The sequence below is a fragment of the Arvicanthis niloticus genome, chromosome 13 (assembly GCF_011762505.2).
Source record: "Arvicanthis niloticus isolate mArvNil1 chromosome 13, mArvNil1.pat.X, whole genome shotgun sequence".
NCBI classification, from domain to species: Eukaryota; Metazoa; Chordata; class Mammalia; order Rodentia; family Muridae; genus Arvicanthis; species Arvicanthis niloticus.
The window spans coordinates 76092304-76152848 of NC_047670.1; the positions used below are offsets into that span (position 1 = coordinate 76092304).

The 60545-nt window shown below is 47.1% G+C and overlaps 2 protein-coding genes across 2 annotated transcripts; both read right to left on the reverse strand.

Moving 5' to 3' along the window:
• Positions 1–7518: 7518 nt before the first annotated feature.
• Krt77 (keratin 77) lies at positions 7519–19171 on the reverse strand. Its single transcript, XM_034516676.2, has 9 exons — positions 18573–19171; positions 14559–14773; positions 13287–13347; positions 12723–12818; positions 11784–11948; positions 10093–10218; positions 9763–9983; positions 9392–9426; positions 7519–8992 (listed from the first exon to the last, which is right to left on the reverse strand). Exons 1-9 carry the CDS (start codon positions 19104–19106, stop codon positions 8637–8639), a joined length of 1809 nt encoding a protein of 602 aa, XP_034372567.1. The 5' UTR covers positions 19107–19171; the 3' UTR covers positions 7519–8636.
• Positions 19172–31429: 12258 nt separating this feature from the next.
• On the reverse strand, positions 31430–40096 carry LOC117718747 (keratin, type II cytoskeletal 2 oral). Its single transcript, XM_034516605.2, has 9 exons — positions 39519–40096; positions 38403–38623; positions 36582–36642; positions 36120–36215; positions 35566–35730; positions 35353–35478; positions 34435–34655; positions 32762–32796; positions 31430–32161 (listed from the first exon to the last, which is right to left on the reverse strand). The coding sequence occupies exons 1-9, from the start codon at positions 40062–40064 to the stop codon at positions 31869–31871; spliced, it is 1764 nt and encodes a 587-aa protein (XP_034372496.1). The 5' UTR covers positions 40065–40096; the 3' UTR covers positions 31430–31868.
• Between the last annotated feature and the right edge of the window lie 20449 nt (positions 40097–60545).

Sequence of the window (60545 nt, forward strand, 5' to 3'; positions counted from 1 at the left end):
TTTCTGAGACTGTCCCTTCAAACCCCAGAGCTCACCAAACCACATCTCCTGAAAACCACAGAGCAAAGGAAAATCCAATGTTTTCTAGAATAAGTTTTCAAATGCACAGAGCTGATTGATCAGAGAAGGATTGATCAGAGAAGGGACAGCTGTCACTGAGCAGGATGGAGGGGTGGGTGATCTGGAAGCCCCTGAAGGGAATGTGTTCTTTCTTAGTCTTCCTGGTTGTTCCTCTCCTAAACGAGGAACAGCAGGCACAAGGGGCTAGCAGTTGAAAATAGGCAGCTTGCAAATACCATTATAAAAAGTGCATGGAGTGGTGAGGTAGGTCGGCACCTGGAACGTGTGGTAAAGCAAAGTGGGGAAGTTGAAGCATGACAGGTTCAAGCCTCACCTCACATTGGACCACAGAAGCGATGAGTGTGGGTTTGGAAGAGGAAGCAGTTATGAAAATCTAAAAACCTGACCTGAGAAGCTCACAGTGTTTCTAGAGTCGATGATGATTATGATGATGGGAGTGGGGGACAGTGGGGTGAACTAAAGCCAGTCAGGAACTGGTCATACGCCAGCAAGTGTTTTGTGGCTCATGGGCAGTAAGTTAATGTTCACAGAAATTTGAGAAGAGTATTAATCTACCCATTTTTAAATGAGAAAGGTGAGGCATGCGGTTTGAAAAGCCCCACCCCCCACATCTTCATAGGTAGTAAGTGTCCATCTGGAGTGTGACTGAAGGTGCCCAGCTAAGGACAGTGTGTCAGATCCTAGCACATGTTTGCACATTAGCACAGCAACTGAGTTCACATTCTCCTGTGTGCTTCAGTGAAAACTGGACAGCGTGAGATACTGTCCTGGTATGGAAGCCTCTGGGTCCTTGGCTCCTGGCACATAGGAACACTTTGGAAAGATTCCTTCAGATCACTCTGAGAAGGGGAACCTGAGAGGAGGGAGATTCTGCTTTTGCGCTCGTGCTAGCATACCCAGTACCCAGCATGCACCATATCCAGCCAGAAGCCTTCCTGAAGAGCAGTACTCAATCAGTAATTTACAGACAGTAGTAACTTTGAGATCTGGAAAGACCAGAACCTATACAGATGATCATCGTAGAAGCCTGGCAGGATCCCCACATTCGATGCAAACAGAGCAGAAGACACTTTCTGGAGGCACCTGCTCCGAGCTTTGGCTCCAAGCAGCCTTGTGAATGCGTGGGAATTTCCCCTGTACAAATAAGCTCTGTAGGAGAGGAGGCATCTGTAAAGACCATCCTGCCCCGGTTCCCGCCAGCTCTGAACCAGGGAATTGTGACAATACTCTGTACCCTGCCCACCAAGCTTTCTCTTGTACCAGTGTTCGCACTTCCCTCCTCCAAGAAGTACCCCAGCCTGCCCTCTGTCCCCCACTCCTCCTGGCTGCAGAACACTCTCTCTTCTAGGACTGTTGTAGCGCTGACATCCTCAGACTGCTAAACTAACCATCTCTTTAGGGAATGAGTAATCCGGTCTTGAGAACAATGGGGACTCGAGTGGCCTTGGTGTGCTAATGACGGTTGCCCAATCGCCTTCTAATAGGCAATCAAAATTCTTTTAGTTCAGCACACTCCCTTATGAGACACAATCGACTCCTTCTAGCATTTTGGAGGGGAGTGCATATGTGCGTGCATGCGTGTGTATGAGGATGTGTGGCAGCCAGTGAGTCTTGCTTCCCTAGGCAACCAACAGAGACCAGGGCAATGGTGACAGTTTACAGCATGGCAAACACATTCCAGCATGTATGTTGAGAAAGGGAAAGACAGGAACTGGGATCATCAATAAGACACAAAATCACTCTCAGCTTAAGTTCATAGCTCCCACAGGACACATACCAAAGCTTGCTTCCCAGCAGAGCCCTGAGAACTACACATGTTGTAGACCCATTAAATGGATCTGAAGGTTGAAACTTGGAGAGGCTGTGGCTTGCTTAACACATTCCAGCTAAGACAAGACACATGTGGGACCAGACCCTGGGCTTTCTGCTGAACTTCCTTTTTTCCTGGAGCAGAGGTACAGAGACAGCAAGTGGTACTGGGGACTACTCCTGTCTTCTGATACTCAGAGGCTACACCATCGAGTCTACCACAGAAGTTACTGACATCTGCCCAGGTCGGATAGTCAGTTCAGAGGGATGCTCAAGTTTCTGAATCATGCCCCCTGTTCTCTCTCCAAGGCTCCCTTTCAACTCCACGGGGTAGGAATTATAACACTGCTAGTTTGCCATGTTCCCTCCCTAAGATGTCCTAGGATGTAGGATAGTTTAAAACGTCTGTGAAACAGAAGGTGTAAGCCACACACTTAGGAAACACAGACATGAATGAAGGGGAGAAGCAGCGCAAACTTCTTTGGCTCCAAGCACTATCAGGTGCTATATCTTATATAGAAGTTGCTGAGAGATCCTGGCCCCGTTTTAAAGAAAACGTAAGTTATCATAGAGGCTGAAATGTGTGCCTTGGGTCACCCAGATGGTAACTGACTAGCCAGGCTTGCCCAACTCCGGAGCACATGCCTCTTGCCCTCAACCAGCCTGTGCCACCTGCACCACCTATGCCTTCTCCACTCAACCCCCAGAGGTGACCCTTCCTCTCTGTGCTCTGTCCAGACCTCATTTCTCTTTGTTCCTCTGCACTTTCCAAGTTCCCTTCTTCTCTTTCCAATGAAGCTTTCTCATCCTAGCAACCTGCCCCAAAGCCCATCCCACAGACAGGCTTTGGGACTGCAGCAAAACCTCACGTCCTGATTAACTACTTCTCTAGACCCTGGTTCCAGTCTACTCTGCGACTGTAATAAGCAACTACTCAGCCTGTCAAGGGTCAACACAGACGTCACCCCCTCCAAGGAGGTTTATGTGGTTAATACCATGCTGCTAGTCTGTTGGGCTCATTCCCCTAAACTTGGTTCCTGCCTTAGCTGAGAATAGTCTGCAGCACTGGCCCTTCTGCTACTTTGTCTGTTTGCTTGTTCATCAATACTAATCCTCCTTGTCACAGGGGCTTCTCAGCCTCCTGGTTGGGGGAGGGGGAAGGGGGACCCAAGAAGAGATAATCCCAACAATACAGGCTGACAGTATTCCAGAACATCTATCTGCACAGGCCCTTCCCCACCCCCACACAGCTGCCAAGAGAAGCTTTGGGAAACAGCAGGGGCGGGTGTGGTGATGTTTTGAGAGCTTTTTGAGGGATGGGGCCGAGAAAAGAGTTAAGAGTGGCATGCAGTGACAAGCCACCCAGCCCTGTGGGACTCTGGCAGGGCTGTGGGAGAAGGAAATTTCAGGGGAGTGGGGAAAGTCAAAGCTTGGGAGGAGTACAGGGGAGTCACAGACAATGGGGAGGCGGGGTGAGATGTTGAAAGCTGATAAATGGCCGAGGAGGGGCCACCGAGGCTTTTTAATGCAAGGTGGAAAGATGCAGATCAAGGGACAGACCCACTGAAGGCGGGCAGCAAAGCAGACAGCCCCTCAGAGTCACTGCTGGGCAGTGTGGGAGCCAGCAGAGGCCAGAGAGGAGGGAACCAAAGAGCTGTGTATAGAAGAGGCTGTGGATGCTGCAGCCTCAGTCTGCATCGGGGCTGGGGGGTGGGGGGTGGGGGGTGGGGACCACACTGCCTATTGCACATTTCTAGCCAGTGACCCTAGCTAGGCAGGTTACCAGCTCTGAGACTAACTTTCCTCATTTGTAAGACAGGAGCTAAATCTACATGCCAAGGAAGCTGCAGGGTGCAGCTGATACCTAGAGAGAGGAACTCTGCCCTCCTTACATTTGGAAGGACCCAGAAGCTGATCTAATCATTGGGGAAAAAAAAATTTTTTTTGTGAAAGCCCCTTGCTGAAATTTGCCAAAATACTAAGAAAGGCTTAAGTTCTTGAAACTCCCCAGGACTTGTAAGGACTGTAGGTTTGTCACAGGGAAGACAGACATCCCTATGTTGCATCCCTATAAGAACGATGCTTGCAGCCAGCTCCCGTGACAGAAGGGAGGCGGGGTTAGATGCAAGGAACCCTGGGTGAAACCACCGGATGCCTGTCTTGTGGCTTGGAGCCAAGCTCCTCAGACTCAGCCTGCTGGGGCAACTGGCTGGAAGCCAGCCTGCCACTGAAGCCCCCAAAGGCCTTCCAAGCTTAGCACTGGGGCATTTGGAAATGACTCTTCCTTCTGGAGAACCTCCCAACAGCCCAAGTTCCCAGCCCAACCCAGCAACAGAGCACTGATCAACTTGAAGACATCCAATTTCCTGGACTGATCGGAAAGCTGATAAAAACCAGGGCACCGAGTCCAGCAAAGGCATGGGAGCAACAGAGAGCTTGAAGGAGGGACTGACGGAGCACCTGGCTCTTTAATTCAAAAATACCTCCTGGGCCAAAGGGCTTGGCATATGACTCCTCCTTAGACCAAGAACTTTCCCAGCCTAGACACGCACATCTCACCCAAGGTCAGATGGAGTTAGGAAGTTAGTGAGCCAATGGTTGTTTCTCTTGTTCACCGTGTCCTAGATAAAAATCTCTGCAGCTGAGAAGCAGGTGGAATTAAATTTAGACTTCTACTGTGGCCCGCCCTGCCACAGCCTCCCTGGGGGAGGAGCAGCTGGCAAAGCTCCCCTGGGATCCACACTAGCTCCTGCCAGTTTGTATCTGATGGGTGATGGATGATGGGCCAACTTTGCTTCTGACTACCTGCCTTATGGGAAACCACTGACTCAGCATTACGGAATATCCCATCAAGCCCCCGCTGGGGTCTCCCAGGTCCTCTCAAGGAACGATGGGAACCAAATGAAATAATGCAAGCTAGGCATTTTATAGAATTCATAGAATTGCCTAATCTTTTCACTGGGATGACCTGGATGTGATGGTGTTCGGCCCTAATGAGACTGCTCGCTGACCACACCAGGAAACCTTCTCTAGTCTGAAGTCTCTCAGTGCCAGTCTCTATTAGTCAAGCTCTAGAAAACTTCCTATAGCCCAGAACATAAACATCTAGACTCTGAGAGTCCCTCCTTGCTTGCCTCTTCTCCCTCTCCCCATATTTCCAATGCCCCTGTCCTGAGGCATCTCTTTGCCCACAGCCTTAGAACTGGGATATTTGGTTCCCTCCTTTTGGTTTATAGTTTCCACTCCTCTCTGACTAAGATAGTTGAGTCTTCTGAGGTTAGAAAAGGCAGGGCTGTGTTTTCTAGGACAATCCTGCCCAGAAGGAGGATGAGAAAGATGACCTGTGACTGGCCCTGTCCTATGCTTTTTCCAAAGTCACCCTTCAAGCATCATATACATGTGAGTGATCCCAGTCCACACCTTCTAATGGGTCTAGTGCTACCAAAACAAGCTCAGGTTTGCTTTACGATCCTGGCTTCATGATTGTCCTCTACTTGATTTAGCTTTCCCTGGTGTCTGACCTTATTCTTCCCATTAAACATACAAAGTATGTTTGCTTGCTTTCCTCTGGCTGTCCCACATGCACACTTCAGGCAACAGAGATGTGGAATGCTCCCATGTACACATCCCCACCATCCCTGTGACTTCCCTCAACCTGGTGCCAAGCAGTCAGTCAACATTGCTTGCAACCTGAAAACTCCCCCAAGGGGCCTCGCTCATCACAGTCAACAGATGGTGTCTCTCACTGGGACCAAATCTGCTGTAGTTCCCACCTGTCCAACTAGGTCATCAGCTGGGGCCAAACCTTCTTGCCTAGACAGGCTCTTCAAATCTCTGCAGGTAACAAACCCAACTCCCTCCTCCCCAGGCTTCTCCTCAGATCCTCCAGCCTTCCCTTCTTTCATGGCCAGGCTCCTGATGCCCACCACTACTGTCCCTATCACTGCTCACTGAATGGGCTCCTCTTTCTTACTAATCTTGGCATTCAGAGCCCCCGAGTGGTATCACAACAGAAGGGCCTGAATATCTCCTCTTCCTGATTCTTCTCTTCCTGGTTCCCACAGTCATCACCACGCCCTTTTGACTAATGTGTTCTCACCAACATCTAAACACTGTCAATCATTTTTATGTTAGCTGCTGTCTACCCTACTCTCCCTTGGCTACTGCCCGGACTCTTGGCTTTTTATTTCAAATACAGAACCCTGCTTCCATGTCCTCCCCCTCTTTCTCCATTGGGATAATCCCTCTGCTTACATCTCCCTTCTTTAGCCTATTTCCAAAGCCTGCTACCAAAACATAATGTCAGGTGCGTCTGAGAATACATTTTGCCAATATAGGTTGTGGTCAAAACTGAATGCATCTCATATCTAAATTCTGTCTATATTCCTTTGTTGAATGAAAATCTTATGATATACCTGAAGACAGGCTGAAATTCTACCTAGGATGGAGTTATGGAGTGGTTTACTCCATTTTAAAAGTTTCTGCATCTTGTTGATCTTAAAGCATCTATTAAAGCCACTCTGGCCCTTGAATGTACCTCAGTTCCCTTGCCTCCTGGTTTAGTTCCTCTCCTTATCTTTTAGTCTCCTGTCCAGAGATCCCTACCTGGCTACCTGCCCACATTTGCCCGTGCTTTAACCCCCAAGCCCTGGACCACTTTCCAGTCTCCAGAAGCCATCTCCACCTTCTAATAACCCCTGGTATAGTTCCATCATTCCAGTCTGCTTGGGTCCTCAGGGGTCTTGTTTATGCCATCAAGCTGGACCAGAGAGCCCTGTGCACCCACCCTTCTCTGCCTGACCTGGTGCTAAGAGTGCAAGTGTGTGTCACTATTCCAGGCTTTTAAATTCTGCTTTCTCTTCCCTCTGAACCTTCTTTCCCTCATATGTCATCTGTGTTTCAGCAGCTCAAGATTCAGAAATCTATCCATTCTATGCGGCATCTCACTCCTTATGCCACTGCCTGTTGCACGATAATTCACTCCAGTTTGATTGCATCCCATAATAAGCCACCGTAAGAGCTACACAAATATCCTGTTAAACAGTTGTGCAGCTTGGCTTTTGAAGAATAAGCAACTTTACAGACTAGTAAGGATGAGAGTTTAGGGGCCTTTCCAAGATGGTGCGCTGCTTGTAAAATGAAAAAATAATAAAGGCAGTAATCCTTGTCGGACCATTGATACCACCACAGGGATGTGCTTCCATTGCAATCATGGGAACCTGAGTTTTCTCCCAGAATTTAAAAGCCTGGAATAGTGACACACACTTGCAATCTTAGCACCAGGTCAGGCAGAGAAGGGTGAGTGCACAGGGCTCACTGGACAGCCAACCAACTAGCCTAATTAGTGAGTTACAAGCCAATAAGAGAACCTGTCACCCCACACACACATACAAAAGAGGGGGGATAAATGGCACCCAAAGACTGAAAGCTAATGTCCTTTGTTTCCGTAGGCATGTGCACACAACTGCACATATGCCCACATGCTCCTGTGCACTTATGTACCCATACCCACAGAAGAAGAAAAACAATAAGCCTTAACTTTTCAAATTAGAATTAATTTCAAAGAACTGACAAAATAATAACTCGTCTTCTGACCACACAATATACGGAAATCACAGAGAAATTTATTGTAGGAAAAAAAAAAAAAAACCAGAACTGCCAAGCCCTTCAGAGTTCAGCATCCAATCAGGAAGTGAGGTCACAAGCATTACCCAACAGCCCCTGCAGAGAAGCTCTCCCGGACAGAATTATAGACTCAGCGGTTGTAGGGACTAGGCAAGCAAGTGAAAGGGTCTCTGGAACATGAAGCAAAGGCATTCCCTCTCGTGACTGTTCATTGGCTGCTACTTTCCTCTTCCTGCCCCCTCAGCACAGCTCAGGTGTTTTTGATAGAACTGTAAATTAAATTTTAAATTAGGAGACAAAGTCTGACAGGGTGCTCAGAATCAGAGAACAGAGGGACCGAGGAGGTCTGAGAACAAGTCTTGGGTTGTTTGCAAAAACCCTGGCCATTTCCAAATTGGCACAAGGCTGGATCGCTCTACAACCCAAGTCACTAATTCTCATTCCCCAGGCCCAGACAATTGCATGGAGCAGGGCTGCCTCACAGGTGCCCCATGTTTGAGCACTTTCAGTAGGGAAGGGGCTGGCTCTGGGCTGTGGAAGGGGAAGGGACAGAAACAGAACTTGATTGACCACCCTATCCTATCACACCCACTGCTAGGGACAATCTCCCTTAAGTCTCCTTACCAACTAAACTGCTGGGCAGGGACTGTTAACCAGTGGATGGCACCGCTCAGCACAGGCATGGCCTACAGGTACCGAATCAGAACAACAGACCTACCCTTGCTGACATGGTGAAAGAGCATGAATCCTACAGAGCAAAGGGTCCGAAGGCTCTTGGCTCAGACAGACCCCCTCTCTAAGCAAGCTTGCCTTGCAATAATTTCGGTAGGCTGGGATGGGTTATTGTTTACTGAGCAGCCCAGTTTAGAAACGGGGACCTGGGACTGAGGTTCTTAGTGAAGTTGTTCACCAAGGTCTTTTTCTTCCTTGCTGGACAAAGCCCCTGAGGGTCAGGACAGTGGCAAGACCAGCGGAGAGGTGCCTACGTGAGCGTGTCTGTCTCTTCCTCTCCTAGAGTCTAGTGTCACCTGGAAACTTGCTGAGACCCATTGGGAAAAGATAGGTGAGGGAGCCCGGGAGGGATTGGGGGAGAAGGCGGTAGACATGTAGCGGCGTGGCTGCTACTCCACCACGTGCCTCCGCGAGCTGTGGGTGGAGGTCTGCAGTATCTGCGTGCGGGAGGAGCCGCCGCCGCTGCTGTATTTGCTGCTGCTTCTGCTGCTCGAGCCGTAGCTCCCTCCTCCGCCGCTGCCGCCGCCCCCGCGGGAGCCTGCTCCTCCTCCGTAACTGCCGCCCCCGCGGGAGCCTGCTCCTCCTCCGTAACTGCCGCCCCCGCGGGAGCCTGCTCCTCCTCCGTAACTGCCGCCCCCGCGGGAGCCTGCTCCTCCTCCGTAACTGCCGCCGCCGCCGCCTCCGCGGGAGCTGCCACCGTAACTTCCTGAGCCACCGCCAATGGTCACCTGGCTACTCTGCACCGCTGTACCAGGGAAGGACAGACACAGAATGGCCAAGAGAACTCGGCAGGGGGACCCGGCAGCACCTGCCCTGAGCTCCTGCAGCCAGGGATCAATGGTGCCCTCCCCTTTGCTAACAGAGGCACTGGAAGTCAACGGGCTCACTTCAGAAGGATGTAGGCATTCCTTTAAGTAAAGTGTGACGCCCCTCTTTAGAGACAGGTCCTCTGTGCTCAGTTCTTACTGAGTGCACATCCTAATGATCTCTAGCTGGTGTTGTCAAGTATTTCAAGCAAGGAAAGCGGGCCTTGCTCACTTTGGTGTTTTTTGTATGAGATTAGAAAACAAAAGCAACCGGGCCCAGCCCACCTTCTGCCCAGCACCAACCAACCAGCCTCCTGTCCCGGGATGCTGCTACTTACAGATGCTCACTTGATTCTGCAGCGCCCCCGACATCCTGTGAAATCAAAGCAAGCCCATCAATCATAGGAGCAGAGAGGCTGGTAGAGCAGAGAGGTGTCCCGCCCAGCATTGACATGCAGCCTTGTAGCATCTGTGGGTCACACATGGCTGCACCCAGCTTTGGCTAGGGTAAGAGCTCAGTGCCCGGGAGAAGGGGGTTGGTAGCAATGACTTCTTCCCTACCCTTGTAACCTGTACATCCTAAGTTGAATGTTCCCACTCACCCTGGACAATCTTCTCGGGAACACATGGAAAAGCCTCTCTCCAGTCTCATTACTCCATGGGTACATCCACATCTTTGGCCCATGGAACGTGGCTGCTATACACTCACCTGCTCTCCTCGCCCTCCAAAAGCTCTCGGTAGGTGGCGATCTCTACGTCCAAGGACAGCTTGGCAACCAGCAATGCCTGGTAATCTCTCAGCATCTTGGCCAGTTCCTCCTTAGCCTGCTGTAGGGCCTCATCCATTTCTCTCAGCTTCTGGCTGGCATCCTGGAGAGCCCTCTCTCCTCTCTCCTCTGCATCGGAAATGGATCCATGCATCTGTTCAATCTAAATCAGAGACAGGTGGGGGAGCACAGAGGTGTTGAGCTCCTGGAATCTGATCTGGGCCCTATGGGAGGTTGCATGTCTGGTGAGCCCACCCTGAGTCCTGTCCTACCTGCTTCTTGACGTTGTCGATCTCTGCCTGCAGTCTCTGAATGTTGCGGTTGAGCTCTGAGATCTCCATCTTGCTATTCTTCAGGTCATCTCCATGTTTCCCAGCTGTGATCTGCAGCTCCTGGTACTGAGAGCCAGAGGCACCACCACGGTCAGTATCAGTAGTTCACTAGACTCTCCCAGAGAAAGATCTGGGCTGCTCTCTCTTGGAATAAGCCCACCTAGAGTTGTGATCACACATACTCACACTAACCCCAAACCTCCCTCAGCTGAGCAGCAAAAAGAGACAGTACACACAGACACATACAAACACACACACATACACAATATGTACACATGCACACATGCACACATGCACAGTACATACACACATTCATGCACATACATGAATACACCGTATACACACACATAGTATGTACCTGCAAAAAGAGACAGTACACATACACACACATCACTGTAGCAGGTCTCCCTCATCTCTCATTCCCACTAGTCTATGGCCAGGCTCATATCCCACAGAGACAAACCTGTTTCTTTGTGTTCTTCACTGTTTTCAGGTACCTAAGCCTTCACACAGCTAAACCCACACAGGACTCCCTCCCTTTTTCCTGCCCACCATATTCTTTGTCTCTTTTCCAGAATGATTCTCCTAGCAGAATCTGCTGGTCTCAGAAACCCTCAGAGCACCCATATTCATTTCTTTCTTTCTTTCCTGTGGCAGTATAGCTTTATCAACTAAACTATACCCAGGGCATCCTCAGCAAGAGCCAACAACAACAACAACAAAAAAATGTGCATTCTGACGAGGCTCTCCTTCCCCAGTCTCCTGACAAAATCCACTGCAGCCCAGAGTGTGTTTTCAGACTGTGGGAGAGGTCAGTGATACTGAAATTGGCTTTAAAATCCACAAAGCAAGCCGGGCGGTGGTGGCACACACCTTTAATCCCAGCACTTAGGAGGTAGAGGCAGGCGGATTTCTGAGTTCGAGGCCAGCCTGGTCTACAGAGTGAGTTCCAGGATAGCTAGGATTACACAGAGAAACCCTGTCTCGAAAAAAAAAAAAAAAATCCACAAAGCAGGTGGCCACATCCTAGTTACTCAGAACTCAGTGACTGGGGGCTTCAGCCTTTGTTCCTGCAGCTAGAGTCTTAACCACTCAAAAACATGAATTCATACCCAAGAGGTTGTCAAAACTATGCCCAGTGGCACAGTGACAAGTGTATTTACCCAGTTATGTTCCCAAACTGCTAGGAATGTTATAAAATATTTGGACTCACAGAAAGTAACTCTAAGATTTCTAAGTGACATATTTAAAAAGTAGAAAACTTTAAAAAAAAGTGCTATAATAAGAAAAATAAAAGTAACAAATGTTGTGGGGGTTAAGAACCCGTTTGTAAATCATATACCTGGGTTTAGTGAGTGTTTTTCAGGACAGTTGCTGTTAAAGGGGTTAGGAAAATTAGGTAGCCTAGCACCTATGCGTTCTCCAGAAGAATTAACTAAAAGAATTAAATTAACTAAACGTAAGCACACGAACAAAACAGGCAGGAACTATCCTATCATATTTAGTGTCAAGGAGAGAAAGATAATTTCTGAAGTCTTTATCATAGACATGTTAGACTTTAAAGTCAGGAGGCAATAGCAGTTTGAGGACTGCTTGTTTATTTTGGGGGCAAACTCGAAACCCAAGCTCACCTTGGTCTGGTACAAGGCCTCAGCCTCGTCCTTGCTCTTCTGTGCAATTAATTCATACTGGGCACGCACGGCATCGATGATGCTGTCCAGGTCCAGGGAGCGGTTATTGTCCATTGACAAGATAACATTGGTATCACTGACCTCTGTCTGTATCTGAGACAGCTCCTGTGTGACACAGAACACAGTTTACTTCTTCCACCCTTCTCCCTCAAGGATGTCTAGAGAAGCCAGAAACCTGGACTAGAAAGGCCTCTTGAGAGAACATTCTCTTAATTGTCCTGTGCTATGAAATATACAGGGAAGGTCTTAAGTGTTTTGACTAAAGGCATCTGGGCAGGAGGAAGGAGCCTGGAGCCCCAGCAAGCTTCTCTTGTACTGCCCAGCCTTGCTGTGGCTTCACTACCTTTTTGATACAGGCCATTGACAGACACAGTTATTCCTTGTTGTCATAAGAGTTCTCATTGTAAGGAATCCAGTTTGGAGACACTTGACTACCAAGTTAGGTCATGCATTCTTCTGTTGAATGGGCGTCTCCATAAGGTAAGCAGAGCTTCTGACACAACACTCAGGTCAGAGCATGAGCCCCCATGTTAGACACAGGCGACAGGTGGGGAGCTCACTCTCTTGCTCTACTTCAGTTGTCCTTACCACAAAATCCCTTCTATTGCCTTCTCTGGGGTTCTCCCAGAGTCCTGTGGACTTCCCACAGTGTGTGAAGACCTGGTTGTTACCCTCATGTCCCAGGTGACCTGAGAGCATGAAGCAGGGAACTACCTTACCTTCACCGATCTCAACCCACATCTCCACTGGCTCCACCAGAACCATCGAAGTTGAGGGAATGACCCAATTGAGGGAGGAGGCTAGTGAGGTGAACTTTCTCCATTTCACACCCTTATGGGATATGGGAAAAGAAAAGGGGCTTCTTAGAACTGCACTCACCGTATCAAATAGATATTTCAGGAAGTTGATCTCCCCATACAGTGTGTCCACTTTGGACTGCAAGTCTGATTTACTCATGAAAGCAGCATCCACATCCTGTGTAGCAAAGGTGTTCGATTTCATCACCCAGGCATTGTCAGCCACCAGCTTCCTGGCTACCCCCAGGACAGTGGCAAACGCTCTCTGGTTTACTTTCTGGCTAAAAATGTCATTACTTATGTCAGATCTGGAAACTGACTTTGCTAGCCAGAAAGGGGCACAACACCACCTTCACACCTTGGTCAGCGACATCAACTCCTCCCTAGGTCCCCACTCCCCCAGTCCCAAGGCTATACATAACTGACATTTGAAAGCTTTCCATTAACTTAATTTCCATTTCCAAAGCCTAGAGGACCCCTAGAGGCACAGTAGTGGGCCTGATTTTCTTGTGTGTCAGGGCCCTGCAACTGGACAGAGCATACTCCATATTTGTCCAAGAGTTCACCCTGTCTCTAACACAGAGCACACCGAGGGGTTTTCTCCTACCCAATCCTGAGCTCCCAAAGGACCCCTCTTTTCCTTTACCTTCTTCAAAACAACAAAGTCATTCTCCGCATTGGTCCGCTTGTTGATTTCATCCTCATACCTATGATGGAAGCAAGAAGCAGGCTGTAAGGGCTGACCTCAGCTCCTTGAGATTCAGGCTCCCAGCAGAAAGCCCAGACTCTCTCAAGCCTCCACTGTCCTGGACCCAGACCCCGCCCCCTGCTCACAGCAGTGCTGCCCCCTGCTTGGTACTCTAGCAAATGAATGGCTAGAGATAGCTCCCAAAACTCCTAACCAACAGGTTGAGGACCCAACAGGAAACCTCAGAGGCATGCATGCAGAATGCCCCCCAAATGTTTGCATTGATTCTGATGTCATGACTTCATAAATGTTTCCCTCAAGCTTTTTCCATTAAGGCCGTAAGGTAACAACCACCTTAACTAAATCTTTTAACAGAAAAACATTTCATCTACAGTTTTTTCTCCACCTCCAGTGTTTTATTTTTCCCCGAAGACTCACAAACAAGTGATCCTCCAATGGCCTAATACAGTAAGCACATCAAGGTGATGTCAAAAGAAGCACCCTTGAGGTAAAAGACTATAGAAGAGACCCCCTGGGCACTTACAATCACTTACAGACAGCTGGTCTGAAACTTGGCTGTCATCCCTGCCATGACTGCCCATGATAGCTCGTGCTCAGTAAGCACCAATATGGAGAATTACTATTATTATTATTATTATTATTATTATTATTATTTTATTAATTTTATTAATTTTTTATTATCGTTGTTATTTTGGTTTTTCGAGACAGGGTTTCTTTGTGTAGCCCTGGCTGTCCTGGAACTCACTCTGTAGACCAGGCTGATGAAGAATTACTAAGTATTGTTTCTTCTCAACCAGCGTTTCTCAGAGTGTGGTCCCCAGTGCACTAACATTAGTATTACACGTTCAAGATACATATGTACTGGCTGCATCCCAGACCTGCTGGATCTGGTGCGGGGTGCAGAGTCTGATGCAACAGGATGCATCTAAAATTTAAGAACCACAGGTCTACTCCTCAGAGCACTCAGCAAGGAGGGAACACTCCAGACAGAGAGGTGAACTTATAGTAGGGTTCACTAATCTCCTGCCTTTCCCTGCTCCATATAACTGATACCTGGCTGTCACCACTATCCTACACAGGACTGCCATATGTAAAACAGTGCCCCCTGTGGCTACACAATGCAGAGCCCACCTGCTGCCAGTTCCACCCTCAGCAAAAAGACCCTGACAGTCCTCTCCTTGACCCCTTTGCCCCGCCCTGGCTCCTCACTTGTTCTTGTAGTCCTCCACGATATCCTGCATGCTCCTGATCTCATTGTTCTGGCGGGACTGCTCGGTGGTCAGAGCATCCACCTGCCTTTGCAGCTGATTGATGAACGCCTCAAAGATTGAGTCCAGGTTGGTGGTTCGAGTGGAGGTGTTCACCTGCTGCAGCAGTTCCCATTTTGTCTGTAGCACCTGGTTCTGCTGCTCCAGGAAGCGCACCTAAAGAACACCCCAAGCTCAGAACAGCTTTCTCCATGGGATGAGAGATCAGTGGTTTTACAGCACACTCAAACCTCAGAAACTCAAGATGGGTCTTCTGACCATCAAGGGAGGCAATGTGGTTCCTTAGGTCACCTCCAGCCAGTTTCATCCAGCTATATCCCTCTATATAACAGACTTCTCACCCCACACTTAATTTATCCATGCCAACATGCCAACATGAGCAAATGCCACTTCCTTTGCCTTTGTTATTGGAACATAGAACATGACTGAGGACAAGACACAGAAGGAATAACAGGTCTTGGAATATTCTTAGGTGGTTGCCCCCACCATCCACTACCATGTTTGCTGCCTGCCACTGTGGTTTTTGAGACAGCAATGCCATTTAAATGCAATCATAACCCAGCCAGAAACTTTTTTTAATGTGTACTTTTGCCTTTTAAAATCTTGCAATGCATTTAGATGCCCCAAGTAAGAGTTTTGGGCTGACATATATTTGAAAAATGCCCAAATTTTTGCATTTTTCCTTTTGCAAAGGAAATACTTTGCTCACCTAGGAAAGAGAGCACAGAAATGGCTCTTTGTTTTCACCACTGCTTCCTCTTTAGCTGTGGGAACAAAGACTGGACACAGAGAGGGTTCTGGCTGCAAAGACCAAGTGCATGCATGGCAAGTGGTCCTTGTCACCAAACCCAGCTTTCACTTTTCCTCGATCCGTTGCCCACAGATGGACCTTCCTCTCCCATGTAGTGATAGAGGTGGGTGGGCTGTAGTGTGCTTCCCTCAGGCACATGCAGTTGTGTGCACACAGACATACTCAAGTGTATGCACACACACATACACAGTCTCACATACATATACATCACATACATATACATGTATTCCACATACATAAACATGTACTACATATACGTATCACATATACCTCCATATACATATCTACATGCTCAAATATTCACATCCACACAGACATCCATATTCACACACTCACTTGTACACAAGTGCATGTGTATACACTCATCCCTACATAAATACATTTATATACATTCATTTGTATGTGCACATCAACAGCCAGAGAGAGAGAGAGAGAGAGAGAGAGAGAGAGAGAGAGAGAGAGAGAGAGAGAAGCTCTCCAAAGTCCAGCACCCTTCTCCAGGAACTATGAAAGGGATGGAGAACCTCTGCTTTGTGGGGTCAGAGCAGCACTTTGCATATACTCCTATGATGAAGCACTCACTTTATGGCACCCAGAATTCCCAGGCCCCTGAGACTTCACCTGTCTAGAGAGCCAGCCCTGCCAAGTCCCTTTGGTTTCTGACTCTAATGAGATGAATGTGATAAGGGAGAATCGTTCTCAGACCTATCCTGACTGCCTTTATCACAGCAAGGGGTTGGGCAATCAGCCCTCACAGTAGACTTGTTAGCACAGCTTGTAACACCCCCACAAAAAATTCCTGCCACTATCTCTCTTCCTTCTGTAGTGTCACTCCCAGGGAGTGGAAAAATCAGTTCTGCACTCCATGACAGCAGTATGTTTGGTGACAGTGGCTTTGACACCTTCTCAGATTGTGGCTTTTACTCCAAACAAGGCAATACTCCTGGGAGGATTTATAAAGGAGAGGGTGCTGACCTTTGAAAGGATGGCTCTGCAACTCTATCAAGAATAGCCCTGGCTGTACCAAAAAGGAAGCAGAAACCAGGGTGAGAAATTACAGTAACAAAAGTTGCTTTCTTCCAGACTGGAGGCCCAAAGGCTGGTTGTCATCACAAGGCCTGCTCCAAAGGGAGAATATGAAGCCACTAATTTCTGTACCCTCCTGTAAAATGTAATAGGCCTCTGTCCTCATCAGGAGTCTTGATCAAGGTAAAATCCCAGATTAATTTCCAGTGTGGGACTTTGTTTGCCATTTTTCTCTGCTCCTCCTTTGGCCAACCTTGGCCTCCTGGTAGCATCTCCCTCACTGATGTCCTTGCTCCAGGAAAACCTTCTGGCCCCTGCCTGTACTCAGGCACCATAGTGACCAAACATGTTTCTCATCCCCAGTGATCAGACATAGACACAAGCACATAGTTCTGTGTCCCTTGGAGCTATCAATAACCATCCCTCTATGTCCTCCTCCTCCTGCTCACACCACTCCATCCCCAATGCTTGCCTTGATAACAGGCAGTAGCCATTGTGCCTTCCTCTGCAAGTAACAAAGGGAAGGTTTATACCATAGCTGTCTGTTGACCTCTTGTCAGAGACCTGAATGTGAGGAAAACCTCATGTGAATTAGGGTAAAGAGGTTCAAGGTGGCCCTTTGTTGACCCTGGGGGAGGGGGGCAAAAAGGCCAACTCAGACAGAAAGCCTCATATGTTACTGACCCTAGCTCCCAGAGAGACACTTGCCTGACACCCACCAACAGCTTCCTAGTTGCTGTTGCTGCTCTTCTCTCTAGCTGTACCACCACATCCCTTCCTTCTGCCATTTTCCCAGAAATTTTGACACTTTATATTCCCTGAAGGAGTCACACTTTTCATGCCTCCTCGCCGCATGGACATTCTCTGTCTGACAGCTGCTTGGCTCATCTTCTATCTTTAAGACCCAAATAAGATCTGGGGTCTCCCAGCAAAGCACTTCTAGTATCCAGCAGACACAGTTCGGGCGCCTTTGGGCAACCAATGACTAACACATCTCCTGTAAACCGTCACCGTTCTCTGCCATTCCATTTTGGAGCTTCCAGAGAGCATAATTTGTAGCCCTTATAGCTTTTATGTACAGTGGCATACAGGAGACCTAATCATTTATTTGTGGATTGAATGGGAGTGGGTCAGTTGGGCAGGTAGGTTGATAGATAGACGAATGCATGTTAATACACAGATGCGTGCATAGCAGGGAATGGGGGCAGGCATTTACGTTGGTTGTATATATGAGTGTGGGCAGAAGGAGGGGTAGATGATGGTTATGTGAATAATAGATGAGTGGGTAGGTAGATATATAGATGGATGGGTACAGATAGTGGCTGGGAGGATGATGGATGAGTGGGCGGGGTGGTGGGTAGGTGGATGGGTTGTATGGATGAATCGAGATAGATGGATGGATGTGAATAGATGATTGGATGTGAATAGATGATTAGATGTGTGTACCTGAGAAGATAAGTGGACAGCTGGATGTGTGTGGATGAGTAGGTAAATGAATGATGTGTGTGTGTGAGTGGATGGATGATGGATAGATGGATGGATGATTGATGGATGATGGATGGATGGATGGATGGATGATGGATGGATGGATGGATAGTGGATGATGGATGAATGATGGGTGGACAATGGATGGATGGAGGGAGGGAAGGATGGACAGACAGACAGACAGATGGTGGATGGATATGTTTAAATAGGTGGATGGGAGAATGGATACATAGGTGTGTGGTGATGGAGGGTAGAAGGATGGATGTGGGGAACACAGGTGATTGAGTGGATGCCGAGGTACACAGATGAGTGGGACATGGGTAATGATGAATTCCAGTGAGATGAGTGTCGTGTGCATCTGTTGGGTATCGCCACCTCCCTTATCTGCTTTCCTAATAACAGTGCATCCCTCTGCCCCAGAAACCTGTGTTAAATGCTTATGTCAAAGCCCCGTGAAAGCCTAAGTTAAAAGCCCAGGTTAACCGCTTTCTGAGTTCCCAGCACACAAGAGGAAGTGACTGCCATCAACTTAAACAGCACAGTGGTAGCTGGTAGCTGCATTCTGGCACAGTGTGAGGCCCTCTTGGCCATTCAACGGCCACCAGAGACTCTCCCTGACTTTACGGTACTCACCTTATCAATGAAGGAGGCAAACTTGTTGTTGAGAGTCTTGATCTGCTCCCGCTCCTGGGTCTTGATCCTCTGAATTTCAGGATCCACCTCCAAGTGAAGGGGCTCCAGGAGACTCTGGTTAATAGTCACCTCATGGATCCCGCCAGGAGGATAAGAAGGACCGAAGCCCCCAAGCCCAAAATTGCCAAATCCAGCACCCCCAAATCTGCCACCTCCACCATAGCCACCCCCAAAGCCACCTCCACCAAAACTTCTTCCTCCCCCAATTCCTCCTCCAAATCCTCCTCCTGCCCCTCTACTCTGGCAGAAACCACTGGCACTTCGCCCCACTAGGCTCCCAAAGATGCTTTTACTGCCACCCAGATTGTAGAGACTCCTGGAACCGAACCCACCACCATAATCACCTCCACACCTCCTCGACTGACACACAGACACCAGAGACTGTCTCCCACCTCCAAAGCCTGAAGACCTGGTGCTATAGGCCCTCCTGCTCCTTGAGCTAAATGCAGACTGAGAACTGAATTGGCGGCTCATGGTTGCTAGGGCAACCAGAGGCACAGGTAGCAAGGGCCCAGCTGAAAGGAGGCAGAGAGCAGGGACTGAGGGAGCTGCGACTCTCTTGGAAAGGACCTGGCTCAGGCCCTATATATACACACATCTGCTGGGCTGGGTACTTTCCAAACCCTGGGAGGGGAGTATTTGCCTGCCAGTAGCATCTGCTTACAAACCTCATACCTATGTGTTGCTGAAATGGCATTGTAGACAAACTCCCCCAACTTGATCACTTATCATTCATCTCTTACTACGGGAAGACCAAAGAGTAGCAATCTATCAGGATCTCAGTGTTGGAAACTCCTGTAGCGTTTCTCCTTAAATCTCAAATTGATCTTTTCCTAAGAAGCAGCATTGAGTTGTTTGTTTGGGGGTGTGCCGGAAAGACCTAGGATAAAACTATGAAGTGTTTCGTGACCTTGGGACCACAGCTGGGATGAAAGTGGAGACACTTGCTGTAACAGGGCTGTAGCCGTACACATAGTCTGTTTTTGTTTTGTGTTTTTTGTTTGTTTGGTTGGTTGGTTGGTTGGTATGTGTGTGCATACGTGCTTGCATGCAAACAAAATATCTTGTGAGCATCTCCCTGTATGAATGTCTCCTAGACTCAGAGGAAAACTACCCCAATATATCTTCTTCTATTCTAATATTTCTTAACTGATACCAACAATATTTTTGTAAAAAGCAAAATGAGTGGCTGTCTTTTAAGGAATATGTAAAAACCAAGCCTTAATTTGGTTTTAGGATTATTATTTTTATTTGGTCAGCATAAAATTGTTCTCCTGGCAGAACCAGCGACAATAATACTGAGTTTTTAAAGAGTTACTCTCAAATTCTGTACTTATCAGGGAGTAGTAGGAAAGGAACCTTGGCTCATGTGTACTCTCTGAGAAGGAAGGGCTGTCCCCAGTAGAGAGACCTAATGTGAAGTTCATGAGAGTCTACATGTGTTGTCCAACAGAAGTGTGTGTTTGCATCTGGACATAAATAGCTGGTGGATTTCATCCAAAATGTTGTGAACATGAAAAGAAAGAATAAATGTCCAGCTTCAGAAAAAAAAAAAAGGTTAATTATTTGCCCACATGGACACAATTGTTTAAAACCAGAAGGAAGCTTAGCAGGACCAGAAAAGGTCATTATACAATGTTGCAGATGGCCGGTGCTCAGCTCAGCATAGAGGAATTGCTCTCTTGCAAATTGTGGAACATTTTCTCCTAATGTTTTTAAATGCTCTTTTTCGATGTGTTCGTGCAAATTAATCTTTTTTTTTTCCCAATAGTTGGGGCCAACTCCCAAGTGTCCCAAATTTGGGGCAGAAATCTCAAACAAATCGAGAAAGATCAGGTGGCCTGTGAAATTAAGAGATGGCTAGTAACAGCTTTGGAGAGAAACATCCTGCAGCTGGAAGTGTCCAGAGGGCTGCTGCCAGACTACAAACCTTATCACTTTCCACAACATTCTGATCATGGGAACTCTTTAGTGGGTCATCTTGGGAATCAATGCAGATGGGAAAATGGGTGAACCTGAGATACGGAAGCAAAAGCTCCAATTTCACTTTCAGACCCTGCTTCTGCCTGGCTGTTGTCATCTCAGACAAGCTGCTTGCTCCAGAGCCTTGGATGCTACAGTCTTTCCAGACTCCATGAATTGAAGCATAGCAGAACATACTGCAATACCCTCAACATACATGCATAGCTCCTCTCTCCCTCACCCCTGCCCCATCCTGGTGAGCAGCTATGGTTTCCAACTTAAGCTGAGACAGTCCTGTACAAAACAGGTGGCCATCCTAGTTCTTCTTAATCTATTCCCAATCTTTGAAGTCCCAACCTCTAGGGACTTTAGATAAGGTGAAACCAGGTCTCCCAACCCCTCACTCAAAGATAAGGAGAACGAATGCAATACAGACAGAAAGAGTTGAAAATGGAATTCTGGAGCTTCGTATGCATGATTAAGTTGCCCAAAGGCCAGGATTCTGAGTCAAGCAGAGTCCTACACAGCAAAGAGAGAAAAAGGTCATCAGAGAAGTCAGGAATATTATGGCGGAACCACACGTATGGCAGCAGTGGTTGGTGAAGGGATCCTTGCTTAGAGCATCTTTAAACTTGGCTTAGAAGTTTGTCCCCTTCCCCATCCCTTGGTTTGGACACTGCCTTCTCAAGTCAAGTTTCAGACCCCTGAAACAGTAACATCGGCATGCAGCACAGGGTACTCTAACGATGGCTGTGCTCCACTGTGAAAGAGCAGCTGTCAGCTGGTCCTGTGAGTGGGGCTCCTTCCCTTAACAGCTTCAGGAAGCTTTCCCTAAGGCTAAAAACCATGGCAAGCCCTCAACCACTGCAGTCTTAGTCTGTGCTACTCGCTCTGGTCCACCTCTCTTCATTCCCATAGTCACACCCAACTAAATAAATAGTTCCTTAATGTTAGAATCAAACATGGCCCTGGAGCCCCTCCCTAAAAACTGTCCATCAGTTTGCTGGCAGAGGCTAATAGCAGAGCCCTGCCACTCGTAGTGAAAGCAAAGATTGACATGTAGAATAAGGAGCCCCCAAAGGGCCCCACATTTAGCCAGCCTCACCACGCCTAGCTCTGTGGCCACCCTATTTACTGATTACTGACTCTCCCTTCCCCATCACTCTCTGCCTGCAGTGTTCTCCCTAAAAGTGGGAAGTCGATTTGTCCTCATCTGACTCCCAAACATTGAAACTCAAAGCTCCCAAGAGGGTGAGGCCCGAGCAGCTATCAGCTACCAGAATCACTCAGCAGCAGCTCAAGGGAGGGTTCGAGAGGAGCATCCTCTATAGATGTGCTCCCCACCTCATTCAGCATCTCCCAGGGGCTGGAGGTGGATACAGCAGAGTGTGGCAGAGAAAGGCCAGAGGAAGAATCTCACTAACCAGTCTCCACCCAGACAGTGAAGCACCAAGGCTATGGTGCAGGCATGGAGCTATGATGTAGGTGTGGGGCTATGATGCAGGCTCAGGGCTACGGTGCAGGCACTGGGCTTGTGCTAGCTTCACAATCAGAGCTTTTGGACTTGTGATCCGCAGAAGTGAAGCCATGAGGTGGTACAGATGGAGAGAGACCAACTGCTCCATAGAGCAGAAGCTCAAACCTTGGTTTCCCACCCAGCAGTAGCTACTGGTCCCCATACAAGTGTCAGAATTGGGCTTGAATTGGCGGTCACCAGCCACTTTACAGGAGAAAGTGGTACAGAGAGAGGAAGATGGTCCGCATTACAGAGAAGATCAATGGTGCAGCTCCTCCCTCCCAACCCCTCCCCCAAAAAAGAGGCCAATGAGGAAGTCCCTGGTAGCCTCTGCTCCTTCCGCTTGGGAGACAGACAAACTGAGGGCTATACCACTTATCTAGCAAGCCCAGTGACCAACAGGAGAAAGAGTATTTAGCACACAGAAACATCATCAGGGAATTCTCCTGATTTCTGGGTGAGTGTAGCTTTTAGGCCATCAACTAATACCCCAAAGCACCCAGGATCTCACCTTTGAAACTCTCTTTGACTAAATCCCCAGGACCAGGCCAGGAAGGAATGATGAAGCAGTGTCCTCCTGCCTTGTCAGACCTATGAAAAACTCTTAGTCCTAGATGCCCCCCATGAAGCCTTTGCACCCTGCAGAGCCCCAAAGCCCAGAGACAGTGTTGTTCCAGACATACCAAGGCTCTTCCATCCATCATACTGGAAATCTAACTTTTTAAATACCCTTCACCAAAACTGACACTGTCTTTTGTCCCTGAGACAAAAAGAGCAGCTGGGCATGTGTGAGCCTCAAGGAAAATAAGGTTGCAGCTAAATTCCAAAAGAAACAGTAAGGTTCCAGCTGTGAGTCATGGGTGTTTAGGCAGACAACAGTTCCATACAGATCAAGTGGAGTCAGGACAGACTCAGGATTGTAGGGGCAATGGAGTGGAGACAAGAACCCCAAATCCCTGGGATGAAGGATATAAAACATTCAGTAAATTCTAGGTTCCTATGTCCCCTTGTCCTCATTAAGGAGACTACAGCAGTATACAAACATAAGTAATTAACTATTTTTCTTGCTCTCATTTAAAGAATAAGCAGGTTCCTAGAACAATGGTCATAAACAATATGATCCTTTATTTGGCTCTTACACTGCAGGAACTATATTTTGAGACAGAGTCTCACATGAACCTAGAGCTTGCCACTTCTGCTGGATTGTCTAGCCAGATGCTCTAGGGATCCGCCTATCTCTATTCCCCAAGTCCTGGAGCTACAGACTCACCCTACCACACTAGGATCTGAACTTGGGCCCTCATGGTTGCACAAGTCTTACCCACTAAGCCCTCTCCCCTGCCCCCAGTTTTTGGAGGGGACAGTGTTTCTTTTAACCCAGACTGGCTTCAAACTCTCTGTATAACTAAGAGTGACTTTGAATTTCTGATGCCCCTGCCTCTACCTCCCGAGCGCTGTGATTGTAGGCTTGTGTATACCATGCCCGGCATATGAAGTGCCAGGTGGAACTGAGGACTTCAGGCATGGTTAGAAGATACTCTAGTCATTGAGCCACATCCCAAGCCATGCAACCACATTTTACTGATGACTTTCAGATGTGAGGTTGGAAGTGACCAAGCAGCCAGAAAGCTTATAGCCCCGACCCCAGATCTCACCTGGGTAGACTGATTCCAAAGCCGGATAGCATGCTTTCTGCTTCATAGGGTAAGATTTTAGAACTCCACTGCTGGAATCTGAGTCTTGACTCCACCTCATACAAATTATCTGTCCCTCTACAAGTTCACTAATCTCTCCACACTTCAGTTTCCTCATTTATAAAGCACAGGCACTGCCTATCTGGAGGGACTGGGAAAGTTGAAGCACTTAATTCTTAAAAAGCTCTTAGCACAGAGCCAGGCAAATGACAAGAGCTTCACTTTAACAGTTTCTATGTTGCTAAACAAAGCAACTCTCCAGCCACAAAATCTTCACCGTTTCACACAGTAACTTTAACAGTTACTATACAAAGCAACCCTCCATTAACCACAAGATCTTCACTTTAGCAGTTACAATGTTACTATACAAAGCAAACCTCCATCAACTACCCTGGGTTTTCTATCCAGTTTCTTAAAACAAATTACAGCATCATCTTCACCATAAAAACATAAGCTGCAATATACCATAAACCATGCAAAAGACTTCAAAGTGTTTTGCTTTAATCCCCTAACTACTGAAAAGAGGTGAGGGCTACTTGTGCACCCCTGCACAAGTAAAGAGCAATGAAGGAGGATGACAAGTTCCAGGCCAGCCTGAGCTATGTGATGAGACCCTGCCTCTCTTATAGGAGGGCAGAAACAACATTCTGAACAAGGCAAAAGACTGTCCTTACACTGAAGATCCCAGCCGAAGCTGCATTCTCCTCCTAAGATGAGATGTGACCAGGAGTGGTCTGCTTTCTTTTTCCTCCTTAGGTCACATGTTCCCCTCATAAGGTAAAGGCTCTGCCCACTTACCTCTCTCCTCCCGACCCCCCGCTGTGTCTCCCACTTATTAGTTCTCTGAATGACTTTTCCCATTTCACACATATTAAAATGATGTGATATGTGTCTGTCACTTAGCATAGTGCCCCTGGGAGCCTACCCATGTTGTCATAGCCTATGGGGCTTCTTTCTCCTGTGCAGCTCATTAACATTATATATATTATATACAAATCAAGTCTCTATCAAAGACAAGATCTTCACTTTAACAGTTACTATGTTACAATACAATGAAACTGTAATATAATATGTAGTGATGTTGTATTTGACACGTTTTCCTGGTTTGGTTTTGTCATTTTTTAGTATTTTTGAGACAAGATAAGGTGGCTTCAGACCTTCTATATAGCTGAAGATGACCTTGATCCTGCCTCCCTCATCTCCCTAGAGCCAGAATCACAGGTATGTCTCACCATTCCCAATTCAATTTTTTTTTTAGCCTTGGAGTTGGACTTACAGGCTGCCTGACCTGAGCTCTGGGAACAGAAGTTGGATCCTCTAGAAGAGCAGCAAGAGCACCTAACCACTGAGCCATCTCTCCAGCCCCAGCACTCTCTTTCCACTTGTCTATGGACACCAAGGTATAGTCCATGTCTTGGCAATAAGCTCAAGAATACTGATTTTATCTCCTTCGTAAATATGCCCAAAAGTGAATTGTTGAACCATATGGTAGTTATATTTTAATCTCTCTCTCTCTCTCTCTCTCTCTCTCTCTCTCTCTCTCTCTCTCTCTCTCTCTCCCTCCATCCTGTTTTCCATGACTGGGCTGGGCTACCTTACATTCCCACTGACAGTGGAGGCAAAAAGCCAGCACTACCAACTTTGAGTGAAACATAAATGAAAGTCATAGGGAGATAAGCCTCTCCCCTATTAAGATGGCAACCATCAAAGATAAGATAACGAGTGTTGGCAAGGGTGTGGAAGAAAGGAACCTTGCACTGTGGGGCTTGTTTTGGACAGGTGCCAGCTGCAGTGGGACAGTCCCCACAGTCCCTTCTTACTGTAACAAACTGTCCCTGGCAAGTTTTTCCCTCCAGATTTAGACCACTTTCTGTTGGAGGCACAGCTACACATGGCTTTAGCCTGGTGAGCACTGGGCTATCTCATAGTTAAATGCTTACTCAGTGAAGAGTTTCTGTGATCTACTAAGGTGTGTCCTCTATTTTTGTTTATCTAACTTTCTTTGTCAGTCTTTATGCTACTGAGGACAAGACTTTACAAGAAAGGTATTCATGAGTGTGTTTCTTGACATGTTGGTCTTCTGTTTTCCAACCTGTATGTCCCTGATTTACCAGGGCCTCACCTGCCCTGTGCTGAATCTGTGTTCTGTCCAAAAACAGCATGTGCCACACAAGGGTGTTTTAGCCAATCATGGACCACATATTTGATGGTGGTTATACTGGATGGTCTTCTGTGTCAACTTGACACAAGCTAGAGTCATCAGAGAAAAGGGAGCCTCTGCTGAGGAGAGGAGATCCAGCGGTAAGGCATTTTCTCAATTAGTGACCAATGGGAGAGAGCCCAACTAACTCACTGTTGTGGTGCCATCACAAGGCTAGTGATCCTAGTTTCTAAAAGCAAGCAGACTGAGCAAGACATATGGAACAAGCCAGTAAGCAGCACCCTCCTCGGCTTCTGCATTAGCTCCTACATCCAGGTTCCTGCCCTGTTTAACCTCCTACCTTGACTTCCTTCAGTGATGAACAGCAATGTGGAAGTGTAAGCCAAATAAACCCTTTCCTCTCCAACTTGCTTTTGGGTCATGGTGTTTTGTCCCAGCAATAAAAACCCTAAGACAGAGGTCCCAGAAGATTACGATGGAACTGAAAAATCCCTACCATCTAGAGACAGCACAACCATGTCAATGTTGAAGCAATGTATAACTCCTGTGATAAGACTGTGTGAATGAAGCTACTTCCCTGGCTGTGGCATGTAAATGATATAGTCTACACGATTATGTGGCATTGCAGAGCTTGACTGAGAACAAACAGCTGAGCTACCAGTTTATCATACTGTGTTTCACTGAGTTTAGTGTGTGTTCATTAAAAAAAAAAAAAAAGTGTGGTGACCCAGCCACATATGGTGGCACACATAAAGGATGATGAACCAGGTAAAGGGTGGTGATCTACGATTAACCTGCTCTGGGAGATGGTTCACCCTGTGACAGCTCATCTTTTTGCTGTTCTCATCCCCAAGGAGACAGGGTCTCTCTATGTAGCCCTGGCTGTGCCTGAACTCGCTCTGTAGCCCTGGCCTCAAAATCACAGAGATCCACCTACTTCTGCCTCCCCAGTGCTGGGATTAAAGGCCTGGGCCACTGCTGCCTGGTTATATTTGCTTTTTCGTTTGCTTTTTCAAAACAGAGTATCACTTTGTACCCTAGGTTTGCCTAAGACTTACTTTTTGGCATCTTGTAAGCATTAAGCAACTGACCAAAGGTAGGGAAAATAGTAAACACCCAGGACACGAGTGTGACTTTGAGTAATGATGGAAGGAGCAAGATCCCATGACAGAAGCCAGCGAATGGACATTTTGGTCAAGTTTACATCTTCTCAGTTCTCCTCAGAGAAGTAAACAAACAAATATATATATGATTAATATATATGATTGATATGTATGATATATATATCATACATATATCATATATATATATTATAGGTGATGAATCCAAATGTAAGAGTTTGACAGGGCTGTCAGGCTGCCTCGAGGTGCAGCAGATAGTTTGGATTCCTGGGATTCTGAAGAACATCTGGAAGGGAGGACAAAGGCACGTGAGTATTCAGATATTTCTGATGCCTGAGTCAAAGCAGTGTAGTGACAGGTGACACAGACCAAGAGAGGCCAAGTCTGTGGGTTCCTCTTGTCTAGTAAAGCTGCAAAGATTGGTCCAGCTGCTCAGGCTTCACAAAGCTGAGTTAGGAAGAGCTGGAGGCCAGGACCCAGCCTGGTCAGGACAAGGCTGCAATACAGCAGCTAGAACTCCCCAGCACTGTGGAGGTGGCTTCAAGACACAGGAATTCATGATCTGCACAGCAAAGCACCAAGGAGTTCCAGAAATGGTCCACCAGAGTGCTATGCAGGTCACGCAAGTGAAGAGGCCAGATGGGAAACCAGAACTTGTCCCACTGGACTCCTGGATGTCCAGGATCTCATCCCTTCTACCTCTGCTTTCCTATGACACAAATTTCTTCTCTCCTTTCCCTCCCTTGCTCCTTGCACCATCAACCCCATAAGATAACCTTGAGTCAAACTGGAGCACAAGCGCACATGCGCTCGCACACAGACACACACACAAGAGGGGGGAGAGAAGGAGAAAGAGAGAGGAGGGGCAGTAAAACATACAGTAAATGGTTAGAGAAATAAATGGACATCTTGCAGAGAAAGAGAATGAGGAAAATTTCCAACAGAGCTGAGGGCAGGGCTAGGAGCAGAAGGACTGTGATCCCACAGTGTAACCAAAAGAGACAATAGTACCCCTGTGGGAAGTGACTTTAGGGAAATTTCTACTGGCCTTGTTGCAGAGGTGGGCAGGGGGAGAACCCTGGGGACTCTGGAAAGCAGACAAGCAGCAGGGAGCAGTGAGGTCTGAGAAAAGTATCCATTCATGTCTGAATTCACGCTGTTAGGGTTTCACAGTGGAAGAGTGCCTTGGCAAATAGGGGCCAAGAAGTACCACAAAGTTACATTGTGCAACAGATCTAACAGGAGAGATTTATGGGTGGTGGGGGAGAATATAGATGTTGCCTCTGAGTGATGATGGAGGAGAGAGAGAACAGGCTGTAAAAGCACAGGCTTTATAAAGGGGTATAGGGCATGCGCATAGAAAAGATACATGATTCGTGGAAATAGCTAGCACTGGCCCACTGAAGGCTGGCTGGGTGGTCCTTGGTTTACCAACACACATTGCCCATATACCCTCTGCTCTTCACAGCTGGGCATCAGGAGATAGTAGTGATCGTGACATTGCTTCTAGAGCTCTTGCTGTTGAGTAGAAGAGACAGAAGAGTCAACTTTGCTGAGATGTGGAAATGCATGAAGTAGAGGCTGACCGGAGGTGGGGAATTGGCGGGAAGAGGAACGTATAACTGACTAGAGCCTAATATGTATAAGTTAGATGCATATTTGGAGCAGAACCCAAAAACAATTTGCAGTTTGGAGCTCGAACTCAAAGAAAGACTTAACAGAGATTAATTAAAAACCCTATACATGCATGCAAACAAAAACAGCTGTACAACTCAACCTGAGAGATACAGTGTTGCAATGTCATAGAAAGTGTTGCCAAAAAGTGAATCAGTACAGGAAGGGGTTGTCAACAGCACAGGCCAGATGGGGGAGGAGTGCTCACACTTTTCCTGGGCTAGCAAGGCCCTCACCTAGAGGGCCTGGCTCTGGCACTTAAGATTCTGTGAAATTATACTCAAGATGGGGTGGGGGGGGTTTCAAAGCAAAGAAAATAGAAGTGACCCCTTGGGATATAAAACTTATGAAGAGAAAACCATGCTCACATTTGTAGGCTCTCACACAACAGTTCAGGCTGTACCTCCCTAGGACCTCCCACCAAGGTCTCTAGGTATCTCATTAGCATGGAGAACTCTGTTTGGGGCTACTACTGACCCCATTGTGGAGTGTGGCATATGTTCCAGGCCAGGAATCTGGCTGGGAGCAGGGAGGCACCTACCATCTCAGGTGTATACCCGAGTGCTGGGGTCTGAGACTCGCTCTACCTTACCAAGTTTCCTGGCATGGTCCACTGTCCCACACTGAGGGAGAACTCAGAACTCGTGAGTGAGGTTTATAAGGATGGTATGGTAGGAATGTAGATGCCCCACCTCAAGAGAATGGCTGCCACTGTGGACAGTGGTTTAGAGGAAATCTAGCTGTCTAAAAGGAGGTTTCTCTTGATGGTTTCTGAAGTTATTTCTAGCTGATTCCTCAGAGATGAATTAGCAATAGCAACTCTGGAAATGATGGTGGCCAGATCTCACACTTGTGTTCAAGGACAAGCTGTGCCAAGCTCGAAGTCTCTGCACTGTCTGGCTGTTCTGTAGGTCAACAAGTGCTTACTGAACACAGATGATGTTACCTGATGTAGCTCTTTTATTTAAAGAGTATATAAGAAGGTTGCTAATCTAAAGTTGCAAACATATATAAGATCATCTCTCATTTTTAAAGGTAATTCTTGTATTTATTATTTAAATTATTCCTCGAAACATCACTGTAGGAAGCTATTATTTATTATCAAATTAATGAATAATATTGACATTTTAAAATCACTTACTTGGACCTGCAATATGGCTCAGAGGATAAAGGTGCTTGCCGCCAAGCAAGATGACCTGAGCTCAATCCCTAGGACACACACTCTCCTGCAAGTTGGCCTCTGACTTCCACTTGAACTTTATGGCACTCCTATGTATTCACACATATAAATAAAGAATAGTAATTTTTTTAAGGTTTTAATTAACTTGTTTGTTTTCTCAGGGAGCTCCTAGTTTCTGTCACTCATCACTATATGTCCTTGAAGAGATCATTTTTTCTTAATTTTTCCCATCCTTCTCATTCACATAAGAGAATAAAATTAGAAATAATAATCCATGTCAGAAAGGGAAGTACATATTCCAGTCAGCATACGGAGACGCTCTAGCAAACAAGGCAGAGAGGAAAACACAAGATATGAAGTCTTACTCTAAATGACTTAGAGAGACACATGAATTGAAGTATTTATTTTATAGAAAACGTAAATAGAATTAATTTCTAGAGTTTTAGAGTTGTTCACTGTATCAAATGCTTGTTTAATTTTAGGCAAGAAATCTGCTAGCCCAGATAAAACAGCAGCAGCATATGTGACTCAAAAGCAAAAGCAGAACTGAAGGTGAGTTAGAGGGAGCTCTGGGAGTATCAGATGTAAGACTCCTGAAAGAGAAACACGAGAGAGAGAGAGAGAGAGAGAGAGAGAGAGAGAGAGAGAGAGAGAGAGAGAGAGAGAGAGAGAACACTCAAGTAACAAGCTTACAGGACCCATTTCAGCACCACGGACAGAACACCAGCACTCCCTCAGTGGGGGGTGGGGGGGAATCTCTCCAGCCTCGCAGGCTGAAGGAAACCTAAAGCTGTTAAATCCCTGGGACCCCGGACCACTAGAGAACAGACATTGAGACGCTATGGGTTATTACTACTAGAAGTAGGTATAAAGAACACTGAGTTGATGTGGTTTCACCTCCACACATCTACTTGGGTTCTTGGGATAGGTCTACCCAAGAACACTTGTTGTGTTAAAGTGGGGACACTCCTCACCTCAGGAGGCTTATCACACAATCCCTTAGCCTCTGAGCAGGAATCCACACTCCTGGCTTGCACACAAAGGAACCAGAGTGCACTGGGATCTTGTTCCATCCTCGTTATGGTAAATTCTGTTTACAGAACTCCTGGGATCTCAAGCAGCTGACACACAACACCCTCTTTACCCTGAGCAGGTTCTGAGCCACAAGGTTAAACAAGGCAAAGAGCCTACTGTGGGCTGGGAGTGTAGTTAGGTGACAGAACATTTCGTTCTATTCACTGAGCAGTGTGCCCATTTTGGAGTGCTCTCCAGGGTCCTGCACAGGAGTCAGGGAACCCACAGTAGGTCTGGTTTTCAATTAGAGAAATAAATAAGATATAAATTCACAGAACAAGATCCCTTTCCCCAACCTAAAAGATAATTAGAGGACCTAATTTTGCTCTATTCTTGAATCTCATCTGATCCATGAGTCCTTGAATAAAAGGCAAACACCAGTCTGTGAAGCACACTGCAATTTATTGAGAAAAGGGAGTAAAACTTTTCATAAGCAAAAGACCCACAGCTCGGGAGGTTTTAAGGGAATAGATGAGCCAGCTGTGAGGAGAGTTCCATGAGAACCAGCAGTTTGGAAACTTTGACCTTTTCACCTGTGAAAGACAGATGGCTGGAATGGACTAGGCTAGACTGGAAAGCTCAGGAAGGTTTAGCCTCTGGTGTTGCTGACCACATTTCAGATTCATCAAAAGCTCTTCTCCAGGAGCGCCATCATCCCAGACTAGTAGCTGGACCACCCTGACCTAAGAGAAGACTTAAAGATATAGAAGCAAAGAGTTCGGCCCCTTCTCCAAAGAACTTGAGTTAAAGCAGGGTTGAACTGTGCACCTGTTGGTGCCAAGAAGATGGGCGCGGACACCATTGCAGGCTGAAGCAGGGAAAGTGGGAGGGTGGGAACGTTTTGCCCCTGAAGATCACTTGGAGCGTTGCTGGCTGGAACCGGTGGTCTGGGAGAAGTGAACACTGCTGCTGCTCCCTCTGCCAGACTTGTAGCTGCTGCCTACCGAGGTCTGGCTGCCACCAGAGTTAAAGCCCATTCTCTGGTGGCTCACAGAGACGCTGCCTCCACTGCCAAGCCTGCTCCCGCTGCTGGCCCTGCTGCTGCTGTTGCTGCTGCTTCTGCCACTGCTGTCCCCTCCATAGTTGCTGGCACCAGCCCCTCTGAAGCCTCCACTGCTGCTTGTGCTGGTAACATTGCTGACCACCGCTACAGGAAGAACAGGAAGTTCAAGAGAAAGGCTTGGGGAGCTGAGGCTGATTGTCTCATCCCTGCCCTGCTCTGCTGCGTAACTTCTGACACTCTTATGCTCTGCGGTATTAGCTTGCAAATAACAAGCAAACTTGGCTCTCTAGTGTCCCAGTCAAGAACAGGAACTGAAGTGTTCTCAGTATTTCTGGTTGTCCAACCTAGGATACACCCCACAAGCAGAAGGGTCAGGAGGCTGGATCACAGCTTACATGAAGGGTACCACACAGGACTATAGCTGGGAAGTGGTTGATATCACAGAGATGCCTTGAGTGAAATACATGTACACATACATGTAAATGTCAGTCTCCAATGTATCCCCTTGAGGTGGGATCTCCCACAAAACCTGAAGTTTGTTATATTAGCAAGGATGGTTGCTTGGCCTATTCCCAGGATCCAGCCCCTCAATCTCAATACGAGTGCAGGCATGATGGTCACACCCAACTTTTAAGTCCATGGTGGAGAATTCAAACTAAGATCCTCATGCTTGCACAACAAGAGATTGTACCCAGTGAACCATCTCCACCCCCAGGGCGTCAGGTTCTTGAATGTGCTACTTACAAATGCTCACAGCATTCTGAAACTCTCCAGACAACCTGGAAAGACAGAGAGAGAGAGTTACTTCTCCAGTGCATCAACAGACAAAGAACTGAGGGCTCATAACCTCGGGCACCACATCCTCCCATCTGCCCTCCTAGGGGTCAAGCCCCTGAGAAGGGAAAGGTTGGCCCAGTGTTGCTCCCATCTCCATGTCCCCAGGAGAAGCAGGCTGCTTGCAATTGTGGCTCACTGCACCTCTGACCACCACACTCTATGAGCTCGTCTTCCTACCCTTGTCCCTGAAGATCTGTTCCAGGCTAACTGCCACCCGCACAAGATTAGCTTCCCTCACCTCTTGCCAGCCCCTTTGGTAATCTCCATCTTGCATGCCCTCCCCCTCCCCTTCTTCCCAGCCCTGCCTTTATTTACCCAACTTTCCTCTTCCAGAAAGCCTTCCCCAGTGAGGCTTTAGGTAACATGGGGCTTAGGGCAGCAGGAGTAGTGATCATGGAGGAGATATGAGATGCTGATGTCAGTATTTGAAATGTCCCCACTCACAATGCCCATCTCCCTAGGCCTTATGCTTGTTCGTGGAGCAGGTGTAGTTAGCAGACATGGAATGCTCGTGTGCCCCCCAGCCACAGTGCCTGCTGTGCTGACCACTCCTCACATCACATGACCACTCCTCACATCACATGACCACTCCTCACATCACATGACTCTCAATTGACTCATCTTGCTCTTTCCCACAAAGACTCAGCAGAAATCCTTTTCTTCCCATGCTTGGTCTCTCCTTCCTTGATCACACCGGGATCTGACTGAGGGCAAAGGCTCTGAACGAAGATGTATGAGGCAGGGGTCAGTAGAATGGCCCTTGCCTCTCGACACTGCCTTCACATGTGGAGTCTCATTAAGTCTTTACCTGACACTTTATGCTGTTATTTTTCAGGGGTATGTCATCGTCACGCACTCCCGCATACACTCATCCTAGCAATCGGGTTTGAAAATTTGTTCATACCAAGTTTTCAATATGGTAGACACTAGCCACATGAAGCTATGCAAAGTAGATTCAATATGTAAAACTCTGGTCCTCAGGTACACTACGCCTATTTCAAACACTGGAAGGAGCCAGGCATTGAAGCATAGACAGTAATCCAGGCACCCAGGAGGCTGAGGCAAAAGGATCTGGAGTTCAAGATCAGCTGAGGCTACATAGTGAGACCCCCATCTCAAAAAAAAAAAAAAAAAAAGAAAGAAAAAAGAAAGAAAGAAAGAAAGAAAGAAAGAAAGAAAGAAAGAAAGAAAACAGTGGGGGATGGAAAGAAGAAAAGAAGGGAGGGAGGACAGAAGGGAGGGCTGGAGAGACTGGTGGCTATTGGATCAGAGAGCCTGGCATGTACTATTTTCATCTTGGAAAGTTCCAAGTGATTGGCCTGGTCTATAACTTTTGTCACAACCTCAAAAAACTCATAAACTACATTTATGAATAGAAGTATGTGATTCAATACTGTGCCCATGATAAATTAGATAATTAGACAATATAACTGATGAAACTTAATCAGTGAACTTAAACAGTGAACTTAATCACTTCCTCTGCTGTTGTCTCTCCAACTTGTCCTCTCCTATTATTATTTATTCCTTTCTTTGATATTAGAAAACCACACTTGGAGAATGCTGACCCCGAGGCCCCCCACCTGCACTCCTCGCCCTCCAGCAGCTTCCTGTAGGTGGCGATCTCCACATCCAGGGCCAGCTTGGTGTTCATGAGTTCCTGGTACTCTCTCAGCAGCCGGGCCATGTCTTCCTTGGCCTTCTGCAGAGCAACCTGCAAATCTTGGAGTTTGGTATCTGCATCCTTGAGGGCCCGCTCACCACGCTGCTCAGCCTCTGCAATGGACGTCTGCAGGTTGGTGTTCTGGGGCAGAGAGTAAAAGATGAAATTAGTATAGGTCTACTACACAAACACTGGATGGTTCCCAGGAAGCAATCACTTCACCCATCATTCCTCCTTCCCTCTCCTCAAGGCACAAGCTCTCACAAGTCAGGCTACTGTTGCAATTTAGCTCATTCATCCTGCAGTCCATTAAAACCAACTCATGACTCATCAAGAAAAGAAACACATCTGCTTTCCTAAGCTGGCACAATAACAGTGGTCTGGTTAGCCTTTGATTTTTTTTTTTTTTTTTTTTTTTTTTTTTTTTTTGCAAGACTGTTTAAAACAAAAACTCCCTTCCCTGAACATCTCATTCCAGTGATACAAAGAATCCACTGGGGTTATACATCATTCCAGTGACACAAAGAAGCCACTGGGGTTATGTAAGATGAAAAACAAAAAAAACAAAAAAAAAACTAAACTCCTTAGCACAGCACAGCTGAGTGCTTAAAGCCAACCCCGCAGTTGTCAGATCAGCTGTGCAGATCAGAATGGGCAGGCCTCTCTCCTAGGTACTGCCATTCCAAGCAGCCCAGCTGCAGGAGAAACAGCTGGAAGGCAGAGGCTCCTGGAGGCTCTGACTTCACCAAAGAGTGGAGAAAACCCTGTGCAGAGGAGCTCAGCTGCTGTCTCCACTCTCCCAGGCCCCAAGCCTTCACTCCATGGAGCCAAGCCACACCTGCTTCTTGATATTCTCAATCTCTGCTCGCAGTCTCTGGATCATCCTGTTGAGCTCCATGATCTCGCTCTTGGTGCTCCTCAGGTCATCTCCGTGCCTGCCAGCTGTGACCTGTAACTCCCCAAGCTGACAGGGGAGAGATGAAGGATCAGCACACTTGTAAAGTGTGGGCAAGTTTTTGATAAGGCTTAGGGATGAATGGAAGGATCCTACCTTGGTCTGGTACAGGGCCTCGACCTCAGCCTTACTCCTTTGGGCGATGTCCTCATACTGGGCCTTGACCTCAGAGATGATGCTGTCCAGGTCCAGGCAGCGGTTGTTGTCCATGGAGAGGACCACAGATGTGTCGCTGACATGGCTCTGCATCTGGGACAGCTCCTACAGGGAATATGATTCCAAATGATACCAGGGCTTCTCTAGTAGCAGAGATGCCTGAAAATGGAGCTAAATAATGGGGCAGTAGAAAACTAAGCTTTTATTGCAGGTCAGGCTACAGCCTACAGCGTGCCAGCAAAGGAGCTAAAAGAAAAGGGCAACTACTATTTAGTAGCTGACTGTGATGGGGGACTGTGGAGCTCTAGGAGGAGAGGGGCCCAGACCCTGCAGGTGGGAAGAGCAAAGGGATCATCCCCTTCCCCCCCCCCCCCCAGTGGAGCAGAGCTGAGTTGGGAGCCCTGTGGCTGGCTTTGTGAGCATGCTGACTGTTCCCTAACATCTGCTTATGAAGTTGCTGGCAGGAAGTCTCTAGCGACAAACTAAAGAGTCACCATGTCATAGAGAGTCCTCAGAAAGTTGATTTCATCTGTCAGACTGTCCACTTTGGCCTGCAGCTCCACCTTGTTCATGTAAGCTCCATCCACATCCTGAAAGAAGGAAACCAGAGAGTGACCCCTGCTCCCTCTTACCCAAGCCTCTCTCTGAGCCCTCCTCTCTCGCGCTCGTCCCTCCTCTGGCCCTTCTAAATGTAACTTCTCACCTTAGCTTTTAAAGAGAACAGAAACAAAGTAGGGTATAGTGTAGGCTTTAAAATTTTGATTAATGCTACATATAAATATTCATTAGTTCACACTACTAGCCAGCTTGCTAGCTACAGTAGGGGTTAAAGATGAACCGCTTCCTTCAAACCTTTCCTAAGAATGTAAGGACAGAAGTAACCCCGGTCCACAGCAGTGCTCCGCTCCCTCTGCGGGAGGCGGACGGTTCCTGGCTCTACCCCATCACTGTCTCACCTTCTTCAGCTCTACGAACTCATTCTCTCCAGCCGTGCGTCTGTTGATCTCCTCTTCATACCTGAACAGATGGAGCCACAGGTTGAGACAGTGACATTTCAGAAATAGAGAGATGGCTCAGCAGTTTAACATACTGGCTGCTCTTCCTGGGGTCCTGGGATCAATTCCCAGCACCCATGTGGCAGATCAAAACTGGCTATAATTGTAGATTCATAAGATCCGATGCCCTCTTCTGGTGTGCAGACGTCAATGCAGACAAAATATCCATATATAAAATACAGAAGTGGAAAAGATGAGGGCCCCCCACATCCTCCTGCAGAATCTCTGCAGGACACCTGTTCCATGGGCATGTGACCATGCAGTCACACAGAGCCCCTAGTGTCCCCATCCTGGGGTCAATGCTCTCCTACCATCATCTTGAAAATCTTCAAAAATGTTGAACAAGAATGCTACACAATTGTTTTTGCCGTGACCTAAAAAAAAGTCACATCCTGCCTGGAGACTTCTCAGAGCCCAGGGGCTGCCACTCCCTTCTCCGAATTTGAGGAGGGGCTAAAGCGTGTACACCTGGGGCTGAATCAAGAATCTGCCTGCTTGCCTGAGCTCTTTGACCAACTTCACAGAGTTAATGTACTCACAAGAGAATGAAGAAGCAGGTGTCCATCCCAACCTGGTATTTCTGTCTATTTCAGTTTCCCTTCACTACAGCAGAATCGTAGAGGAATTTAGGATAAGAATAGAACTCAAGCCTTCTAACTGTATCACAGCTATGGATTCTTCTCTGTTAAAAAATGTGCCACCAAGCCTGATGAGCTGAGTTAGATCCTTGGGATTTACACAGTGGAAGGAGAGAGCTCTCAAAAGTTGCCTCCTGGACTGGCCACGGTGGCACACACTTTTAATCCCAGCACTCAGAAACAGGTGGATCTCTATGAGTTTGAGCACATCCTGGTCTATATAGTGAGAGTTTTAGGACAGCCAGAGCTGCATAGTGAGACCCTATCTTGGGGGTCAAGGGGAGAAAAGTTGCCCCCTGTCTTCTGTACACCAAATTGATTCACATGTGCCTCTGCCCTTACCACACAGACAGGCAGGCAGGCAGGCAGGCAGACAGACAGACAGACTGACTGACAGACTGACAGACATGTAGGAAAAGCTCAGGTGTCCTGCCATTGTTTCATTTACACAAGCTGGAGAACAAACTATTCTAGCTCTTGAATTCCCATAGCCCTCCCTGGAGCCTGTCACCAAGCAGGTGACACCCAATTATACAGCGGTGGAAGGAAGAACTGCCAGGAGGAGGTTACCCCTCTATGTGAGTGCTGACTCCTGGGGGTGTCTGGTGCTCCTTCCCACCTCAGGAGGCCCTGTTCACTTCTCACAGATCTCAGGTGTGAACTCAAACTTGGAACCTTAAGAAGGAAGCATAGTGAAGCTGCAGAATCAAGAGACAGGCACACTGAATGGATTTGCACAACACAGCCCTGGACCAGGGCCCAGGAAGCATTCAGACCCAGCCCTGACCCAAACCCACTGCTTCAAAGTAACAGCAACTGGAACACAGGGGTGTGCCCCTTTTGATAACCTTCCTAGGTGATTCCTATAGAGTTCTCAGGAAGCCCTCTTGTTCATCTGGGCTGATGTAGAGAGGAACCTACCAGAGACTTAAAAGTATGTAAGATTATCAGCCTCACAAGCCTAAGTTCCCACTTGCCTAGCTTCTACTTGGCCAGACTTCACTCAATAAACCTATCGGGAAATATTGACTAAACCTCTGTTTGAAAATTCAAGTGAGGAAAGTCACCTCATTGGAACTCTTACTTCTTTTTGAAGTCTTCTACCAGGTCTTGCATGCTCTTCAGCTCTCCCTCCAGGCTCCCCTTCGCCCCTAGAAGTGAATCTAACTGCTTGCGCAAGCAGCTGATGTAAGACTCAAAGAAAGATTCCAGGTTCTGGGGGCCTGAGCCAGAGCGTGTGGTCTGCTGCTGCAGAAGCTCCCACTTGGTCTCCAGGACCTTGTTCTGCTGCTCCAGGAAGCGCACCTGCGTCAAGAGAGGAAGGGTACGGCTTTTCACCTGGGCATATGGCAAAGGGTAGAACGGTGGGGAGCAAACCCAGTTCTTCAGTCCTCAGTGACCCCTGTGCTTCAGACTTTGGAGAAGATGTGGATTAGAAAAGGGAGAGCTGGCGTGTGCGGGGTAATTTGTATACCTCCTGTTTTTTATATATTCCGTGTCCCTTACAACCACCTGGACAGCATACCAAAAGTGAGATGCATACAGGGTGGCAGAGTCAAGAGCCAAACCCAGGACTACCTATGTCTGTTGGGATCCTTCAAAATAAAGCCAGAGTAGGTCAGCGTGACTAAAATGACTTTTACATAGAAGCTTCTTTCGCCTCCATGAAGGTAGTAAAAGTAGCCAGCGAATCCTCAGAGATTCATCTTGCAGCTGACCAAGGTTCGCTCCAAATCCTGGGCTCATCTCTGCCTTGGACCCAGCATGGCTTGCTCTGCCTCATCATGGACAGTTCGACTTAGCACTGGCAGAGGCATAACATCACTGGCTGGGTAAGCTGCTGCTGAAGATAGGAGGAGCCACCCCAGATTTGTGCAAGGTCACTCAGTTGCTAGCTGAAAGTATCCAGTAATTACTTGTCAAAGAGAAAGTAAGCTATTCTGAGTTGTATGGCTGAATTCTTCAGAACTAAAGCAGACTTAGGCCCCTTGTCTCTCAGCACTACAGGGAAATTAAGACCGGAATCCTTCCCTCCTTCCGCAGCTGGAATGACAGGGCAGAAAGAACAAGAAAGGTGTTCTCAATGTCCTGGAAACAGAACATCACAGGACAGGCAAAGGGCCAGACATCCCCCTGGCAACTTCATATACCAACCCCTAGGAGCCCAAATACCCAAAATGCCTCTAGGCCTTGCCCTCACCTTGTCAATGAAGGAAGCAAACTTGTTGTTGAGGGTCTTGATCTGTTCACGCTCCTGGGCCTTCACTTGCCCAATCTGGGGGTCAATCTCCACATTGAGGGGCTGCAGGAGGCTCTGATTGATGGTCACTTCCTGGATTCCCCCAGGGCAGCCACCAGGGCCAAAGCCACCAGGCCTACCAAAGCCACCAGTTCCCCCAAATCCAGAAGCTCCCCCAAAGCCGCCTCCCATTCCTCTGCTACCACCAAAGCTACCTCCATAGCTACTTCCAAAACCACTGCCACAGCTGCCACGCCTTCCACTGAAGCCACCAGCCCGGGAGCCACCAGCTGCCACACTGATAGAGATACTCTTGCTGCCACCCAGGCTGTAGAGGCTGTGACTGCCAAAGCTACCTGCTCCACTCCGTAACCCACAAGCACCTCCACTGGCTGCCCCAGAGCGAGCCACACAGCTGCTCCTGCTGCTACCAGATACCACAGCTGAGTGGCCAGAGAAGCCCTGGCTCCCACAGCTGAAGGATTTCTTGCAGGCTTGTCTGCTCATAGTGAGGAGTGTGGCAGTGAGCTAGCACTAACTTAGCAGAGCAAAGGGCTGAGAAGAGGATGGGGATTACAGGGGAAGCTGGCCTTTATATTCCAGGCTGCTTGACTTGGCAGAAGGAGAGGTAAGCAATTACCTGAGAGTCATCTTGGGTTTGGTTTGCCTCACAGGCAACAAGTTACTTCTTGGTTCTTAGCACACCTCAAAGATAATCCTCTGGGCCAAAATGGCTTTGCTTTCTTAGCTTAATCACCCAAACTTGCCTCAGTTGACAGAAGACCGAGCTCTTTCCTCCCTCCCAACATGTGATTTCCTCAAGAATTTTTCAGAGTTAAGCAGAATCCATTACAACAAGATGAGCTGGCTCTAGACCCTAAGGGATTAGGGACCCTTGATCTCCATGACAAGGGCCATTAGGACTGATCAGCCTCTTCCAGAGAACTGAATCCCAGGCCTAAATTCATTGAACAATTTGTTATGAGCCAGGTCCTGTGGCACTCCCATAGTGCCCAAGCTGTTTCTCTCATTGCCAGATACTGACTTCTCATGGCATGTCGCCTGTGCCCTGTGTTTTAGAGAGCACTCAGAGAGGAGCCGACTGTGAAAAATGATTGACATGGGGTCCAGTCTGCTACCTTTGTATTCAGAGGCTTCCATCTAAGCAGACCCAGAGTTTAAGGGGAGAAACTAAAGTTGAGCCAGTGTCTAGTCCCTGGGGAGTGGAAGCCCACAATTTGGAGCCAACAAGTATGAGACTGGGGAGAGGGAAGGTCTCAGAATAAGTCTTCTCCCATCCACCTAATACCAGGTGTTTCCTAGATCCAGAAGTATGACAGGACAGAATACAGAGCTCCCCTGGGTATTAGAGTCAGTTCAAGGACCTCATTCCTCCTGGGATAAGAATTATGCATACACTGTAGTGACAATTTTGGTGGTTTGCTTTTTTTAAGAAACACAGAAATAGTATAAGAATGTATCCTCGTTTTAATCCCAGGTGCAGGATATGAGGCTGCTTCAGACTGTCCACAGCAGGTGACTATGAGTCTCCTCATGCTCTAGCAAGGGTGTGATTTTGCCATCAGCACATAATTTCTGCGACTGTGTGATGTTGGAAATTCTCAGAGGGTATGTAAATGCTAGGGCCCCAAGATGTAGGCTGTTGGTTGCTGTGGGTGGGTTGGTGATCAGTTGCTGTTGATTGCTATGGTTCACAGTTTGTTAAGTTGTTGTGCACAAAGAAACAAAAAGAAGATGAAATTAGATATCCTAATGGCAAAGATTAAACTTGCCCCAAGGAACTTGATGCCCCTAATCAGTAGGAAGTAGTCTAAGGATAACACTGCCCCCTTTCCCCTCAATCGTTTTTTCTCTCCTATCTAATGTTAGGGGCTTGAAAGCATAGGAGTAGGGTGAAGAAAGTTAGACAAAAGAACTCACAAAGTAACAAGAGACCTGCTACAGTACACCTTAGTTGCAACAAAGATCCAGGTATTAGGATCTCCTTCCCACTCTGCTGTCTGGTCTAGCCAGTGTTCCCTTCTGTTCCTATACCAGCACCCCTCTAGGCTCTGCGCTTCTCTGTGGAAAGGCTTGGTCGCAGCCATTCTGGCTCTCCAGCTCTTAGCACATCAGGGTAACACACCACAAAAGTGTCAACTGACTCACGACTTGAGGTCTAAGATCACATACACCTAGACCTATTCCTACACCAGTCTTTGGATGAAAATATGCAGAAAAGTTTGGGTGTCTGTCCCTATAGCAAGCACTCCTGGGAATCCTTTGGATCCAGTTCATTTAGGAGGCTTTTATCTGGGCTGGACTGTCTTGAACTTTTTCTACTTGCAGGTTGTTCTGTACTGGAGACATTTTTACATGACCCAAGGTATAAAGGTAGATAGGCAAATCAAACCTTTACTGATAAATCTTGAAGAAACTTATTTTTTAAATGATCATTTAGCATACATATAATTTTATCACATGTTAAAGATGGAAGAAAATTTGCATGTTAATAAGATAGACATGTTTTTATATATGTATATATCATATATATCTTAGTTGAGCATTTGACATGGCAGGGCACAGAGCATCTTCAATGTTTTTCAGAATTAAGTGGTATTTTGAATTTTATAATCGTCAATACTGAGACCACTTCTTCACAAAAATACACAATACAAAATGGAAGAAGTATATTTAGAACCATTTCAGAAACCGTTGGCAATTCTGCCCTCATCTCAAGCCAAACGCCAATGAACATACTTAATGAAGCTCAATTCAGCAACTCAAACATGAGTTCTTAAAATCAAACATTTTGACATAACACAACCTAAAGATAAACTCAACTGACACATGCATACTGAGGAACGACAAGGAGGAAATATTTAAAGTGTTTGTTTTCCATAATTCAACAGTCATGTTTCTATAAAGGCAGAAAACCTTGTTATGGAGTAAAACATTGCAAACTGTGATGTACAAGAGCCTTGAGTCTGAACCAAAGGGCTTTGGGCTGCATCCTTTGGTGTTGTGTGGTGTGATGGCATTCACAGTATAACATACTTTTAATATGTTCAGAAGTGAGACTGCAGTGAAGGCCACCATGCAGCACAGGGGACACTGCCAGAAACAGACTCAATTAGGGTTTGGATTTTAGCTAATTTTTTTTTTTGTCATTGTGCTTTCAGGAACCTTTTATTGCAAAGTTTTTCATGACCCCCATATTCAGCCACTGAACCCCATGTGGGGTGGTAATCTCCAGCTTAAAGGATCTAAACTCGGATCTAGTTCCATCTGGGCCAGGGGTAGGGGGCTAGAGGACCCTTGGTGGCCAAACAGGCACATAGATGAACAGCTTTTCTAACTTCCAGGAGCCCTGCTGTCTCCCCGAATACAAGCCAGCTTACCTTCACACCCAACCACTACACACATGATACAGCCAGGCTTTCCAGGTGTTAGCCCCACACAAGACTTACAAGGCATGACACAGAAGGAAAGTCAGACTCTAGACTCACTATAAAAAGAGCTGTCTGGACTATTTGCAGGATGATCAGAAGACAGAAGGACAGAAGTCAAGGACCCTCCAAACAGTCCTCACTCCTGTGCTCCACAGCTCACATGTGGCCATCTGCCTGGTTGGGTCCTAGCTTGGCTTCTTGTTGATTCCTTGATCTAAGAAAATTTACTTAGTGTCCAGTTCTGTCTACTATAAAATGAGGCTAATGGCAGCTACTTCACAGGGCCATTGTGAGCATTAAACGAGTCAAATACAAACTGTTCGATGTGGAGGCCAGCAAGGTGGCTCAGCGGATAAAGGAGCTTGCTGCCAAGCTTGAAGATCTGAATTCAAGCCCTGAAAGAACCAGCTTCCACAAGTGATCTTCTTCCATCCCCACATGCCTGCATGTACACAAACCTTAAATGAATAAGTAAAATAAATGTTAAATGTTTTACGTGGAGCTGGATACATAATAAACAGTATAGGATTAGCTACTATAAGTATCCTCCAGGGACATGGAAGGAATTCTGCCCTGGCTGTTAAGATAACTCTGTGCTCTGACAAAGCTATCTCATCAAAGGGTGAGAACAGAAAAGAAAACCAAGAATGATCAGAAAGCCGGCTGGAATGCAGGAGACCTACACCAGATGCAGCTGGCCTGGGTAACCCTGGACCACAGTTCAATGCCAGAAGCCTGTTCTGATCTGTCAAACACTTGCCTACCTCACTGATCTGTGGTGAGTCCCACAGCATGTAACAAAATTAAAACTCCTTTGGTCATGATAAAATGCCTCCCAAGCAGTCTGACGGAAACAGAAAGCATGTCTGATATCACTGAATTTAGAAGACCAGAGTTCAAATCCTGTCTCTACCTCTAACCTTGTAATAACCTTAAACAGGGTACTTAACATTTCTTTCCTTATTTATAAAAGAAACACCACAATTGTGGAATTTTTCTATTATTTATAGTGCATACTTTCCAGTAACAAATATTCAGGTTTATCAGCTGGGACCTGGAAACAGAACCTAAGGTATTGCAGATACATGTCAGACAACTGAACCACTAAGGTGTCAGTGAGAATCTTAAGACAGTGTCTCATCAGATTACCCAAGTGACTGTCTGCGGCCATAATGTTTTTGTACACTGTCTAAAATCTACCCTTATGTTACTCAAATGCTGATTTCTCTGCCCTTATATCTTGTTTCAATTGGCATTGTAATGCTTACACCAAGAATCTCCCATCTCAGGTTTGTGTAAACAATTCCTACCATTTATTCTCTTCATTGTCAATAAATGCTGATCACCCAATGGTTGGGAAGATTAAAGAATAAATGGGGCAGAATGTCTGTCATTTAGAGGAAAGAGAAAAGGAGAGAGAGATTCAGATCAGCAAGGAAGATGGAGGATTTGGAGCCACAAGGAAGGGATCCAGAGCGAGATCATTAACACACACCTGAAGCCCAAAGAGCCAGACCGATAATCGTTCCAAACATCATGGGATGGGGGATGCTCTCAGACACAGATTCAAATTATACACACACACACACACACACACACACACACACACACACACCTTGGTCATATAGCTAGACGCTTCACTGACTAGAATCATAACTTATGATAATCCATTTATTTTAACCTACATTCTGTCACATGGCTGATTGCCTGTGCTCAGGTACCATGCCTCTGTCGCTTCACATCTTTGTGGTGAATCTTCCCTCACCCAGCTGTATCCCAGAATTTTTTCTGCCTCCCAATGTCCCACCTTCTGTTTCCTGCCTAAGCCATAGACCATGGACTTTTTAGTTGACAGGTGATGCATCCATTCAATACACAAGATATTCTCTCTACAACTGTGAACTCATTCTATAGCCCAGGCTGCCTTGAAGTTGCCATCCTCCTACCTCAGCCTCCCGAGTAGATTTGCCTTACAAGTCTACACCTGCATCTGTCACCCACAGAAACATAAGGGGACTGTGTGGTTCCTCTTTGAGACACTTACTTTTCCTACCTACTGGATATCAACCTCCACCCCTCCAGTGAGGTTTTTCTTCATGCTGAAAGTAGAATATCCAATGCTCTCCCCCTCCCAGCACAAAAGGAATGAGTGTGAGCCCCTTAAGTGTGGCCATTGCAGCCACAGGATTCGTGCCTAAGGAGTGATGGAGAAAGACAAAGGGCAGATCACAGGAGCCTGTGGTGAACTGGGATCTCCCGATACGTGCTTCTTGAGCGTGCCAGTGCATCATCACCTTGCCCAACAAGCTAGGATTGTTTTTCCAATAGCTGAGTGGAGTTGCCAAGACTATTCCAATTGCCACGCTTGACACTGGTTTCCTTATTTGCTGTGGGATCTGGTAGGGGAGTGTCTGAATGGCTTCACTACTGCCGGCAGCTTGAGTTCTAATCCCTCACATGCCAAAGTCTTCCGTAAGAAGATTATGATGGAGCTGAGCACACTGGAGTCTTACTCCCCACCCATAAAACAGGGACAAATTATTCCTGAGTAGTTGTTGGTTTTAACCAAATAGTTCTCTGGTATTCCCCTACCATGAGGAGGCTTAGAGGTGTCAGGATAATTGAGGGTGGAGGAATAAGAAGGTAGTTATTACCTCTAGGTCAAGGTGAGCAGGCAGACCTCTGCACCCAGGGGCTGCTGAAAAGGGATTGTGGGGGACACTGTTATCTTTACATGTTAGAACCGTGGGTCCATTTCAGAAGAGGAGGAGATGAAAAAGGGTAGGGGTTAGGAAGGGGAGGGAGGGGTGGAACTGTTGCTCTGAGAATAATACCTCTGAATTAAAATTAACAATTTTTCTTCCTTGATACTTTGTTGAAATAAAAATGTATCACTTCTGAAATTATTTAACCAACCACTAGTAAAAAAGTATCTAGTAAAAACATATGCTAATGCAGAGGAAGTTCACGTGAGCTTTGTGGCTAGAGCTTTAAGAAGCAGCACAGGCCCAACCACAATTAATCCTTTGTTACTAAGCCTCAGCTGGTAGCACTTATAATTTCTATTAGTTAGGGCTTCATGCTGGAACTCACCCCGAATCTTTGTCTGATTCTTGGATCTCTCCCAGGGCTTATCTAGGACAGAACTGATTCCCTAAGATGGACTTTGTTAAGACGTTCTGTGATCAAACAAATTTGAGGAATGAAAATTCTGTAGCTCCTTGGAATTATAATAACGCCCATGAACCCATTCACCTATTAAACTACCCTTAGAGTTTCATCGGGAAACAAACCTTTGACCTTTATTTAATCAGAGCGCCTCAATCAATCTCTGGTCATGAGTCACATTAGCACGGTATTTGGTGAACTTGGGAAACACCAGTCAGCCGCCCATTCAAGATGGTTAAGTCTGGCAGACCTGTGCCAGGCAAGGGGATGAAGACAGTGACACTGTGTCCCAGGAGAGAAGGGCTTGCTTCAAGAACCGGAAGGACACTTACAGCCACCAAGGGTTGGCTGTAGGAAGCAGGCAGAAAGACTCTGAAGCGTGGAAAATGGATGTGGTCTCTGAGAACCAGCTCCTGTTCTTGTTCATCTCTCTCCAGCTATACATCTTGCTGGGCTAAAGCCACAGCAGGCTGGGTTTCCTGAACTCAGCTGGCTGCTTCTCCTCCATCTCTTCACTCTTCAAAGGAATGAGAAACATAGAAATCATATGAGTGGAGAGGTCTGGGTTACAGTCTCAGCCTTTCTAGTCTCTGACTGTACAGCAAATGGGAAGTTGCTTTGCCTCCTGGACTTCAATTTTCCATCTACAAAATTGGAGTTGGCACAGCCTTCTCATAGATTATGGGGGAACTCTCAAAGGCAAAAGCAGAAAACCTTTACACAGGGAGGGTGCCCAAAACATGGCAGGCCTATGAGACTATGATCTCAGTAGGAAGGCCTCCTAGAAATTGTCAGTACTTGGGCCAAAGAGGAAGGAAGAGTTCTAAGAGCAGCCCATCTTAAGGTCAAGGAAACATTGAAATCTGTGAGCTGGACATGGTGGAATGTACCTGTAAGCCCAGCACTGGGAAGACAGAGACAAGAAAGTCAGGGGTTCAAAGTCAGCCTGGGTTACAACGTACTCTGGGAAAGCCTGGGGCTATGCTGCAATGCCTGGAAACCCAGATACCTGTCTCAAGGAGAGACACAGACAGAAGGACAGACAGACAGACAGACCAATAATTTTCATAATAAGTTGCAAAGAACCATAGTGTCTTTAGTGGAAGGGGCATTATTCCATGTCCAGCCAACCTGGCTTCCCATCACAGGTCTCCAGAGTAATCCATTGGTCAACGGAGGTTTATTGAGCACTGCACACTTCCCAGAGATAAAAAGATGATGTTTTAGTAAAAAGTAATTTTCCTTTTCAGATCTTCACCTCTGGAGCTGGAGCTGGAGCTGGAGCTGGAGCTGGAGCTGGAGCTGGAGCTGGAGCTGGAGCTGGAGCTGGAGCTGGAGGTGTAACTTGTATATAGAAGCTTGCCTGAGTGGAATCCCAGCACTGCCTAAAACCAGTTATGACAGATGCCACACACTTGTGAACCCAGGGTTGGAGAGGTAGAAAGGTGGGAAATTCAGAGTTTTAGTCGTCCTCAGATACATGATTTCCAGACCAATCTAGGCTACATGAGACTGTCCCAAAAGGAAAACAATCTTTATTCCTATTATATATCTGTGGGAAGAGTATATAAATGGTGGCTGGAGACCTGGCTCCGTAGTTAAGAGCACTTGTTGCCTTTGCAGAGGACCCAAGTTCAGTTCCCAGCCCCATGTGATGACTACAACCATCTCTGACTCAATTTCAGGGGATCCAATGCCCTCATCTGGCACCCAAGAGCTCCGGACACACATGGGGTGCACTTACATGCATGCAGGGAGAAAAACTCATACACAAAATAAAAATAAAATAATTTTTAAATAATATAAAAGTGGCTAGCATGGATTGAGTGCCTGCTGTGTACAAATTATCGCCTAGGGTAATTTACAAGAATCATTTCTACTTGTCATAAAACTCTTCGAGGTCAGAATTTCAATTTAATCTTAGAAAAAGACATGAGGTTAATTAGATTTCTCGAACCAATTAGCTCCGTAACCCAAGAGTTTAATCAAAGTATCCAGCTCCAAGGCCAGAGGTAAATTGACGGAGCCTTTTATGTCTACACGGACTTTGGCAAGTCCAAATATATCATCTGTGTGAAAAATCCACTTTGGCATTTAAAGAATGCACCCATAGAACCTGATGGCTGGATTTGTCTTGAAGCATCAACCTGTGTTCATGAAAATGGTTTTAAACCTCGCGGATGCCTCTGTGGTAACACAGAAAGCCATCCATCATTGTCAAGGTAACGCACACACATGCGCGCGCACGCATTAATCTCTCCTGTGAAGGTGCCTACCTCTCCTTGAACAGATGAACCCCAGGTTTGATTTATGGCTCCTCAATGCGTGTTAGCCCCACATTCCAGGGTTACAGAACACATCACGTGACCCCCTAAGAATTCAGCCAGCCTGTTTAACAGCATAGCGCAGTGGTTACAAGGGTAGGATTTAAGGCCAGCGTCCGTCACTTCCCATCAGGCTCCATCTCCTTAAGCACCAATAATTACCGTTTGCCGCCTGTAGCATTTATAAGGATTAAGCGAGTGATAGGCAAAAGCAATGTCCAGTGTATTGTTTACACACCCACAAAGGTCAGTCGCTGCACTGGTGAGGTCCAGCAGTGTACCAGCCTGTGAGGAACATCCGGTGAGTGGGATCCCTTCTAGTGCCCTCTGTTAGCATTTTGTCTAGGCTCTGCCCCACAGTTACCTGGCAATAGCCAGGTGCACCTGACTCACTATAAAAGGGGCTGTTTGCCCCCTCCGCTCTCTCTTGCTCTTGCCTTCTTGCTCCTGCTCTGTCCTTTAGCCCCTTCTGCCCTCTCCCTATTTCCTCCCCTTCCCCCCCCCACCAGTACAAGCCCCTCCCAGCTCATTTGTAAAGCTTTAAATGTATAAGGAGGCTGAAGGCTTGGCTCCAGGGTTAAGAGTTCCAGGTTTAGTTCCCAGCACCCACATCAACCATCTGTAACTCCAGTTCCAGGCAACCCAGTTCCTCTGGCCTCCGAGGGCACACACACACACACACACACAGCATACACTCACACAGACACCTGTGTGCATAAATAAAAACAAATACAACTTTAAAGGGTGTAAAGTCCTCAAACAAGGCTATATGCTATTGCATAGCTTACTGCATGTGGCTTTGTCCAGAGTAAAAAAATAAATAAATAAATAAATAAATAAATTTCAAGGCCCGGAGGCATTCCTCAGCAGTTAAGAACACTTGCTGCAGAGGACCCAGGTTCAGTTCCCAACACCCAAGTCAGGTAGCTCACAACCATCTATAATCCATTTCCAAGGGATCCAACACCTTCTTCTGGCCTGCATATGTGTAGTACACATAGAGCCATGCAGATGCACACAATCAATCAATCAATCAATCAATCAATAACAAAAATTTTATGAGAATTTTACAACAACATTTTACAACAGTTTTTATGAGCTGGATGTAGTGGTTCACACCTGTAATCCCAGCAATCGGGAGTCAGAAGCAGGAAGATTACCTGTAAATTCGGGGGTCCCTGGGCTCTGTAGTGATTTTGAGGACAACCTGGGCTACATTGTAAGTTTTGGGCCAGTAAAGGCCATTATAAGCAAAATTCAGTCAAGATAAATACATGCATACACAAATAAACAAAAAGAAAAACAAAGTTCTCTCAAACCCAGAAACGGTCTCTATTTAGCTCAGCTGTGGCATTGTCCCTCCTCCTGGGGCAGGGAGTGGTGCTGAAGGGAGTTCTTGTCCCTGTGCAGGCCTCCTAGCAGTGAAACTGCTGCCCAAGCTGGGGGATGCTGATAACACCTAAGTCTCTTAGATATCATTTATAGCAAACAAAACACCACTAGACATCACCCTTTGTTGGGCGAGGGGACTCACATCCCTTGCAAACCACAGTGTTAGCGACATGTGGAGCCATCTTTTCCTGCCCCCGATGGATCTGTAACCATTCAGCTGAGACAGGCTTCCAAGTGTATCAGATGCTCCACCATGGCTTCCAAGGAGACACCACTGGCCTCCTGCCTCCATTTCAGGTGATTAGCTTGCTCTTAGCCAGTGTGTACATTGAAAGGGTTTGTAAGGGGTAGAGACAAAAAACACACAGAAATTCATGAAAATGTATTTTCAGAACCGAATCTTCTCTGCCATCACATTGTTGCCACAAGGTGTCCCCATGTGTGGCCTTTGTCAGCAGAGAGAAAGACTGGGCTAAGGAGGCAGAGAGGAGTGGCCTGAACACCACCTGGTAAAATTTCTGATGACTGGCTGACAGAAACCCTTCCTAGCTTCAGCCAAACGGGGATGCAGAGATATCCTCCAATTTACCCCCAGACTTGACACGCATACCCTCAAGAGCACTGGGAGGTTGAGGCAGCCTACAGAAGGTATAGCTGCTTTCTGATCTTTTGGGAAACAGTCCCAGTTTCCTTGCCCAAGTGTGTGTGTGTGTGTGTGTGTATGTGTGTGTGTGTGTGTGTGTGTGTGTGTGTGTGTGTCCAGCACTGTTGCCTGAGTGTGTGTGTGTGTGTGTGTGTGTGTGCCCAGCACTGTTGATGTTTGCTTTGGCCTGAGGCCTGCATCCCAGCAAAAGAGAGAAGGGAATCTACAAACACCTCAGTGTCAAGAGAGGAGTGGACCAGTGAGTCACCAGTTCCTAGAACAAAAAAGTTTCACCCTCGCCCAGAGTGAGATGAAGGGGAGTTATCAGACAGCTGGAATCATAGGTAGAAATTGATTGACCTTGTCATTTCAAGAGAATATACACTCCACAGAGAAGGAAGAGAGGTGGGGCACAAAGCAGAGAGCCTAAGAGATGTGTGGCCACTGCCTAGTGCTCCAAGCCCCAGTGAGAGTCCAGTCACCCAGTCACTGCACACAAGCAAGCCTTGGCCCCACCTATTTGAAGAATGAAAATTCTGGTAAGAAGGGTGAGGAGGAGCGACAACCAGGTTACAGAGAGGTCCAGGTTGTCTGAAATGCTTCTACATGAGATGTCCAGGGGCTTCTAAAGTGGCTCCAAGAAAAACACAGAATCAGCTTAGCCTTCCTTGGGATAATGTCCAGGCAAGTCTCATACCCAGAGAACAAGCTAAAGCCCAGCGGCCTAAGAACCCTTGAAAAGTCAGCAGAGAAAGGCCACTCTTTAAAGAAAAGGAAAGGAAGGAACACTAAAGTCGGCAGGTCCCTGTGAGCGCCTCCAGCCTGGATTAGAAGTGGGCGGAGTGAGGCTGGTAATACACAGCCAATCATGACATTCGCTCCCTTGGTCTCATGTCCTGGTATCAAAGTCACCTGCCATGGCTGTTTCACTGGGACAGTGACACCCCTAAGTGTGGCTCCTATGTGCCATACTTCCTGAACTTCCTACACCACTTCTAGAGGCTACCTATAAAATGAGGCTTCTTATAAACACCATCAAGAGGACCAAGAACAGGGAGTCCAATATGGTGGACCTCTCTCAGGACACACATCTCCAACTACCACCAGGACACTTCCTCTAGCTATCTCACAAACAGCTCTAGCCTGTCTATCCAGGAGCTCACCCCCAAACCAAACCTACCCTCCTACCCTTGCCTGGGCAAATATCATCACCTGACAGCTCACTGTCCTCTGACCCACTCAATCCTGTCATTTCTTCAACTGGGCCCCTAGTTCCTTTTCTCAGAGTCCTTATCACAACCTAAAATTATCTCACTAACGTATCTGTCTCCTTTTTTGATATTGAACTACCAAAATTAGAGAAGGCTATATCTGACCATTGCTCACCAACACAGCTCGAGAGAATTCCTCCCAGCACCTGACAGAGTAAACACATGAGTACCAGCCGTAGGAAGCAAGGGATTTACAGGTAATAACCTGTCCACTGTGAAGCTGCTGTCATCACTGATCTGGCATGTCCCCACACTGCCAGTCCTTTACTAGGTCAGACTCGGGAGCATCTCATTTGTCTCCTGTCCTTTCCACAGAGGGACACCATCCAGAAAAATAGCACTCCCTCCTCAAAAACCTGAGGACACTCTTGTAGATGGTAGGTGAAGTAGAGCCGGAAGCTGGATTCCCCTAGCTCTCGGTTCCAGGTTTTCTTTGTTTAATTGACATTTTTCATCCCTAAGATACTTCCTACCTCTTAAGAAGTTTCAGTCCCCTTGCCCAGCTTGACTAAGTATTTCTGTCTATAGTCTCTGTGCTCTGAGTGCCCAGGCAGCAGAATAGAACCAGTGAAATCTCAGCGGCAGTGGGGTAGTGGGAGCCTGGACTCAGGACACCCAGAGAGTCTAAGTGAGCTGTTCCCCCTGTCAGTTTAAAAGAGAATGAAGACGTTGGAATCCTTGCTCCTAAGTCCCTCCCAATGGGCATGTGACCTTCCAGACAGCACTTCAGTGACCAAGTGATACTTGACCAGAGCATCTTGGTCAAAAGGCCTGGATGGTAGAACCTTCAAGGCAGTGTTCTCCTGGATCCCTGACTCTATCAGTCCGTGCTCAGAAAGGTGTTCTCTGTGGGGTGTCCTGAGCACCATCCCAGGAAGGGGCTGTCAGGCAGGCATTTGGGCTGAGGAGTGCTAGCAGGTTTTCTTTGCCACAGGACTCGCCTAGACTTCCAGCATGTTCTCCCAAGAGAGAATCTTCCCCAGGTGTGGAACTCTTTCTCATAGAGTGTGCCAGTGCCTATGTTCATGGTGGAGCTTGAGCTAGGGGAATCTGCAGCCCTGGGGGTTTAGCTGTTTTCTGTCCATCCCTGTGCACCTTTATGGGGGACAAACTTTCAGGATGTCAGCTGCAAGGAGGACCAGCATCCTGTGAAGAAATACTTTCTCCAAGAACTTCTTAGTTCCCACAAATAAAAGCAGCAGCGGAAAGGGGATGTCCTGTGACAGCTTTCCTCCAAGAAGCAAATGAGGTCACACAAACCCTCCCCAGCAGGGCTCCAAGGGTAAATTAGACAGTTCCTAACCATTTTGTTGCACTCAGTGGATGGTGAGCCAATCCCTTGGTTCAGAGCCAGAGTTCTGTAATTCCTGGATACCACAGAGCCCAATGGGAGAGACAAAAGTCGGGAGCCCAAAGAGGGGATCGGATGGGTCCCTGAGAAGAAGGGTGTCAGCTTAGATTCTTCAAAACCTACTTTTAGTAAGGTTTCTTAAATGCTTTAAAAGACCTTCTTCCCCATCACCTACCAGAGGTAGTAGAAAGGAAAGGTTCATAGGGCAAAGGAGGATGTGGACCTGTTTAGAAATAGTTCTTTGGAGCAAATCTAATCTGTGTTGTCAGGATATCAGCAGTTCAGTTCACAAGAATCAGCAGCAGCAGCTCGATCCACTCACAAACACCACTTACAAGTCGATCCAGAAGAAGCCACAAGATTCTGCCAGTCTGCCCATGTCTATGCACATGGCAAGAAGCCAACAGAACACCACCAGAGGGTTTTTGCTGTGTTTCTCTCTATGAAGTCATGACAAAAGAAGACCAGCTAAGAATGGCAAGGCATACCAATACTATCCAGCATCATCCACTGTCTGTTGGGTTATATTTATATCCTTTCCAAACATCACATGTTCTCTCAAGCATCTGCTCTAGCAAAACATCACATGACGCTTTGCTCAGCTGCCTCCAGAAAAGCACCACGTGTCTGTTCTTAGCAACACATCCTCCCATGTGTCTGCTTCAGCAAAAACATCCTCTCATAAGACAGTTTCCAGAAAAACATCACATGACACAATTGGGACTCCAACTAACCAGAAATGTCTACTTCAGAAGGGTTCAGAGAATGCTCGAATAACTGGTGTAAGGCACAATGCTCTTTATTGGCAACAGAACAGATAATCTAGGAACTGTGTATAAATATCCATCACTCCCACCAAGGGAGGGGACACTTCTACCTAGAGAGGGACTATTGTAAGGGAGAAAGAACATGGCAGCTGACATCGCACCAGAGCAATCACAGACACAGACTGGCACCAGGGAGAGAGAAAAGTGTAACCCTCACATGGGGCTCCCCAGGAATCCACTGTAAGAGCTAGGGCTGCCGGTCTTCCAGCCCCAAAGAGAGTAGAATACTGGGGCTGATGCTGGTTTTCAGGGAGAGCAGAAGAAGAGAGGTATTCTGGGATGGCTAGGATGCTGGAAGCTTTTTATTTGGAGCAGACTCTGGAGGACTGGGAGAGATTTTTACTACCACCTCCATTGCTGCCTGAGATGATGCATTCACCACAGACTCCATGTCCACCCTCAGAGCCATGGGCAAAGCTGCTGCCATCACTAAAATTACCACCACCAAATCCACTGCCAAATCTACTGTTACTGCTGCTTCTCAGTCAAATATTACTTCCTGTGCCACGTTCAACACCTATGCTACTTCCATAACCCCTCACCAAGGCCAAGGTGGTGGTGCTGATACAGCTGCCATTGACCAAAGCTGTGGGGAAGACAGGACAGCAGTCACACCCTGGCATCCTCTTCACTGAACTATAACTAAAGAGCCACCAGGCCTAGAGAGAGCAGCAGTCACCATGACAGCTGTGCACTTGCAGAAACTATGATCTGTTCGAGTAACATAAGCTGTTCACTCCACACAGCAAGTCAATGTGAATCACAAAACGGTTCTTTCAGCGTCAACAATTCTGTTGTATGTTTGTTTGTTCATTTGTTTTTGAGACAGGATCTCACTGTTGTAGCCCAGGCTGACCTTGAACTGAGAGAGAGCCACCCATCTCTGCGTATTGGGTTAGAAGGTGTGTGTCACCACACCCTGCCATCAACTCTATTTTCCCTGGCTTAGTTTTGAGGTAGTCACAAACACCACTGTTCTTTGTCCCCTACTGTGAAGGTTTGTATATGCTCCAGGGAGTGGCACTATTAGAGGATATAGTCCTCTTGGAGTAGGTGTGGCCCTGTTGAAGTAGGTGTGGCCTCGTTGGAGGAGGTGTGGCCCTGTTGGAGGAGGTGTATCACTGTGCGTGTGGGTTTTAAAACCCTCATCCTAGCTGTCTGGAAATCAGTATTCTGCTAGCAGTCTTCAAATGAAGATGTAGAACTCTCAGTTCCTCCTCCATCCTGCCTGTCTGGATGCTGACATGTTACCACTTTGAGGATAATGGACTGAACTCTTTGAACCTGTAAGCCAGCCCCAATTAAAAGTTGTCCTTTATAAGACCTGTCTTGGTCATGGTGTCTGTTCACAGCAGTAAACCCTAAGATACCCACCCAGGCTGACCTTTAAGATGAGTGTCTCCTCATTACTGCTTCTGTAGTAGTAAGAGGACCCAGTCACACAAGTCTGCCCAGAAAAACTGTACCCATTTTAGCACTGAAGTCCCACATTCCAAGAAATGCTCTCCCTCCACCCCCTGTCCCAGGCAAACCCTCAGATCTAAAGTTACCATCCCAAGAGCTGCCTCAGAGTCTTTCACATCCTAGACCCAGGATCTTCCTCCACCTGGTTCATGAGGAAATGCCTCAGCTTTAATAATAATGAACCCATTTCTCTTGCAACAAGCTCTATGTCCAGACAGTATCTATGCTTAAAGAAGGAAGGGGACAGGGAGTTGATGAATCCAACTGTCCCCATGGAAGTAAGGGAGGGGAAACAGAATAGGTAACACCATTGCACAGTAGTCAGAAAGACTCTGGGAGGGGTAGCCTATGACAACTTCCCACTCCCACTTGTCACTTGCCACTGTGACCTACACATTCCTCAGTTCTGAATACAGTTGGCATCTCTCCAAATTTATGACATCCAAGTCAAGCTAAGAGTTGATGAAGCTCTCAAAAAGAAAGTCAAGTCTGTTGGTGTTAGTGATGGAATCAGGGCACTGGTGCTGAAGCAGCTCCCATATGGTCTCCAGAGCCTTATTCTGTTGTTCCAGGAAGTTCACCTACAATTCAATGGGGCAGCAACATCAGGCAATGTCTCAGAGCTATGGAGGACCTTCATCAGTCAGTGCAGGTAGGTCTGGGCATCTGGCTCGTGGTCCACCCACAGAAAGGCAGGTGTAAAGTAGGGCTCTTCCTGTACCTGCACAAAATGTGGTCAGGAAGTTCACCAGCCAGAGCACTGAAGATAAAATATGATTTAAAAAGTCATAGAGGAAGAAGAGTCTCCCCACACAAGACACAGATCTGTAAGGGACCCAACCCCTTGGTGTTCTGGGGACTTTAACATGATACCGACTCCCCAAAACACAATGCACTCTGCAAGAGCACTCAGCAGCAATGCTTCCATCACAGACTCCACAGCCACGGCAGCCCACCAAGCCACTGAGAATTGTGCCTAGTTGGCATGCCTGTCGACACAACATTCTCTTGAGTCTAGAGGGGAAACAGCCCCAAGTAAGCTATGCATGGCTAGAGAAGGCCACAAAGGGCCCTTCTTTTCTATACTAGATTAAGTAGAGGTGCAAAGGGCAGCCACTTCCCACAACCCCCGAGACTAGGAGTCAACTCAGAACTTTCTAAGGGAAGAACAGATCATTAATCCCAAAAGCTCGTGGGTTGGACTTCCCCAAAAGACAGTAATTTTGTTCCAAGGCACTAAACACACCTTGAGGATAAACCAAACGTTCAAGTGGCAGGCTCACCTGGCAGGAACCCTGGCAGTGCCCCACCCCCATTCACAATACCTCTCAGTTCAATGAGAAAGGAGACAGGGTCACTTGTCTCTCAACCTACCTACCAGTAGCCCCAGGCCCTGCCAGGGCAGAACTCAGTCCTGGAAGGTGAAGTGAGAGCTCTGGCTCCCTGGGTGGGAGAGAAGAGAGAGCTCACTCATGACCCTGGAGAGTGGTGTCCATGAATAGTGACATGGCTTCCTCCCAACAGAACATGATTATCATGTGTCCAGTGTCCCTGGCTTTGAGCTGCACTGGGAGACAAAATAATGTCAAAGCCAGGAGCCAGCACCATCTGTCTCTAGGGTTCTCTCGTCTCAGCCTGCAGGAGGCAGTGACTGTGTGGCTTGTGGCCATCTTCTGGAGACAAGATAATGTGAAATTCATAGGTCTCTGCATTGATCAAACCTTGGCAAAATCCAACACTCCAAACATCCCTTGGTTTTATACTTCCCAAAGAAACCATACATGGTTACAGACAACATCTTGGGGTCTCACCAAGACTTCTCTCCTTCTTCCCTGCGTTTGTCATTTCCCCTGTGTCAGCAGGAAACATCAATTCAACAACAACAGCAAAAATCAGGGAACCCCTGCTTGTGAAAGTTTACACAACAGTTGGGGGAAAATGGTAGAGAAGCACACGTGATACATCCAGTAGAAAGTAAAGATCTTACAGAAGGGCAGGGTGTGGAACTACACTTGAGAGGCTGAAGCAAGAGGATCATGAATTCTAGATCAGTATGGGTACATAGCAAAGCTTTGTTTATAAAAAAAAAAAAGGAAGGCAGGTGGAAAAGATGATTGTGAGAATGAGGAGAAGGAAGACAAGTGAAAAAAGAGGAGGAGGAAGAAGAAGGAGGAGGAGGGGAAGAGGAGGAGAAGAAGAAGAAGAAGAAGAAGAATAAGAAGAAGAAGAAGAAGAAGAAGAAGAAGAAGAAGAAGAAGAGGAGGAGGAGGAGGAGGAGGAGGAGGAGGAGGAGGAGGAGGAGGAGGAGGGGAAGGGGAGGAGGAAGAAGAAGAAAAAGAGGAAGAAAAATGACTGAGAAAAAGAGAAAGGAAGAGCAGTAAAAGAAAGCAGAGGAGGAAGAGGAAAAGATGGCTGTGAGAGAGAAAGAGGAGAAGAAAGACCAGTGAAAGAAAGAGGAAGAAGAGGGGGGAAAAGAAGAGGAGGAGAAAGAAGGGGAAGAAGAAGAAGAAGAAGAAGAAGAAGAAGAAGAAGGAGGAGGAGGAGGAGGAGGAGGAGGAGGAGGAGGAGGAAAATGAGGAGGAGAAGAAGGAGGAGGAAGAAGAGGAGGAGAAGAAGGAGGAGGAAGAAGAGGAGGAGGAGAAGAAGGAGGAGAAGGAGGAGGAGGAGGAGGAAGAAGAGGAAAAGATGACTTGAGAAAGAAGAAAAAGAAGACCAGTAAAAGAAAGAAGAGGAGGAAGAAGAGGAAGAGGAAAAGATGGCTGTGAGAAAGAAGAGAAGGAAGACTGGTAAAAGAAAGAAGAGGAAGAGGAAGAAGGAGGAAGAGGAGGAAGAGGAGGAGAAAAAGTTATCGAAGAGGTGTAACAATAAAAGGAGGTACTGCTGGAGAGCATGGTTAAGAACAGCTGTTGCTCTTGTAGAGAACCTGGGTTCAGTTTCCAGCACCCACATGGTAGCTCGAAGCCATCCATAACTACAGTTCAGAGGATCCTACCACCATCTTCTGATCCTCATGGCACCAGGCATGCACGTGGTACCCATATATACATGTAGGCACAACATTCACACATGGAAATAAATCTATAAAGAAAAGAAGAGAAGCATGGTGAGGAAACTATCTCATGGGGTGGTGTTGTGGGCCTGTTTGGTAAACAGTGAGGAGAGAACATGCAGGCATTAGGAAGAAGGGGGCCCCAAAACAGAGATCCATGGGTGCCCTGAGGTGGGACTGTGGGGAGTGTTTGGGGGGCCAATGAGAGTAGCTGGGAGATAGGTCACACAGAGCCACATGAAACTGACTCCCTCACTGAGAGGGGAGCCACTGAGGTCCAACCAAAGAGACATGAGTAAGGCATGAGCTGGGTTGACTCCCTCTGGCTGCTGTTGAGAAGATAGGCTGTGGGGATCAAGGGGGAACAGGTGACAGCTGCTCCACCCTCCTTCCTTTTGTCTTAGTCTTCGCAAAACTGGCTTCCACTGCCTCCTGCAGGGATGAGCTAAGAGAGCTACAGGAAAGCAGTGGAGGTTCCCATGTGAATGCCTCTGCAGTGAGGGTCTGAGCTGGAGAATGCCCTGGTGAGACTCCTGGGATTCGACTTGTGCAGAGCACTGGGTCCTACCAGACTTTGCCCCGATGAGTTTCTCAACAGCACAAACCAAAACCTTGGTCTATGGAGAAGTTCAGGAAAGCCCTTAGGAATTTATCATCGATGTTATTGAAACAAAAAAAAGAAGGGAAATATAAAAAAAAAAAAAATACCGAAGCAATCATTTAACCTGGAGAAGTTTAGAGAAAATTTTACACATATTTTTCCATGAATTATTTGTAAAGCAAAGATCTCTCTCCACTAAAGAACTGAAGGGAATTCAATTGGACTTAACATGGAGAGTGTGAGTGCGGTATGGACTGAGGTGACCATGAACACTGGAAGAAATCTAACAGGAATAGAAACAACCATTCGTGGCCTCTAGCATATAGATGGCTTTGAGAATGTTGAGGAAATGCCATGAAGGACCGGGAACACTTCCATCAGGGGACATGGGAGTGACAACTTCTCAATCCCAGAGAGTGAGCAAGATGGAACAGAGGCAAAGTGGTCCCAAGGCACACGGTGGCCACTGCAGAGGAGGGAAGTGGGGTGCACCTGGCCTCGAGGCCAAGCACAGAGTCCATCTCCCTTCCGTCTGACCTTAGTCTCTTAAGCACTCAAGCACCTTGCTCCGAACTTATTTTTAGTCTTAGGGCACAGACCCAAGCCCCACACAAATTGGACAATAAGCCAAATTAGAGCCCTCCACAGCCTGGTTCTGAACTGGCTTCTCCACAGCCTGGTTCTGAACTGGCTTCTACTCCTGTCCTTCATCTCCAGAAATACTAAGCTGGTTTTGGCTTGCTCACACTCTGCCCTGAGCCACATTCTGGAAGCCTTCACTCTGGTATTCTTGCTGCTGGGAAACCTTTCGGCCCTGGATCCTTCCCCAGCTCCTGGCTGCTTCCTTGGCTTCTCTATTTAGACAAGGGTTACTTCCTTCAGGAGTCTTCCTTGATCCCTTCTCCGTGAAGCTCCCAGATTCTTGGTGACATCAACCATTGCTCTCAACACCCTTTTCGATTCTGTGGGTAACATGTCTGTCCCCAGCACTCTCAAAGTCATGCTCCGAATTCAGGTTCAGCTTTACTGTGCTTCAGGTCAGTCCCATCTTTATGAGCTGTCTGTTCCTCTGACATCTCACAGAGCCAACACAGAATGGCCTTTCACAGACCTCACCAAGGGAAGCCCTGTTCCCTGGAGTACATGGGTGCTGCATTCAAACGAAGCAAAACTCTAGGAGAAATACTGTCACCTGTCAGGGCTCCACTCAGAGAAAGGAATGTTCTCAAAATCTATCCAAAGAGGCCTGAGGGAGACCCTGCACTGGTGTTCAGCACAGTGCAGCCCATCCCAACAGACTTCCTGAAGAAGAGGCTTCCTCTCAGAGAGCAGAGTCCTCCTGATGGGAGAGCTCTCACCCCACCCCCAACACTGAGGTCCTTAAATGCCATCTCCTGTGTGAAGCTTTCTGACATTGCCAAGTCCTCTCCCAAGACTGAAAATCAT

Coding starts and splice junctions, on each gene's coding strand:
- LOC117718747 (XM_034516605.2), bottom strand. CDS start 40,064: ATGAGCAGACAAGCCTGCAAGAAATCCTTCAGCTGTGGGAGCCAGGGC. Junction 35,731..36,119: donor TGAGGACTCTCTATGACATG/GTGACTCTTTAG, acceptor TATTCCCTGTAG/GAGCTGTCCCAGATGCAGAG. Junction 32,162..32,761: donor TCAGAATGCTGTGAGCATTT/GTAAGTAGCACA, acceptor TTCTTCCTGTAG/CGGTGGTCAGCAATGTTACC.
- Krt77 (XM_034516676.2), bottom strand. CDS start 19,106: ATGAGCCGCCAATTCAGTTCTCAGTCTGCATTTAGCTCAAGGAGCAGG. Junction 11,949..12,722: donor TGAAATATCTATTTGATACG/GTGAGTGCAGTT, acceptor TGTGTCACACAG/GAGCTGTCTCAGATACAGAC. Junction 8,993..9,391: donor GCAGAATCAAGTGAGCATCT/GTAAGTAGCAGC, acceptor TCCCTGGTACAG/CGGTGCAGAGTAGCCAGGTG.